The following is a 72,089-nucleotide window of genomic DNA, read 5'->3' as shown; positions in this document are numbered from 1 at the left end:
TGCAAAAATACTCAACAAAATATTAGCAAACCGAATTCAAAAATACATCAAAAGGATCATACACCATGACCAAGTGGGATTCATTCCAGGGATGCAAGGATGGTACAACATTCGAAAGTCCATCAACATCATCCACCACATCAACAAAAAGAAAGACAAAAACCACATGATCATCTCCATAGATGCTGAAAAAGCATTTGAAAAAGTTCAACATCCATTCATGTTAAAAACTCTCAGCAAAATGGGAATAGAGGGCAAGTACCTCAACATAATAAAGGCCATCTATGATAAACCCACAGCCAACATTATATTGAACAGCGAGAAGCTGAAAGCATTTCCTCTGAGATCGGGAACTAGACAGGGATGCCCACTCTCTCCACTGTTATTTAACATAGTACTGGAGGTCCTAGCCACGGCAATCAGACAAAATAAAGAAATACAAGGAATCCAGATTGGTAAAGAAGAAGTCAAACTGTCACTATTTGCAGATGACATGATACTGTACATAAAAAACCCTAAAGACTCCATCCCAAAACTACTAGAACTGATATCGGAATACAGCAAAGTTGCAGGATACAAAATCAACACACAGAAATCTGTGGCTTTCCTATATACTAACAATGAACCAACAGAAAGAGAAATCAGGAAAACAACTCCATTCACAATTGCATCAAAAAAAATAAAATACCTAGGAATAAACCTAACCAAAGAAGTGAAAGACTTATACTCTGAAAACTACAAGTCACTCTTAAGAGAAATTAAAGGGGACACTAACAGATGGAAACTCATCCCATGCTCGTGGCTAGGAAGAATTAATATCGTTAAAATGGCCATCCTGCCCAAAGCAATATACAGATTTGATGCAATCCCTATGAAACTACCAGCAACATTCTTCAATGAACTGGAACAAACAATTCAAAAATTCATATGGAAACACCAAAGACCCCGAATAGCCAAAGCAATCCTGAGAAAGAAGAATAAAGTAGGGGGGATCTCACTCCCCAACTTCAAGCTCTACTATAAAGCCATAGTAATCAAGACAGTTTGGTACTGGCACAAGAGCAGAGCCACAGACCAATGGAACAGACTAGAGAATCCAGACATTAACCCAGACATATATGGTCAATTAATATTTGATAAAGGAGCCATGGACATACAATGGCGAAATGACAGTCATTTCAACAGGTGGTGCTGGCAAAACTGGACAGCTACATGTAGGAGAATGAAACTGGACCATTGTCTAACCCCATGTACAAAAGTAAACTCAAAATGGATCAAAGACCTGAATGTAAGCCATGAAACCATTAAACTCTTGGAAGAAAACATAGGCGAAAACATCTTAGACATAAACATGAGTGACCTCTTCTTGAACATATCTCCCCGGGCAAGGAAAACAACAGCAAAAATGAGTAAGTGGGACTATATTAAGCTGAAAAGCTTCTGTACAGCAAAAGACACCATCAATAGAACAAGAAGGATCCCTACAGTATGGGAGAATATATTTGAAAATGACACATCCGATAAAGGCCTGACGTCCAGAATATATAAGGAGCTCTCACACCTCAACAAACAAAAAACAAATAACCCAATTAAAAAATGGGCAGAGGAACTGAACAGACAGTTCTCCAAAAAAGAAATACAGATGGCCAACAGACACATGAAAAGATGCTCCACATCGCTAATTATCAGAGAAATGCAAATTAAAACTACAATGAGGTATCACCTCACACCAGTAAGGATGGCTGCCATCCAAAAGACAAACAACAACAAATGTTGGCGAGGCTGTGGAGAAAGGGGAACCCTCCTACACTGCTGGTGGGAATGTAAGTTAGTTCAACCATTGTGGAAAGCAGTATGGAGGTACATCAAAATGCTCAAAACAGACTTACCATTTGACCCAGGAATTCCACTCCTAGGAATTTACCCTAAGAATGCAGCAATCAAGTTTGAGAAAGACAGATGCACCCCTATGTTTATTGCAGCACTATTTACAATAGCCAAGAATTGGAAGCAACCTAAATGTCCATCGATAGATGAATGGATAAAGAAGATGTGGTACATATACACAATGGAATACTACTCAGCTATAAGAAAAGGGCAAATCCAATCATTTGCAGCAACATGGATGGAGCTGGAGGGTATTATGCTCAGTGAAACAATCCAAGCGGAGAAAGAGAAATACCAAATGATTTCACTTATCTGTGGAATATAAGAACAAAGGAAAAACTGAAGGAACAAAACAGCAGCAGAATCACAGAACTCAAGAATGGACTAACAGGTACCAAAGGGAAAGGGACTGGGGAGGATGGGTGGGTAGGGAGGGATAAGGGGGGGAGAAGTAGGGGGGTATTAAGATTAACATGCATGGGGGGGTAGGAGAAAAGGGAGGGCTGTACAACACAGAGAAGGCAAGTAGTGATTCTACAACATTTTGCTATGCTTATGGACAGTGACTGTAAAGGGGTTTATAGGGGAGACCTGGTATAGGGGAGAGCCTAGTAAACATAATATTCGTCATGTAAGTGTAGATTAGTGATAGCAAAAAAAAAAAAAAAAAAAAGGGCAGTTCCTGTGTGGTAACCTCCAACGAGTTCTACACAAGGGTATAAAGGGCACATAAAAGTGTAGGCAAAGGGTCTGTTTGTGTTTATACAGAGGATCAAAGCCTAATTGGGCTACCCCGAAAATGAACTAAGATACGATATGAAAAAGAACTTCCAACATCTGCACTCTCTGGAAGACTCATGCCAGAAGATGATCATCAAAAAACCCCAACAAAGATCCACGCGCTGCTATAGGGGTAGATGCACTCATCTCACCAGTTCCTGGACTTGCCATGGGAATGAAGAAGGAGATATCTAAGCTGGCCTGTGCAGACAGTAAAACAACAAATTTGACTGGATCTGTACTGTTGGAACTCAACCAAGAATTTGGAGAAGTGCAAATTGTAGCGCTCCAAAGTCTTACAACTACAGACTATTTACTGTTAAAAGAACATATGGCATGTGAACAGTCCCCAGGAATGGGTTGTTTTAATTTGTCTGATTTCTCTCATACTGTTCAAGTTCAGTTGGACAATATCCACCATATCATAGATAAGTTTTCACAAATGCCTAAGGTGCCTAACTGGTTTTCTTGGTTTCACTGGAGATGGCTGATAATTACAGATATGCTTTGGTTATGTAACTATACTCCTATTATGTTAATGTGTGTGCGCAATTTAAGTAGTAGCTTAAAACCTATACATGCTGAAGTTACTCTACAAGAAGATATGTCAAAGAAATAATCAATCTTCCCATGTTTTCTTCCGCCTGCTACTTCTATAGCTTTTCTTCTTCCTTCCTAATTACAACCCTTAAATAGAATTCGTGCCTCATATCAAACTTACCGAGTATCATAATTCTTCCAAGTGGTAAAGATACCTCAAGACAAATGCTGGGCATAGAAGCCACAGGGCATAAATATGCAAAGAAGTAAAAAGCTAACTTTTTCAAACAATAAGGCTTTTCTCTCACTTACCAACTTCACATTTCCCTGTATGGCCCCGGAAGATGACTGGTTAGCCAGAGACGGGTAAGATTCCTCAAGGGAGGAACAACCTAAGACAGGCACAGTCGCAGGGGGGCCATCAGGTGAGAAATTGGGGATCAACAGAGGTGAGGCTTAGAACCTCACCCCCCCGTTCTGAGAGAAATCTTCTGCATACGTGGATGTTTTATTGCCCTGGTCTATCTTGGATTAACACATAGTCTACAGGCACACACCTGATCATCTACATGTGCTCTCTTACAACACTAAACTATGTTTTCTACCTTTATCTTGTATCTACCTACCATTTCAGCATTTTATTAAAAATAATAATAAAGAGAGAAATGTGGTATCCACATATAAATCAAGTATAAAAACCAAATGAGTATTCATATTTGAACTGACTGTTTATAGTTCATAATGCATGAGCAAAACCGAAAGTTTCTGTGATGACTGCCCTTGTACTGTTCACTATGTAACTTATTCATTATGTAAGAATTTGTTCTACATGTAAAAACTTGTTTGTTATGCCTCAGAAGATTGGAGACTGACAAAAATTAGGCTTGGGGTGGAATAATGATTGTGCATTGAGCATTGACTCCCCTATACAGAATTTTATTGTCGTTAACAACCATTTGATCAATAAATATGATAGATGCCCTCACAAAAAAAAAAAAAAAAGGACAGACTTCCAATGGTAAAATAAATTAGTAACCAGGATGTAATGTATAGCATAAGGAATATAGTCAAGATATTGTAACAGCTTGGTAGGGTGATAGCTGGAACCTAGAATTATGTATATAAATGTTCTACCACTGTGTTGTACACTTGAAACTCATGTAATGTAATACTGTGTGTCAACTACCCTTCAATAAAAAATAATTATTTAAAAAAAAAAATAATAATAATAATAATGTATGTTAGTAATTTTTATTTTGATAATGTGAGCAATATTTTCGGTATCCACAGTTCCTTCCTACTGAAATCCCTTTCCCACTTACCTCTCTTTTTTCTTCCCTGTTTTAAACCTACTGATCCTTTGAGATCTGGCTCTAACCTCCCACCCTCCAGGAACTCTTTCCTGACCACCTTGATTTCTTTTTTTTGAGCTCCTATATTATATGCTTCAATTGTTATCACTTATGTATTCTGCCCTTTTCTGTGCAAGTTTTATATAATTTTTTATTTTTACAAATGCCATATTCTTCCATCTGGATCGCTAACTTCTTGATGACTAGGACAGTATTCAGGCATCTCTCTTATCACCTCAGTACCAATAGTGCCCAAAGTATGGCCCAGAACATACTTTTGGGTTGTTTTCTTCATAAATTTTTGGGAGCATTTATAACTTTTGCACCTTAAAGGTTCAAGACTGGCCAATGACAGTTGAAATTTAATTACCTATTTTGGGGTTCACAAGAAAGGGATGCACCTCCTCTACTTACCTAGCTGTGTCATTGGAAAAGAGTGAAGTTGCTGACTGGTGGTTTAATTGCCCAGGTCAAGGAAGATCTCTTGTTGGAGCTGTGTTCATTGCCAGGTGGAAGGGGTAGGGAAAGCAGGTAAAAACTAGGGTCCAACACACTCCATGTCTAAGCCCCTTTTTTTCACTGGTGGGTTGGGAAGTGGATGGAAGACAGTGAATGATGAAATCGGGAAAACTGGGAGGTCTGCCTTTCTGTGGGGGATGCCCTTTCTAGGGCTGAATTTTGGAAATCCTTACAGATGAAGGAACTGTGGGCAGAGCTGTTCTGAAGCCCATTTGTGATATTTAAAAAGTTTGGAAATCACGGATTTAAAGACAATTAGTATAAATCAAGGAATTTTTTTATTTTGGACCTTCATATTTATAGATGACAGTATTGTGAAAAAAAATCTGGTGTTAGTGTATCATCAGGAAAAGTGTTTTCAAATGTGATCAGATATGTTAATATTGGGCTACATTTCAAGACTGGCCACTGACAGTAGAAATTTAATTACCAAACAGTCATTCCTTTAAGTGTTGTGCTTTCAATGTAGTCTTAATTTCCAATTTGCATTTTGTGTTCACTTTTTAAAATGAAAGAGTATATTAAAAGTGATGGAAATATGCCAATTCTGACATGAGCATAGGGAAGTGGAAAGAACTGTAAACTGGTAAGTCTAGATTCCATTACCGACTCTGCCATACCTAGCAGCACATGAGTTCTCTCTTTTTCACTCTCTTATATTCATTATTTATTAGGAAGTGTTTCTGGTGGAATGCATTGTGTTTCCCCAGTTCTTGTCTCATTGAAAGAAAAAATTCAGTCTAGAGACCAGATAGCAAAAAGCAGCGAGGGCTTTACTGGGTTAAAGCAAAAAGTACACTCTTGAGACAGGAGAGTGGGATGCCTGGAAACCAGAGGCAGCCCCACTATGAGGGTTCAGTTGGTTTTTATTTTTTATTACGATGGTAGAAGTCCTGCCCTGCATCTTATGTCATTTGATTGACAGGTTGATTGACAGCAGCTCTAGGTTATATAATCTTTTTCTCAGTGCACAGGAACTTTACTGATAAATACTAAGCAAAACCCTTGCAGGAGGTGAGGGAAAAACCACAAAACTGATTAGATTTAGCTGTTATTTTAATGATGCAGGGTTACTTTTAGACAAGGTCCTTGTAAAGAATCAGGGCAGCCCCTGTGGTATTGGCCTCTTGACAATCCAGGTTTCCTTAACTGGCCTCTGATAAGCTAGGCATCCTTGATTGTGGAACTGGGAACTAAGGACGGCTTAGGGTTTGACCAAGAAGGAGTCTTACTTGGTGATGTGCTGACCCTTTCTCCTGCTTCTGTCTGAGTAGCTGCCTACTCTAAAAGAAGCACAAGTACATAGATCTTAAGAGTACAATCTTTGGAATTAGAGTTTCCTGATAGCTGTGGACCTTAGCAACTTAATGTTTCTGGCTGCAGTTTCTCTATTTGTAAAATGGAGATTAATAATTATACCCAGCCCTTAAGATCTCTGTAAAGATGAAATAAAAGAATACTTCAAAAATATTTACCACAATACCTGGCACATAAGAAGTACTAAAATATGTCAGCAGTTATTACAAAGGCACTGAGCTAATACATTTTGGGTATAGATCAGGTCCTGATTTGGCTGTGAAACTACAAGGTTGTATGGCATTAAGTGTGAATTCCCAGGGTTTTGAATTCTGTTTCTAGCAGTATAGTTTACCAACACTCCTGCTTAAAACAGTTTTGAAATGCTGGAGGCGATAGAATATTTTCTTAAATACCGTGATTCAGTAAGGAAGTAATGAACTTTCAGGCCAAAAGCTAAGTGAAAACAGGCCTGTTGAACAGCAAGCTGGATTGCATCTAGGACATTTGCCAAACCAGCTTAACTTGAACCTCTGTTTTCATGGCCTTGAGGGCAAAAGGGATGAGAGACAAGATAAGACTTCTGAGAGGAACCCTTTGGTCTTAAAGCTGGGACTTCAAAAGGCTAAGGGTGAATTAGAATTTAAAAAAGACCCAAAATATCTCTATTCTCTTTCCCATCTTCTTGCCTGATTAATTGGTCCTGAGGATTTGTGATCCTAAACCAGCTCTAACACAGATGTGCGTGTGGAATCAGAATGGCTAGGTGGTCAAGAAAGCCGCAGGATGAAAATTTGATTTAAAGAGCTACTTTGGAAGTGTCCCTGGTACTGAAACAAATTTTCCCCTCTTTTAGAGGAGTCTGTTTTTATCTCAGGCTTCAGAGAAACCCCACCAATGAAATTAGAAGGAAGATGAGCATTTCTTCTTTAAAAAAAAAAACCATTAAACAGAAAATGTGAACCAAGAACAAGAAACTGTAAAGACTAGCCAAGCTGATTTGAAAAAGAACCAAACAGAACTTGCAAAAATAAAAATAGAAATTGAAAATAACCCAACGAATGGATTTAACAACAGTTTAATACAAAATGAACATGTAAATATTCAACCAAATGATTGATCTGAAGAAAACTTTTAGATGGCAACAGAGGGGCACAGCAATAAAAAAAAAAGTTAATCAGTGGGGAAAATAGAGAATTCAGATACACCGTAAGTTTAATTGTAGTTTCAGATGGGGAAAAGAGAAAATGGTAAGGGGCCACATTTAAAGAGATAATGTCTGAGGATTTTGAAGGACCAATAAAAATCATCACTTCACATATTCATTAGGTCATATGAATCCCAGGCAGGATAAATAAAAAGAAATCCACAAACTGACAAAATATAATTAAATTTTGAACACAAAAGAGAAAGGGATCTTAAGTTCAGAGAGAAGAGGCAGTTTATCTTCAAAGATAGGACAAATTATCCTGATAACACAAACCAGAAGACAATAATATCTTACACTGACAGAAATTAAGAATTTAATTCAGTTTAGTATTTTCTTCCCCTTAAAGCTTATGATTTTATTTCCATTAAAAATCGTTCAGAACAAGGACAAATGGAGACTTTTCAGACTTAAAAAATCTTAAGAATTTGTACTAGCAAATGGTCACCAGAAGGATATATTTCAGGCAGAAAATTATTCCCAGATGGAAGACATCAGAAACAAAAAGTAATGAAGAGCCAAGAGAAAAATCTGTAAGTTAAAGCACATATTGACTGTATAGAATAGTAAGAATGATGTCTTTAGTGGGAACTAGGGAAAGAAATGATGTAAGTTGGAGAAACAAAAGTAGTTAATATCTTCTGACATTCTTGTATAGTTTGACAGAAAGTTAAAAATACTGATTAAATTGAGACTTTGAGTAAATTGTGCATGTTAAAATTTCAAAGACAACTACTAAACACTAGTAAAGGACTGATCAAATTTCTAGCTAATGGGGAAAATTGAAATGAGAAAAATGGTAAATCTCAAAGCCAAGAAAGCTGAAGAAATGTAGAATGGCAAGGACCAAAAAAAGATGTAGAAATAAATCCAAGTGTATAAATCATATAAAATCTAAAGGAACCAAAGATTGTTAGACTGGATGAAAAATGAAAATTCAACTATTTGCTATAGGTAAGAGGCATGTCTAAAATACAGGTATATAGAAAAGTTAAAATAAGATAAAAAGGTAAATGGGTGATTAAATACTAAAAGAAAGCTGGCAATATTGATGTCAGACAAAATTGACTTTAAATGCTAACGTATTTTTAGGGATGAAAATGGTCATACTAGTTTAAAAGTTTCAACACAGCAGAATGATAAATTTGTAAGCATCCAGTGTATTAAGCAAAAATTGAGAGAACTACAATGAGAAACACACATATTCTCAGGGAGATTTTAATATATTTCCTCAGTACTTGATAAAGTGGGAAAAGACCAATTACCACACATACCACACACAAGGTCTGAACATTACAATTAAGTTGGGGCTGATAGACATGTCAGTTCACTGTAGCTCAAAACTGCAGAATACACAATTTTCAAACATACATAGAATATTTAAAAATGGACCTCAAACTATGTCATCAATAAGTTTTAACAGTTATCCAATAATTGGTATCATAAAGACCAGGTCAATAACCACAGTTCAGTTAAACTACAAACTGATAAAAATATAACTGATTATACAAAAAGGTTTTAAAGTGATACTTGGATCAAAGAAGAAATTGTAATCAAAGTATTTTTAACTGAAAGATCACAAAAATGCTATGAATTAAAACTTGGGGTTGAGGGACGCAGCTGAAGCATGTATAAATGCTCATATTAGAAAAGAAATCTAAATTTTGGTTAAATGAAGTTAGAAAAAAAATGCAAAATAGACTCAAAGGAGATCAAAGGGAATAATAGTAACAACTCCATGTTATTCATTGGAAATGATAAATGTTGACAAATTTTGGCACATCTTTGACAAATGTGGTAAGATCGACTTAAAAAGGAGACAGGCCCCAAAAATATTAACAGTAGAAAAGCAGATGTGTTAGATATTAAAAACATAACATTATGAACTATAGTATGCTAAAGCATTTGAAAGCTTAAGAGGAAATGAAGAAATTTCTGGACAAACATGACCCTTGAACAATACTGGTTTGAACTGCATGGGTTCACTTATATATGGATTTTTTTCAATAAATATATTGGAAAATTTTTTGAAGATTTGAGACTCTGAAAAGGCAATTTTTCTCTGATTTACTTAATTATAAGAATACAGTATATAATATGTATAATATACAAAATAGTGCTAATTGCTTATTGATGAGGCTTCTGGTCAACTGTAGGGTATTAGGCAGGTTTCTGGGGAGTCTTCAAGTTATACATAGATTTTCTAATGCATGGGAGTGGGGTGGGGCGGGCGTCTGTGCCCCTAGTCCTTGCGTTGTTCCAGGATCAAATACATAACTTGCCAAAACTAAATTAGAAAAGTGAGAAAGGCTAAATAATTGTATAATTTTCAAATAACGTAAACCAGGAAGGTCCAAGCTTAGATGGCTTTATGAGCAACAACATTCTGCCAAACATTCAAGGAAAAAATAATTTCAAACTTGCATAAATTCTAGGGAATAGAAATGCATTTTATGAAGCTGCAATAACCTTGTTACATAAACCTGTCAATAACAATATGAGAAACGAAAATTAAAGGCCAACCTTACATAGAAATATACATGTAAATATCATAGACAAAACATGAAGCCAAATACAGCAGTTTATTAAAAAAGACAATACATTGTGAACAAATTGGATTGATCCTCAAATTGAAGAATTGATTTAACGTTAGAAAACTCACCACATTAACAGATTAATGGAGAAATATCAGTAGATGCAAGAAAGTGTCTTATAATGTTTTATATCAAACTATGCAAAATACTGTTCAGAAAATTGCTTTCTTAATATGATAAGGAATATTTACAAATAACACTACAGCTAACATCACCCTTAATGGTGATACATTAAAAGCATTTTGTTTATAAGGATCCATTATTCTATTCAATATTTTTCATAGTTTATCATAGTTGGGTGTTTATGTTCTTATTTTTCTTTATGTCATAAAAAATGATGCATTGAACATTTTTGTACATACATTTTGGTCTATATCTTTTATTTCTTTCTGATGTATTTCCATAAGATGAATTACTAAACAAAAATGTATGGACTCTTTCAAGCGCTGGATGTTTTATATACTTTAAATCTACCTTTTCAAATGCAGCAACCATGTGTCTTTGGAGGGTGGATTGTATCTTACTGCTTAACTAGCTCAGAGGATTTTCAGCTCCTGATTACTTTAAAGAAAAGAAAACACACAAGAAACTTGGGGTTTAGTGGTGTCCCTGTGAGCCTTAAAAAAATGAGCAAAGTACCCTTTTATTTCTTTTCCTTTATGTACATTGCTGGGAGGGTGCTAGCTATGGAATCAGACTGTTTGCAGAACCCTTTAACAACCAGTTTGGTGGTGCTTGGGAACCTGTGGGAAGTTGGGGAGGGAGCCTGGGTGGAGTGGGGCCCCCACTGACATGCCCTCTGGGCCTGACCAGGCTTCTGAATTGCTTTAGAAGCTCTGGGACTGGGACTGGGCCAGAGGAAGGGGAGCCTGTACTCCTCACACCCCATGCCTGCATTATGTAATCCTCTCAATCTGTTTGTCTTAAAATGAATGGAAAAATGAGATAGGAACAGCTTTCTTTGTAATCTTAGCTTTTAACAGGATTTAGTTTGAATTCTCAACTTCTAGACATACCTGGGCAGAAATGCCCAAATGGGTTGTGTCAGAGGCTGTGAGGTGCAGGATACAATTTTGGAACCTTTCCCTTATGCCTTCCTGTTTCTAAGCACTTACTGTTTCATGAATATTACTTTCACAGCTTATTAATTATGTCTCTTATCTCTTAGTAATGCTTAAAGAGCAGGAAATCACTGCCCCATATAAGTGAAATGCTATACTACAAAGGCAATTAACTGCTTCCTCAGGGCTGTTTTGATTTTTAATTAAAGATGAATGGATTGGGATATTAGGGGTTGTCCATAATCCTTATTAATAGAATGTGAAATATGAAGGTTGGAAGCCCTGAGACAGCATCTCATTCACTACCACCACTTTTGGCACATAGATGAGGTGGCTGAAGCCCAGGGGGGTGAAGAGATTTTCCTGACACAGTTCAGTTAGATGTAGGACTGAGCTGCAGCTCTAGCCTCTTGACTTCCAGTCACATATTTTCCCATTGCTCTTTGATGCCTTACCCACATCCCGTGAACTATTTATTCCCTTGCCAACAGCAGGGTGCATTTATGCATTATGCTTTAATTTCTAGCTCTAGCCTTATTTCCTATTAGCAATTTGGAGAACATATGAGGCCCTCAGTTTTCACAATGATGTCTGGTTAGAAACCTTGGCCTTCGTGCTTTTGAACTTGGTCCAGCCAGCTCAATCAGATTTCATTTCAAAGAACCTTCCTGCCATTCGATACTCAAAGGACTGACATGGCTCTGATTTCCTCCACTCTGTATACTTCAGAGGTTCCTGTCTGGAGGGACAAGGTATACTTTTTTTGAATAAGTAACATTTGATTTAGTCATCTCCTCTGTCTCTCCTCCTTCTGTTATTCCACAGTGGAGTTGAATTAAAAGTGCAGGTGGGGAGAATTAGTCTTCTCTGTCATGAGTAGCACAATTTTAGTCTCTTTCCCTAGGGAAGCAGAGTGTCAGGGGAAAACTGGGCATAGCATAGCCCTGGACTGAGGATGGTGCGTTTGGATCAGAAGCCATGGGTTTGCAACCTACTGATTCCTATTAACCTCTCTGAACTCATGATTAGCAATGCATGACTCATGGGGCTATTGTAAGGGTCATTATTTTAAAAAGACAAGATAATTTAAAATGTTGTATAAATCTTAAAGTGATTTTCAAATAATACTATTAAGAAAGGTTGGGAGGAATGAAGTGGGAGCATTGATGTTTGTGGCAGAGGAGTGGCTGAAGAGAATGGCTGTGGGGCTAGTAGCAGTGGATAAAGAGGTGGAGATAGTAGTCAGTACGTGGTAAACAAATCCCTCAATACTTCTGTTGTTTGAATATGTGATGTTCCTTCCACTCCCACAAAATTCTTCAAAATCTTCCTATTGTTTTCCTTTAGTACGATGTTAGAACTCAGATTTCCATATTAACATGAAAAGTTCCTTTTATTAGGCCATTCAAATGACTTGAACATACTTGTAGTGCTTCATAAAACTCATGTTAAAACAGTGCTAGAGATATGCCTCACATTCAAAAATGACCTAGGGATGTCTAAAGATGAAAATATGATTTCAGGTTTTTCTCTGCTTGAATATATCTTCAAGGGGTATGTGGGAATCTATAACTCCCAGAACATAGGACTTGAATGCAGCATATCCTGATGGAAATCCCAAGTAAATATTGAATCTCATTTTGAAATTCAGAGAGGACCAATGAAAAATCTTGTCCAAGGTACCCGAGGTCAGTTGTTAAGAGTTGAAAATAGAATAAGAGAGCTTACGACTGAATGGCAGGTGGGTTCTCTTTACACTTTGCTCTGCTGACACATTTCCTCAGTCTGGATTCTGATTGTAAGTTATAGAAAATCCCATTTGATGTAGTTTAAATAAAACAAAAAAGGGAATGTCCTGGCTCATTAGACTAAAAAAGTGTAGGTATAATAGATGCTGAAAAAGCATTTGACAAAATTCAACATCCATTCATGATAAAAACTCTCAACAAAATGGGTATAGAGGGCAAGTACATCAACATAATAAAGGCCATATATGATAAACCCACAGCTAACATCATACTGAACAGCGAGAAGCTGAAAGCTTTTCCTTTGAGTTCGGGAACAAGACAGGGATGCCCACTCTCCCCACTGTTATTCAACATAGTACTGGAGGTCCTAGCCACAGCAATTAGACAAAACAAAGAAATAAAAGGAATCCAGATTGGTGAAGAACAAGTTAAACTGTCACTATTTGCAGATGACATGACATTGTACATAAAAAACCCTAAAGACTCCACTCCAAAACTACTAGACCTAATATCAGAATACAACAAAGTTGCAGGACACAAAATTAATACACAGAAATATGTGGCTTTCCTATAGACTAAAAATGAACTAATAGATAAATAAGTAAAACAATTGCATTCACAATGGCATCAAAAAGAATAAAATACCTAGGAATAAACCTAACCAAGAAAGTGTAAGACCTATACCCTGAAAACTACAGGACACTCTTTAGAGAAATTAAAGAAGACACTAACAAATGGAAACTCATCCCATGCTCTTGGCTAGGAAGAATTAATACAGTCAAAATGGCCATCCTGCCCAAAGCAATATACAGATTCAATGCACTCCCTATCAAATTACCAATAGCATTCTTCAATGAACTGGAAAAAATAGTTCAAAAATTCATATGGAACCACCAAAGACCCTGAATAGCCAAAGCAATCCTGAGAAGGAAGAATAAAGTGGGGGCGATCTCACTCCCCAACATCAAGCTCTACTACAAAGCCACAGTAATCAAGACAATTTGGTACTAGCACAAGAACAGACCCACAGACCAGTGGAACAGAATAGAGACTCCAGACATTAACCCAAACATATATAGTCAATTAATATACAATAAAGGAGCCATGGACATAACAATGGGGAAATGACAACAGTTGGTGCTGGCAAAACTGGAAAGCTACATGTAAGAGAATGAAACTGGATCACTGTCTAACCCCATACACAAAAATAAATTCGAAATGGATCAAAGAACTGAATGTAAGTCATAAAACTATAAAACTCTTAGAAAGAAACATAGGCAAAAATTTCATGGACATAAACATGAGTGACTTCTTCATGAACATATCTTCCCAGGCAAGGGAAACAAAGCAAAAATGAACAAGTGGAACTATATCAAGCTGAAAATCTTCTGTACAGCAAAGGACACCATTAATAGAACAAAAAGGCATCCTACAGTATGGGAGAATATATTCATAAATGAGAGAACCAATAAAAGGTTGACATCCAAAATATATAAAGAGCTTATGCACCTCCACAAACAAAAAGCAAATAATCCAATTAAAAAATGCACAGAAGAGCTGAACAGACAGTTCTCCAAAGAAGAAATTCAGATGGCCAACAGGCACATGAAAATATGCTCCACATCGCTAATCATCAGAGAAATGCAAATTAAAACCACAATGAGATATCACCTCACACCAGTAAGGATCGCCACCATCCAAAAGACAAACAGCAACAAATGTTGGCAAGGTTGTGGAGAAAGGGGAACCCTCCTACACTGTTGGTGGGAATGTAAATTAGTTCAACCATTGTGAAAAGCAATATGGAGTTTCCTCAGAAATCTCAAAATAGAAATACCATTTGACCCAGGAATTTCACTTCTAGGAATTTACCCTAAAAATGCAGCAGCCCAGTTTGAAAAAGACAGATGCACCCCTATGTTTATCACAGCACTATTTACAATAGCCAAGAATTGGAAGCAACCTGTGTCCATCAGTAGATGAATGGATAAAGAAGATGTGGTACATATACACAATGGAATATTATTCAGCCATAAGAAGAAAACAAATCCTACCATTTGCAACAACATGGATGGAGCTAGAGGGTATTATGCTCAGTGAAATGAGCCAGGCAGAGAAAGACAAGTACCAAATGATTTCACTCATCTGTCGAGTATAAGAACAAAGAAAAACTGAAGGAACAAAACAGCAGCAGAATCACAGAACCCACGAATGAACTAACAGTTACCAAAGGGAAAGGGACTGGGGCGGATGGGTGGGAAGGGAGGGATAAGGGCAGGGAAAAAGAGGGCATTATGATTAGCATGTATAATGTGTGTGGGGGGGTACAGGGTGGGCTCTACAACACAGAGAAGACAAGTAGTGATTTTACAGCATCTTACTACGCTGATGGACAGTGACTGTAATTGGGTTTGTGGGGGGGACTTGATGAAGTGGGGAGCCTAGTAAACATAATGTTCTTCATGTAATTGTAGATTAATGATACCAAAAAAAAAGTGCAGGGATCGATCTAGTTTCAAGTGGTACCTAAATGACATATCAATAGTACTTAGTTTCTTATCATTCCTCTGGACTGGATACAAGTTCACATATTTTTCCCTTATAGTGACAACATAGCTGTCCAACTTCACACAGCCTCACACAGAATTCAAGTCCAATAGTAAAGGAAGTTTGTTTTGTCTAACAGTTCAAACAGAAATCCATGCCCACCTCTTAGTGCTCTGAAAGGGACCGTGTGTACCTCTTGTACTATAGCCCGGAGCATGTAGTTCTCTGATTTGCCAGGCCTGAGCCACATGCCCACAGGAATCATGAGACAGTGCTGACATGAGCTGAATCTGTGAACAGAGAGGAAAAGGAGGTGTTTCTCAGGGGAAAGCCAGAGGAAGGAACAATGTGCAGATATTGGCCACTGTGGAGCTTTTTCTTAGGGTGTTGTAGTTAAGTGGGTGTTGGTGGGATTTCTCTTTCCTTTGCAGAGTGCTAAAAGCTTTAACAAATGCTTATTACTCAAAAATCGTTCCTCCTTTTTCAGTTAAAGGTGCCCTCCCAGCATTTCTCATGTTTTCTTCATTAGTGGCATCTTAGTGCTCCAGTTCTCCGATTATTGTATAGTTTGACATTGGCCCTATTAGTTGTGTACCTTACACATAAAAATGGAAAAAACAAAGAAATGTAGATTGATTATAAAAGTTACTAATCACTTATAAAATGAGCTTAGGAGCATTTAAACTGTTGAGATATTTAGTCTGATGCATGAATCCCCTCTGTGCTTACATGACTCCTTTTATTATTGCTGCCTTAGAATTTTTGGAATGTGGAGTCTTTGAGCAGACTACAATTTATTTTTCAAATTACACTTATTCTGTAGAAGTATAGTTATTGATGTATCTAGAATGTCACAATATATTAGTATGTTATGTGGAAAAAGTAAACTACAAAATGGTAGGTCTGATTTGTGTTTAAAAATAAAAATAGACCACAATGGCCATGGCAGTTATCTCTGGGTAGTGAGTGGTATCACTCTAAGTTTTTTGAGCTTTTCTGTGTGCTTCAGGCTCTAAAAATGGATAAAAAATAAACTGTTAAAGATAAAATACATTTGTATAGCACTTTCTATAACTTTACCATCCACTAAAAAAATCCATATTAATCTTGTTCTAGAGGCAGAATTTGAAACTAGTTTGAATAACAATCAGTTTCCTGAATAATGTTTCTTAGTCACTGTAAGTTACTAATTTTGTGAATCATTGCAAGGATTGGGGATCTCTATATCCTATAAAGAGTTCTAATTGTAACAAGTATATTACATAGACCTCTTAGGAGGGTGGAGTAAGCATTTTGTAAGCCCAAAGGAAAAGTTAAAAAAAAATCAGTTTTAAATGTCTTTGCTTTTGCCTGAATATTGACCACATGACTTCAAATTTAGCAAAAGGTGCAATGGAAATACATTCCTCATGTAATTTAGATGTTTTTTGAAAAGATATTTTCAACATATGAAAGTATATTTTAGATATTTTCACCCACTGTGTTTCCACAAATGGGAGCAGGAAACAATCAGGAGGAGACCCTGCTTTGTGACTGCTGAGGCTTGGTTTCCTGTCAGCCTTATCTAAAAGCTAGCAGTGCTGTCTTGCAAGGTACACATTCTTTCTAGGCCTCAGTTTTCTTCTGGCTACACGATGAGAAGTCTAGATTAGGGGAGCTTTAAAGTCCCTTTCAGTTGTTTCTCCTTAGGCAGCACTAGGCCCAAGGCTCATCTAAATCTGGTTTAAGTGCAGACTGGGTTATGGCACAGCACTGTGTTTCCCTGCCCAGCCATGTTAACTCCATCCAGTATCTCTGCCACCATCATCTCTAAATTTTGAAATCATTTGCTCTGATTCTGTAGTCCAGAGTGAGCACTTGCTTCCTTCAGTCTCCATCCAGCAGGAATCTAGGAAATGGGGCATGTACTGAAGGCATCATTGATTTTTACTGAGGGCCTGTAGTGCATCCACGGCCCAAGTGTGGCCCTCTGATAGCCTGCCTCTACCCTTCAGCAGCAAATAGATGCCTGGGAAGGTAAGACATGCAAGCAGTTAATCAAAATAAGGAGGCACATAGCCTGGAGGCTATAGGTTCTTTTATTTCAATACATATATATATGGACTTAAACTTTTGTGCTCTAGCTCAATTATTTACATTCTCTGAGCCCTTTCTTCCTAAAATCAAACACCCAGAAGCGTTTCTTCCAGTAGTAAACATAATGTGCATGAAGAGTGGGTTTTTTTTAAATTTTGGAATCATTAATCTACAATTACATGAAGAACATTATGTTTACTAGACTCCCCCCTTCACCAAGTTCCCCCCCACATACCCCTTCACAGTCACTGTCCATCTGCATAGTAAGATGCTGTAAAATCACTACTTGTCTTCCCTGTGTTGCACAGCCCTCCCTGTGCCCCCCACACACTATACATGCTAATCGTAATGCCCTCTTTTTCCCCGCCCTTATCCCTCCCTTCCCACCCATCCTCCCCAGTCCCTTTCCATTTGGTAACTAATAGTCCATTCTTGGGTTCTGTGATTCTGCTGCTGTTTTGTTCCTTCAGTTTTCCTTTGTTCTTATACTCCACATATGAATGAAATCATTTGGTACTTGTCTTTCTCTGCCTGGCTCATTTCACTGAGCATAATACCCTCTAGCTCCATCCATGTTGTTGCGAATGGTAGGATCTGTATTTTTCTTATGGCTGCATAATATTCCATTGTGTATATGTACCACATCTTCTTTATCCATTCATCTACTGATGGACATTTAGGTTGCTTCCATATCTTGGCTATTGTAAACAGTGCAGCGATAAACATAGGGGTGCATCTGTCTTTTTAAAACTGGACTGCTGCATTTTTAGGGTAAATTCCTAGACGTGGAATTCCTGGGTCAAATGGTAATTCTATTTTGAACATTCTGAGTAACCTCCATACTGCTTTCCAAAATGGTTGAACTAATTTACATTCCCACCAGCAGTGTAGGAGGGTTCCCCTTTCTCCACAACCTCACCAACATTTATTGTTGTTTGTCTTTTCGATGATGGCGATCCTTACTGGTGTAAGGTGATATCTCATTGTGGTTTTAATTTGCATTTCTCTGATGATTAGCAATGTGGAGCATCTTTTCATGTGCCTGTTGGCGATCTGGATTTCTCCTTTAGAGATCTGTCTACTCAGCTCCTCTGCCCATTTTTTAGTATTATTTGCTTTTTGTTTGTTAAGGTGTGTGAGCTCTTTATATATTTTGGATGTCAATCCTTTATCAGATCTGTCATTTATGAATATATTCTCCCATACTGTAGGATACCTTTTTGTTGTATTGATGGTGTCCTTTGCTGTACAGAAGTTTTTAGCTTGATATAGTCCCACTTGCTCATTTTTGCCTTTGTTGCCCTTGCCCGGGGAGATATGTTCATGAGGAAGTCACTCATGTTTATGTCAATGAAATTTTTGCCTATGTTTTTTTCTAAGAGTTTTATGGTGTCATGACTTACTTTCAGGTCTTTGATCCACTTGGAGTTTACTTTTGTGTATGGGGTTAGACAGTGAACCAGTTTCATTTTCTTACATGTAGCTTTCCAGTTTTGCCAGCACCATCTGTTGAAGAGACTGTCATTTCCCCACTGTTATGTCCATGGCTCCTTTACTGTATATTAATTGACCATATATGTTTGGGTTAATGTTTGGAGTCTCTATTCTGTTCCACTGGTCTGTGGCTCTGTTCTTGTGCCAGCACCAAATTGTCTTGATTGCTGTGGCTTTGTAGTAGAGCTTGAAGTTGGGGAGTGAGATCCCCCCCGCCACTTTATTCTTCCTTTTCAGGATTGCTTTGGCTATTTGGAGTCTTTGGTGTTTCCATATGAATTTTTGAACTATTTATTTCAGTTCATTGAAGAATGCTGTTGCTAATTTGATAGGGATTGGATCGAATCTGTATATTACTTTGGGCAGGATGGCCATTTTGACGATATTAATTCTTCCTAGCCAAGAGCATGAGATGAGTTTCCATTTGTTAGTGACCTCTTTAATTTCTCTTGAGTGTCTTGTAGTTTTCAGGGTATAGGTCTTTCACTTACTTGGTTAGGTTTATTCCTAGGTATCTTGTTCTTTTTGATGCTATTGTGAATGGAATTGTTTTCCTGATTTCTCTTTCTATTAGTTCATTGTTAGTGTATAGGAAAGCCACAGATTTCTGTGTGTTAATTTTGTATCCTGCAACTTTGCTGAATTCTGATATTAGTTCTAATAGTTTTGCAGTGGAGTCTTTAGGATTTTTTATGTACAATATCATGTCATCTGAAATAGTGACAGTTTGACTTATTCTTTACCAGTCTGGATTCCTTGTATTTCTTTGTTTTGTCTAATTGTAGTGGCTAGGACCTCCAGTACTATGTTAATAACAGTGGGGAGAGTGGGCATCCCTGTCTTGTTCCCGATTTCAGAGGAAAAGCTTTCAGCCTCTCGCTGTTCAGTATGATGTTAGCTGTGGGTTTGTCATATATAGCCTTTTTTATGTGGAGGTGCTTGCCCTCTATGCCCATTTTGTGGAGAGTTTTTATCATGAATGGATGTTGAATTTTGTCAAATACTTTTTCAGCATGAATGGAGATCATCATGTGGTTTTTGTCCTTCTTTTTGTTGATGTGGTGGATGATGTTGATGGATTTTCGAATGTTGTACCATCCTTGCATCCTTGGGATGAATCCCACTTGGTCATGGTGTATGATCCTCTTGATGTATTTTTGAATTCAGTTTGCTAATATTTTGTTGACTATATTTGCATCTACATTCATCAGTGATTTTGGTCTGTAGTTTTCTTTTTTGGTGGGGTCTTTGCCTGGTTTTGGTATTAAGGTGATGTTGGCTTTATAGAATGAGTTTGGGAGTATTCCCTCCTCATCTGTTTTTTGGAAAACTTTAAGGAGAATGGGTATTATGTCTTCTCTGTATGTCTGATAAAATTCCGAGGTAAATCCATCTAGCCTGGGGTTTTTGTTCTTGGGTAGTTTTTGATTACTGATTCAATTTCGTTGCTGGTAATTGATCTGTTTAGATTTTCTGTTTCTTTCTAGGTCAGTCTTGGAAGGTTGTACTTTTCTAGGAAGTTGTCCATTTCTCCTAGGTTTTCCAGCTTGTTAGCATATAGGTTTTTCATAGTATTCTCTAATAATTCTTTGTATTGCTGTGGGTTCCGTCATGAGTTTTCCTTTCTCGTTTCTGATTCTGTTGATGTGTGTTGACTCTCTTTTTCTCTTAATAAGTCTGGCTAGAGGCTTATCTATTTTATTTTCTCGAAGAACCAGCTCTTGGTTTGTTTGATTTTTTTCTATTTTATTCTTCTCAATTTTATTTATTTCTTCTCTGATCTTTATTATGTCCCTCCGTCTGCTGACCTTAGGCCTCCTTTGCTCTTCTTTTCCAATTTCTATAATTGAGACATTAGACTATTCATTTGGGATTGTTCTTTCTTCTTTAAATATGCCTCGTTTGCTATATACTTTCCTCTTAAGACTGATTTTGCTGCATCCCAGAGAAGTTGGGCTTTGTGTTGTTATTGTCATTTGTTTCCATATATAGCTGAATCTCCATTTTAATTTGGTCATTGATCCATTGATTATTTAGGAGCATGTTGTTAAGCCTCCATGTGTTTGTGAGCCTTTTTGCTTTCTTTGTACAATTTATTTCTAGTATTATACCTTTGTGGTCTGAAAAGTTGGTTGGTAGGATTTCAAACTTTTGGAATTTACTGAGGCTCTTTTTGTGGCCTAGTATGTGGTCTATTCTGGAGAATGTTTCATGTGCACTTGAGAAGGAAATGTATCCTGTTGCTTTTGGATGTAGAGTTCTATAGATGTCTATTAGGTCCATCTGTTCTAGTGTGTTGTTCAGTGCCTCTGTGTCCTTACTTATTTTCTGTCTGGAGGATCTGTCCTTTGGAGTGAGTGGTGTGTTAAATTCTCCCAAAATGAATGCATTGCATTCTATTTCCTCCTTTAATTCTGTTAGTATTTGTTTCACATATATTGGCGCTCCTATATTGGGTGCATGTATGTTTATAATGGTTATATCCTCTTGTTAGACTGAGCCCTTTATCATTATGTAATGTCCTTCTTTATCTCTTACTACTTTCTTTATTTTGAAGTCTATTTTGTCTGATACTAGTATTGCAACACCTGCTTTTTTCTCTGTGTTGTTTGCATGAAATATCTTTCTCCATCCCTTGACTTTTAATCTGTGCCTGTCTTTGGGTTTGAGGTGAGTCTCTTGTAAGCAGCATATAGATGGGTCTTGCTTTTTTATCCATTCTATTACTCTATGTCTTTTGATTGGTGCAGTCAGTCCATTTACATTTAGGGTCATTATAGAAAGATATGTACTTATTGTCATTGCAGGCTTTAGATTCGTCGTTACCAAAGGTTCAAGATTAGCTTGTTTACTACCTTACTGTCTGACTTAACTCGCTTATTGAGCTGTTATAAACACAGTCTGATGATTATTTCTTTCCCTTCTTATTCCTCCTCCTCCATTCTTCTTATGTTGGGTGTTTTGTTCTGTGCTTTTTTTAGGAGTGCTCCTATCTAGAGCAGTCCCTGTAAGATGCCCTGTAGAGGTGGTTTGTGGGAGGCAAATTCCCTCAACTTTTGCTTGTCTGGGAATTGTTTAATCCCTCCTTCATATTTAAATGGTAATCGTGGTGGATACAGTATCCTTGGTTCAAGGCCCTTCTGTTTCATTGCATTAAATATATCATGCCATTCTCTTCTGGCCTGTAAGGTTTCTGTTGAGAAGTCTGATGATAGCCTGATGGGTTTTCCTTTGTAAGTGACCTTGTTTTCTCTCTCTGGCTGCCTTTAATACTCTGTCCTTGTCCTTGATCTTTGCCATTTTAATTATGTCTTTCTTGTTGTCCTCTTTGGGTCCCATCTCTCAGGAGGTCTGCGTGCCTCCATAGTCTGAGCAACTATTTCCTCCCCCAGTTTGGGGAAGTTCTCAGCAATTATTTCTTCAAGGACACTTTCTATCCCTTTTTCTCTCTCTTCTTCCTCTGGTACCCCTATAATGAGGATTTTGTTCCTTTTGGATTGGTCACACTGTTCTCAATATTGTTTCATTCCTGGAAATCCTTTTATCTCTCTCTGCTTCAGCTTCTATGCTTTCCTGTTCTCTGATTTCTATTCCATCAGTGGACTCTTGCATCTCATCCATTCTGCTTATAAATCCTTCCAGAGTTTGTTTCACTTATGTAATCTCCCTCCAGACTTCATCTCTTAGCTTTTGCATATTTCTCTGCAGCTCTGTCAGTGTGCTCATGATTTTTATTTTAAGTTCTTTTTCAACGAGAGTGGTTATGTCTGCCTCTGCAGATTCTCTCTCAGGTGTTGTCTGAACTATCTTGGACTGGACTAAATTTTTTTGCCTTTTCATGGTTTTAGCGGTGGCTGTAGGCAGGTTGTGGGTGTGTCAGCTGGGAGAAGAAAGTCCTTTCCTGCTTGCTGGATGCCTTGCCCTTCTCCGCTGCCTGTGTCAGTTACCCGCCCTCCTGGGGCAGCCACCGGGTTAGTCCCCTAAGCTGCTGTGGGCAGGGTCTCTGTCAGAGCAGCACGGAGCCCTGTGGGGAGTGGCAGGCATGCCAGGTGCGCTCCTCCATGTTAGCGGCGCCCCTTCCGGGCAGCTGTGTACCAGCAGCGGCCTTTGGGTCTGGCCCGGGCAGTGTGCGTTTTGCTGGTATTCCGGTTGGCTGCTGGGAGCGCATCTCCTCCCTCTGGCTCCACTGCAGGTGCACATGGGGCTCTCCTGCGTGGGCCTCTCCTGCGTGTGCTTCTCTGGCTCCACTGCCACCGGTGCATGCGAGCCGCACCTGCACTGTTCGGTCGTGCCACTGTGGGCTCTCTCACAAGCCTCTTCTGGTCCTCTCCTGTGCCGTTGGCACACGCAATCTGCTCCCGGTCCCTTCCGGTGCCACCGTCCCTGGCACACACTGCCACTCTCCCACTACTGGGCCAGTGTATCACGGTCTGCGCCACTTGGAGGAGCAACTGGCAGGCTGCTTAGTGCTGTGAGAGGCTTCAGAGCTGCACTGCCTCCCCGGGGTTTAGGGCCCCTAAGTTTCCCCAGGATTCCCAGCTGCTGGCTAAGTGTGCCGGGACAACTTCGTCCAGCCATGCGGTTCCTGTCTCTTTAAGACATGCAGAAAGCACTCGCTTTTCTTTTGTCTCAGGGGCGCCGGTTGCGGGGAACTGCCCACAGGTATTGCTTTTCTGTTTCTCTAATATCCATCACCCCATGCACCTTGTGTCTGCATTACGTGTGTGGATTTCTAGAGCTGGTTGTTTAGCAGTCCTGGACTTTCACTCACTCCCCATTCCAATTCCTTTCTTCCCGCTGGGTTCTGGGGTAGGGGAGCATTCAGGGCCCGCCTGGCCATGGCTTGTATATTACCCCCTTCATGTGATGTTGAGTTCTCACAGATGTGTATGTATCCTGGCTGTTTTACTGCATCCACTGGTGTCTCTTTTAGGAATAGTTGTATTTCTTATATTTTCATAAAGATATATGTTTTGAGGAGGAGATTTCCTCTGAACTACTCACGCCGCCATCTTTCTGTGATCTGAACAGTGGTTTTTAGCTATGGCTGCACTTTGGAATTACCTGTAGAGCTTTAAAACCCACTGATGCATAAGTCCCATCTGCAGAGATTCTGATGTAATTGGTCTGGGGTGTGGCATGGGAGTTGGGATCCTAAGGCTTCCTAGTGATTGATTACAATGTGTAGTCTGGGTTGAGACCCACTGATGGGGCTTATCACAGTTCATGCTGCATAGCAGGTACTCAGTGATTGGTAGATAGGGTTATGATAGTTCAGTGCATGAGGGAATTTTAAGTAAAATGAGGGAGAGATTCTTGGGGATATTTCAGGAAGACAGTGGCATTTTACCCAGCCTTTAAAAAAAACAGCAGTTACTACAGTGTGAGCAGGTAGATCTGGAAACTGGAAAGCCTGGTCCAATGATGTGAACCAGTGCTCAAGTCTCTCATCTTTGCGGGTTTGTGTTTGTGTTCTCAGGGTTGAAGGTCCTACCCTCATCAAATGTAACATGTGAGGATGTTGATTTATATATCTATTGCTATGTAACAAATTACCACAAATCTTAGTGTCTTAAAACAACCACTATTTCACTGTTTCTATGGGTCAGAAATACAGATGGGGGAACAGAGGAAATGGTTTGCCTCTGCTCCTGTATATCTGGGGCTGCATCTGGAAGACTTAAAGGCTGTGGTGTTTGAATTGTCTGCAGGTTCATTCATTCTTGTGTCTGTGGTTGATGTTGGCTGTTGGCTAAGGGCCTAGCTAGGGCTATCAACTGGAAGACTCATACCTGAGTTTCCTTACAACTTGGTGGCTGGGTTTCTAAAGCAAGTATCCTGATAGAAACAGGGATCCAGGCAGAAAGAAGCTGAATTCTTTTTATGATATAGTCTTGGAAAATTCCTAGCATCAATTCTAGCTGATTTTGTGAGAAATGAGTCATTGAGTTTAGCCATATTCAATGAAAGGCAAATTAGACTTTACCAATTAAATGGAGGAAGGTACAAGAATGTATAAGGACATATTTAAAGCTACCATATTATGTAAAAGTCTAATTCCCTCTAGTCTGTCATGGCTAGAACTTTGCGTTTGGAATTTGAAGATATGATTTCAGGTCTCACTGGTACTTTTTCCTAGCAGCATGGGTGAATCACTTATGCTAACATCTTCTTCATTCATCCAGTTAAAGAAGTCAAATGAGAGTCAGGTATGTATATATGTTTTGCTAACTATATACAAATGCACATTCTTTCATTCCCTCCTCAGTTCACTAACCTTCTTCCTTGCATTGAGAATGAACATGGAAGGCAAAATAATGACACATGAAACCATAAGATCAAGTTAGTAAGGAAAACTGAGCATGAACACATACATGGTTCCATTTAATTCCACCTACCTTAAAATATTTCTAAGGAGGGAAGAAAAAGATGGCAGAGTAGGAAGGCAAGGCAGAATTCCCCCACACACACCAAGGAAGCAACTTCAGCAAATACAACTAACCCTGAACATGGCCTGAAGACTGAAGAACAGATCACCCATTCCTGGTGAAGGAGAGAAGACCACCCAGAAGAGGATAAAGTAGCAGAGCCAAGAGCATTTGGGACCCCAGCCTTTTATCCTATCCCAGCCCACAGGTGGGAGGAAGAAGAGCAGGGATGGGATAAGTGTTCAGAGACTCTGCATACCTGGCCCCAGAGATCTGTTCTAGGAACACGAGTCCACACTGCATGCATTGGGGTTTGGTGAATAGTGGGAGGGTCACCAGGGAGAGTTGGAACATTCTGAGAAGCTGAGACTTCAGCAACTTGTGGGGAACAGGCATGTATCATCAGTCCACTGAGATCCAACACAGAGGTGGCAGTTTGAAAGATTTACCAGAAGTGGGAGGGGTACCAGAGGGGTGAGTGTTGGACAGAGCTCTCTCTGCAGGAAAAAGGGCAGGTCGATGACACTTCCCCAGCCCTTCCAGGCCCAATGCTTTAGGCAGTCTCAGGAGCCCCAAACACTCCACCCTCTTTGCTGGTGGCTCAGCCCTGAGGTGTTTCTCTGTTCAACCACCCATCCACCCACTCAACTCAGCAGCATCAGACTTTGCTGACCAGCAAGTGGTGGTTGACATTGTTGCTTGGCAGGCAGAGGGAGGCTTTCCCAGCAGTCTGGGCCCTAACTCAGCCCAACTGTGGAGGCACCTGTGTGAGCCAGATCTGAGCACACCTTCCTCCTACCTGGCAGCCCATTTTGGTGCCATATGCCCTGCCCTGTGACCATGCACCTACATGTACAGCTGCCTAATGACCACCATGCCCATGACATTAGCCCAGCAATGCTGCCATTGCTGCAGGGGAGGCAGACGGTGGCCCCATACAAAATGATCCCAGCTGACAAGGGGCTCAAAAAGGGCTGGCTGAGGTGAGCTGCCATCTATGGGGGACTGATACAGACCACTGCTGGCAGACAGACAGAAAGGCAGCCTTTCCCATTGCCCACCAGCAGCAAATAGGGCTCCACTGCAAAGGAGAACCTGGCACTGGAGAGTCAAGAGTCTTGAGCTTCTGGGCACCACAGGATGCCTTCTTTATAAAACCATTACTCTCTAAACCATGAAGCATAACAGATCCATCTAATACAGAGAGAAACCCTGACAAAATGAGAAGGCAGAGGAATATGTTCAAACAAAACTACAGGATGAGACACCAGAAAGGGAGGAATGAAATGGAGATGACAATGTTCTTGATAAAGATTTCACAGTAACAGTCATAAAATGCTCACTGATTAGAAAAGTATTGAAGATCTCAGGGTGGACTTCAACAGAGAGATACAAGAGCTCAAAAGAGCCACTCAGGTGAAATATACAGTAACTTAAATACATTGGAGGGAATGAATAATAGATTTCTGCAAGTAGAGGAGACAATCAATTGAGATGGAAATTGGAGAGTGAAGCGGAAGCTGAGGAACAGAGATGAAAGAATCTCTAGAAACAAACGTTGCTAAGAGAGCTGTATGACAACTCCAAATGAAACAATATGTGAATAATAGGGGTACCAGAATGAGGAGAGAGAGAGACAAAGAAGTTGAAAATCTCTTTAAAGAAATAGTTGCTGAAAACTTCCCCAGTCTGGGGAAAGAAATAGACACCCAGGTCCTGGAAGTACACAGAGCCCCTCACAAAAGGAACCCCAGGAAGACAACAACAAGACATATAATAACTAAAATGACAAAGAGATTAAGGACAAGGAGAGGGTTATTGAAAGCATGCACACACACACAGAGTAAAAGATTATTTATAAGGGAAATCCCATCAGGCTATCAGCAGACTTATCAGCAGAAACTTTGCAGGCCAGAAGAGAGGGGCATGAAACATTTAATGTATTGAAGCAGGAGGATCTTCAACCAAGAATCCTCTACCCATCAAGATTATCATTCAGATTTGAAGGAGAGATTAAATATTTCCCAAGTAAACGAAGGCTGAAGGAATTTATAATAGCTAAACCAGCATTATAGGATATGCTTAAGGGACCCTATAGATGGAAAGGCCCCTAAGGATAGTTTTCACCAGTGAAAATAAACCCACAGTGATAGTAGTAGACCAATTACTTACCAAGCAATTATGAAATTAAAAGTAGCAAAACCAACTATACACAAAATTAGTCAAGGGATACAGAAAAAAATGTGGATCATGAAATTTAATACATAAAATGTGGAGGGAGAAGAATAAAAAAAGTATTTTTAACGTGTTTGAAATAGAGTGATCATCAACTTAATATAGACTGTTACATAGTTAGGAGGCTATCCTTGAACCTTATGGTAACCACAAACCTAAAGCCTGTAGGAGATACACAAAAAATTAAAAAAGAAAAATCCAATCACAACACTAAATAAAACCATCAATAACAAGAGTATAAGAGAAGAAAGGGAGAGAGAGGAGCTATGAAAACAGCCTGAAAGCAATTGATAAAGTCAGTAAGTCTGTATCTATAAATAATCACCTTAAATGTTAATGAACTGAATGTACCAATAAACAGACATAGAGTGGCAGAATGGACAAAGAAACAAGACCCATCTATACATTGCCTTCAAGAGACTCATTTCAGAAATAGACATAGACAGACTGAAAGTGAAGGGATGGAAGAACATATTTCTTGCAAACAATAGAGAGAATAAAACAGGAGTAGCAGTACTTAGACAAAATAGATTTCAAAATAAAAGGACAAAGAAGGGCATTACATAATGAAAAAGGGGTCAGTCCAACAAGAGGACATGACCATTATAAGAATACACCTAAATATGAAATAAATACTAACAATTACAAGGGGACATAGATTGCAACACATTCATTTTAGAAGACTTTAACACACCACTCACATCAATAGATCAACCAAACAGAAAATAAATAAGGAAAAAGGCACTGAACATTACATTATATCAGATGGACTTAACAGTTTTGTACAGAACATTCCACCCAAAAACGGCAGGATACACATTCTTCTCAGGTGTACATGGAATGTTTTCCAGAGTATATCACATACTAGGGCACAAAAAGAACCTCACTAAATTTAAGAAGACTGAAATTTTATGAAGCAACTTCTCAGACTACAATGGTATGACACTAGAAATTACACAAAGAAAACAAAAATGCTATACAACATGCTTGTATATAATCAATAGATCTATGAATAATTAAAACAGAAATCGACCAATACATGGAGACAGTAAAAACACAACAGTCTTAAATCTGTGGGATGTCACAAAAGCTGTTCTAAGAGGGAAGTATATAGCAATACAGGCCTCAAGAAACAAGAACAATCCCAAATAAACCATCTAAACTCATGATTAAAGAAACCAGAAAAAGAACAAATGAAACACAAAGTTAGTAAAAGGAGGGACATGATAAAGATCAGAGCAGAAATAGAGAAGAATAAAACAATTAAAAAAAACAGTGAAACCAAGATCTGGTTCTTTGAGAAGATACACAAAATAGAAAAATAGACAAACCCCTATCCAGACTTACGAAGAAGTACACTAATAATCAGAAATGAAAAAGGAATAGTCACAATGGAAACCATAGAAATACAAAGACTTATTAGAGAATTCTATGAAAAATTATATGCCAATAAATTGGATGACCTAGAAGAAATGGACAAATTCATAGAAAAGTACAACCTTGTAAGACTGACCCAGGAAGAAACAGAAAATCTGAACAACAATTACCAGAAACAAAATGGAATTTGTAAATCAAAAACTCCCAACAAACAAAAGTTTCCATGGCCAGATGGCTTCACAGCTAAATTCTACCAAACATTTAAGAAGAGCTAGTACCCATCCTTCTTAAAGTATTCCAAAAAATAAAAGAGGAGGAAATACTTCCAAACTCATTCTGTGAGACCAGTATCACTCTAGTATCAAAACCAAAGATACTACAAAATAAATTAGACCAGTATCCCTGTTGAACATAAATGTAAAAATCCTCCATAAAATATTAGCAAACTGAATTCAAAAATACTACCAAAAGGATCTTCCATCACAGCCAAGTGGAATTTATTCCACCACATTAACAAAAAGGATAAAAAATCATATCACCTCAATAGATGCTGGAAAGGCATCTGACAAAATTCAACATACATTCATGATAAAAACTCTCAACAAAACTGGTATAGAGTGTGTGTACTTACCTCAACATAATAAAGGCCATGTATGATAAACCCACAGCTAACATCATACTGAATGTTAAAAGGCTGAAAGCTTTTCCTCTAAGATCAACAACAAGACAAGGATGGATGTCCACTCTCACCTGTTATTCAACATAGTACTTGAGATCCTAGCCATGGCAATTAGACAACACAGAGATAAAAGGCATCCAAATTGATAAAGAAGAAGTTAAACTGTCACTATTTGCAGATGACATGATATTATACATAGAAAACCCTATTAGAAAACCAAAATACTATTAGAACTAATAACTGGTTCAAGAAAGTTGCATGATAAAAAAGTAATACACAGAAATGTGTTTCATTCCTATGTATACTAACAGTGAACAAGCAGGAAGAAAAAATAGTAAAGCAATTCCATCAAAAATAATAAAATACTTAGGAAAAAACCTATCCAAAAAGGTGAAAGACATATACTTTGAAAACTATAAGGCACTTATGAAAGAAATGAAAGAAGATACAAATAAATGGAAATCTATCTCATACTCACAACAGGAAGAATTAGTACTTCTAGTACTTCTAATACTAATTAGAACTTCTCTGGCCACCACACAAAACAACTTTCAGATTCAATGCAGTCCATATAAAAATAGCAATAGCATTTTTCAACAAACTAGAACAATTAATCCTAAAATTCATATGGAACCACAAAACACCCCAAATAGCCAAAGCAATCCTGAGAAAGAACAAAGCTGGGGGGAATACATCCCTGACTTCAAGCTCTATTACAAAGCTACAGCAAGCAAAACAATTTGGTATTGGCACAAGAACAGACCCATAGATCAATGGAACAGAACACAGATCCCAGATATAAGCCCACACATATATGGTCAATTAATATATGATAAAGTAGCCATGGATGTGCAATGGGAAATGACAGCCTCTTCAATGACTGTTATTGTGAATACTGGATAGCTACATGTAAGAGAATGAAACTAGATTACTGTCTAGCCCCATACACAAAAGTAAACTCAAAATGAATTAAAGACCTAAATATAAGATGTGAAGCCATACAACTCTCAGAAGGAAATATGGGCAGAAATCTCTTTAACATAAGCATGTGCAGTTCTTTTCTGGACACATCTTCTCTGGCACAGGACACAAAAAAATGAACAAGTGGGGCTACATCAAACTTAAAATATTCTGTACAGGAAAGGATACCATCAACACAACAAAAACACAACTTAAGGTATGGGAGAATACATTCGTAAATGGTTTATCTGATAAGGGGTTAACATACAAAATATATAAAGAATTCACACTCCTCAACACCCAAAAAACAAATAACCCAATTAAAAAAAGGGTGGAGGACCTGAACATACACTTCTCCAAAAAAGAAATACAAATGGCCAATAGACACATGAAAAGATATTCCACATCACTAATCATTGGGGAAATACAAGTTAAAACGACAATGAAATATCACCTCACACCAGTTAGAATGGCCACTCTCCAAAAGATAAGAAACAACAAATGCTGGTGAGGATGTGGAGAAATAGGAACCCTTCTACTCTCTTGGTGGAATGTCAATTGGTGCAACTGCTGTGGTAAACAGTACAGAGGTTCCTTAAGAAACTAAAAGTAGAAATACCATTTGACACAGTAATTCCACTCCTAGGAATTTACCCATAGAAGACAAATCCCTGATTTGAAAAGATATATGCAACCCTATGTTAATTGCCGAACTATTTGCAATAGACAAGATATGGAAGCAACCTAAGTGTCCATCAGTAGATGAATGGATGGAGAAGACATGGTATGTATGCATGATGGAATATTATTCAGCCATAAAACAAAAAAAATGCTTCCATTGGCAACATGGATGGATCTAGAGGGTACTATGCTCAGTGAAATAAGCGAGGTGTAAAGACAAATACCATACGATTTCACTTATTTCTGGTATATAAAAACAAAGCAAAACAGAATGAACAAAAGAGTAGTAGACTCATAGACACTGAGAAGTGACTAGTGGTTACCAAGTGGGTGTAGTTCCGGTGGGTTATGGGGGAGGGGGAAGGAGATAAAGGTGCACAATGATTTGTAATAACAATATAAATTGATCACGGGGACTGTTGAACCACTGTGATGTATATTTGAAACCAACATAAGATTGTATAGTAATGACACTTTAATTTAAAAAAAAGGTCTCCAATGCCTCAATACCAAAAAGACAAAAAACTCAATTAAAAAATGGGTGGAGGACCTGAATAGACTTTTCTCCAAAGAAGAAATACAAATGGCCAACAGGCACATGAAAAGATGCTCCACATCACTAATCATCAAGGAAATGCAAATCAAAACCACAATTAAATATCACCTCACACCAGTTAGAAGGCCCATTATCCAAAAGACAAGAAATCCCAAGTGTTGGTGAGGATGCGGAGAATCCTACACTGTTCATGGGAATATAAATTGTTGCAGCGACTGTTCAAAGCAATATGGAGGTTCTTCAAAACACTAGAAATAGAAATACCATATGATCCATTAATTCCACTTCTAGGAATTTACCCAAAGAAAACAAAATCCCTGATTTGAAAAGATACATTCCACTCCCATGTATATTGCTGCAGTATTCACGATAGCAAAATACGTAAACAACCTAAGAGTCCATCAGTGGATGAATGGGAAAAGAAGTTATGGCCCATCTACAGAATGGAATATTATTCAGCCATAAGAAGAATGAAATCTTGCCATTTGCAACAACATGGATGTGCCTAGAGCATATTATGCTCTGTGAAATAAAATAAGCCTGGCAGAGAGACAAATACCATATGATTTCACTTATATGTAGAATAGCAAAACAACACAAAACAGAATGAACAAAACAGCAGTAGAGTTAAACTCTGTGAAGTGACCAGTGGTTACCATGAAGGAGGCATTGGGGTGGTGGGGGTGAAGGGTGAGGGTGATAAAGACGCACAGTAATTCTCAATTATACAGCAGGGAGAATATAACCAATGATTCTGTAACATCTTTCTATGTTGACAGATAGTAATTGCATCAGTGGGGGTGAGGATTTAATAATATGGGTAACTGTTGAACCATTGTGTTGTATACTTGAAAGCAATATAAAATTTATATCAATGATGCTTCAATAAAGAAAAATAATTCTAATATAAATACTAAATACACTTTTTGTAGAATATGGTTACTATTGACATGTCTGAAATTATTTCCAATACTCGGAAAAAGATATTATTAAAAATATAGATGTCTTCAAAATGACATCCATGTATGTACATATGTTATGTGCAGAAATACACATACATATGTAAGTGCATGGAAAAATAACTGGAGTGATAACATTCCAAAGAAAAGTCATTCCAGAAGAGGGACAGGAAATGAGAGAAGAGGAGACTTTCAATATTTTAACAAATGTGATAAATTTCAATAGTGTTTGAGTTTTGAAAAAAATTGATGAGCATGTATAACTGCATTATTTATGTAACTAAATATACTTTTTTAAAAGAAGTGATCTTTGTAGTATGCAGTATTGGATGGAAAAAATGGAGACTGTATGGTTAGCTGTTTTCTGTCCCAGCCTAAAATTGGGTTCACAGGTGATTTTATTTTAGTGTGGGGGGACTCATATTCAACCTGAGGGAGTGGGAGAAGCAGCCAGACTGAGCCAGGCAGGAATGAGGCAAGAGAAGGGCAGTTGCGGCATGGAGCCAGGAAAAAGGTAGGATAGGGTGGAATTAAATAAGATCACTAGTGGGGAGAGTTAAGAATGAGCCTCAGGGAACCAAGGAGAAGCACAGGCCAGAGTTTTAGGAGCCTTCAGCAGTTGTTCCATTAATGAATAGGCAGCTCTGATAATTTATTTTTTCAATAGGTGGTGACTTCATCTTGGAGTACCTTTACAAAACTCTAGATTGTTTTAATAGGACAGATGACAAATTGTTTCCCACCTGTGGGTTGCTTATTTTGCCTGGCTTTATTCTGGGACCAGAAAAGAAGTTGGAATTTGAAAAGTTGCTTTAGCCAAATTTTGTGAACAAAGGGAACCTTGTTCAGGGTTATGCACATCAGCTTTTGGAGGAGTTTAATTCATCAGCTTGGATCTCTATTTGTCAAGTCCTTGCTGTAGTTAGCACAGTGTTTCTCTCTCTCTGGAGGGGCAAGCCTTATATAGGGGCAGACACTGCTTCTTACTCACCCTGCCTGAGGCCTTCGCTGGTCTTGGTTATGTCAGTACATCCAGCCTGGGAAGATCCAGGCCCTTGTGGTCTCAAATGGACACCTGTGAAGAATCCTAAAAGAGAGAGGCAAGCTTTATTACTATGTTTGGCTTATCCATGGCTTCATGGATGCCGCTATCATTTCTTAGATTTCCCTGGATTGCTCACATAGTCCAGAGAGATACTGACACAAAATTCAGGAACTGCGAATGAAAGCCACTCTTCTGCTAGTCTCCTCCCGCCAGCAAGTGAAAAGTTACCAGCATTGGCTGGTTTGATTCCTGGTGGAACATGAGTGAGGCCTGGAGCACATAAACCAGTCCTGAAACCTGTTCGGTGATGGTAGACTTCTTTTTCCGGGGACAGCAGTAACTTTGAGCTTTGAGAGCTGCTCATTTGAAAAGCTACTGCTTGGGTATGTTAAATGGCATTCTACCCTTTGGGAAGACTTGTGGGAAATTTCTTAGGCCCTGGGGTTTCCAGCTCCATGTGTGATGTATATGCTGTATGTGTTGCCCAGTAATGCCAGGTAGCTCCTGGCATTGTTACCATGTTACCGTGTGGATGCCATTTTCCTCATTTCTGTCTCATTCTGTTTCCCTTGACAGGGCAATTTGGTTTTGATGCTGTGCCAGAAACCTGTCAATGAGCTACTGGAACTTGGAGAAAAGGACCTGTGTGCAGTACCACAGGCATTTTCTGGTGGACAACAGTGTGTTTCATGGTGAGCTGCCTTTTGCATTTATGTAGTTGGAGCTTTCATCTTGTTTCTGAGAGCACTTCTGTTCTAGCACTCTGGGTGCAAGTATGGCATAACTGTTGGGTTGAACCAAGAGCTTGAGTTAACTTATTTATGGATAATAACCCGAGAATTCCCCTGGACTCATACCCTACAGCTGTAAGCAATGTGCTTAGGCCAACAGCCATATTACCACCTTCTATGTGTATGTCAGGGCCTTTCCTCTTCCATGCTTTCATCTCCTGTAATATCCCTTCCTGATGGCTGAAATTTCAGGGGGCTCGCATAGTAAGGGTTCAGTTAGTATCTATGGATCACCAATTGGTGCTTATGCCCAGCATGGTGTGTGCCTTTTCTTCCACACATAACAACCGAGCTGGTCACAGCACTTAACTGTCGCTATCAGGGTGGATCACAGCAGCTGTAAATCAAGGAGTGATCAATATTAGTCATTTTCATGGCTAAGACAAATTGCCTTTACTCTGCTGGCATGTTTATTTTGTGGTAAACAGTCAGGGATAAGCTTGGTCAATTCTGTTATCAGGATAACCTTGAGTGAAATTTATTTAAGAGTCCAAGATTTATGTGTTGCAAGAATATTTAGAATAATCTCCATCAAAAGCCGGAATTGTAGAGGGTGCAGAGAAATTTCCCAGGGATTGAAGAGCTGTTTAATAATAATGTAGTTGAAGCTGCCTGCAACTTTCTAAGTTGAGGTTTTCTTCCTCAATTTGGTGGACTTGTACTTATTATTGCTTTAAATTAAGTTTAAGATAAATTCAACCTTACTTAATTTGTTAAGTAAGTTTTGTTTACTTAATTTTAAGAGTTTATGTTGTTTTTCACATTCATTATGTCACCTCACTATAGGGCTTTTCTAGGTCAAGGCTGACTTCATCTTATAGGTCAAGAAAGGGAAGCAGAGATGAAATGACTGGCCCAAGTTGTCATAGCTAATTATTAGTAAGGACAGAACTAAAATTCTTGTGTCCGCTTTTCCAGGCTGTCCTGGCATTGCAGTGGGGAAGGGCCCTTGGCAGAGGAGACATGGGAATCGTGCCTTCCACCCTGCGGCACTGAGTTCTGCTCCTTATTTCTGTGAACCTTCGCTAAGGATCCTGTTCATTGTTTTATCTCTCTCACACAAAGTGTTTGCTGTGTGGTATTTTCTGTTACAACTTTATTTGTATTTAAAAAGAATGAATAAGATAATTGAAGTAACACAGGAGTTAGTAATAAACAGCTTTCTTTTTTAAAGTCTTGTGCCAATTTTGAAAAAGTTCAGGTATAAATGCCTTCATATATTATTTAGAATACTTTGTCCAGAGATCACAAAGGCTGTCACAGTTTAAAAACAATGTCCTATGCATTCTTATAGTTGTATTACCATTCAGTATATAACCCTTTTGCAGATACTTATGCCAAAGTCTTGCTGAACATTGTCGTGTTGAACCTTTCAGCATCTTGGCAGTAGTTATTATTCATCCCTTTTTTTTTTTTTAAGGATAATGGATAAGTAAATTTTACTTATTTATTTTCTATGGACGTACAGTCTTATGTTAGTTTCAAGTATACAACACAGTGGTTCAACATTTACTTGTATTATTATAGTCATCCCATTTTATGGATAGGGATACTGAGCCTTGGAGGTTGGGATGTTGTGATCTAAACTTCCTTCTCTGATCTGCCTAACTCCAAAATCCCAATACTTTTTTTTTCCAGGCTCCTGTCTCCATTTCAGTGGAGATATTAGCACTCAGATTTAAGTTCAGATTTAAATTCAATAGGATTTTCTCTGCTATTAATACATGGCATATAGTCCTAGAGCAAGCCATATGGTCCTTCAAGACCTCAGTTGTCTCCTCTGGGAAAGGAGCATGCTGGTCTGGATGATTCTGAGGTTGTTTCTAGTTCTAATCTCTGAGGTTTTTTCAATTGAAGCACTTCCAAAAATTAAAAAGCTACTACATTTTCTAGGCTACTTTTTCACTAAACGTGAGATACACAAGGGGGCAGTAGAATACTTAAAATGTGAATGGATTATGGATGTTTAAGAATTACTCTTGGTGGAGCCAAGATGGCGGCGTGAGTAGGACAGTGGGAATCTCCTCCCAAAAACATATATATTTTTGAAAATACAACAAATACAACTAATCCTAAAAGAGAGACCAGAAGACACAGGACAACAGCCAGACTACATCCACACCTGCAAGAGCCCAGCACCTGGGGAAAGGGGTAAGATACAAGCCACAGCCCAGAGGGACCCGAGCGCCTCTCCCCCCAGCTCCCTGTGGGAGGAGAGGAGTCAGAGCGGAGAGGGAGAGGGAGCCCAGGACTGCTAAACACCCAGCCCTAGCCATCCGCACCAGAGCACAGACACAGTGCATGTGTGCAGTGCTGGAAACTAGGTAAACAGGACAGCAAGACCTCTGAGCGGGTTCCGAAGCCGGTGCCACTGTGACAAAGAAAAGCGAGTGCTTTTTGAAAGTCTTAAAGGGACAAGGATGCCACAGCTGGACAGAAACATCCCAGGTCACAGTCCAGTAGCTGGAAAGTCCAAGGAACTCTGTGAGCACTAACCCCCTGGGCAACAGCTCTGAGACCCCTCATGGAGGTAAACAGCCAAACAGCACCCAGACCATTACCCCTCAGGGGTGCGGCCATAGCAGAGCAGTGCCTGAGGCTGGCCATGCCCTCAGCAAGGGAGCTTCCTCCATACCAGCCGGGCAAGACACAAAGACCCAGTCTACATGCAATTGCCCAACACAAGCCAATAGGGTTCACAGTTGTCCCAGTAAAGAAAGGCCAGTAGCAAGTGGAAAATTGGCTCTCCCAGCTGACAGTCAATAGCACCTGTCAACATGAAAAGGCAAAAAAATTTGATCCAGACAAGACTAACTCAGACAGCTTCAGCATCTGCTACATCTTCCCCTGAGAAGGAAACTGAGGAGATAGATTTAACAAGTCTTCCTGAAAAAGAATTCAAAACAAAAGTCATAACCATGCTGATGGACTTGCAGAGAAATATGCAAGAACTAAGGAAGGAGAATACAGAAATAAAACAAGCTCTGGGAGGACTTCAAAACAGAATGGACGAGATGCAAGAGACCATTAAAGGACTAGAAAACAGAGAACAGGAATGCAGAGAAGCCGATGCAGAGAGATATAAAAGGATCTCCAGGAATCAAAGAATTTTAAGAGACCTGAGTGACCAATCGAAATGGAACAGTATCCGCCTTATAGGGGTACCAGAAGAAGAAGAGAGAGAAAAAGGGATAGAAAGTGTCTTTGAAGAAATAATTGCTGAAAACTTCCCCAAACTAGGGGAGGAAATGACCTCTCAGACCACAGAGGTACACAGAACTCCCATGACAAGGGATCCAAGGAGGACAACACCAAGACACATAATAATTAAAATGGCAAAGATTAAAGACAAGGACAAAGTATTAAAGGCAGCTGGAGAGAAAAAAAAGGTCACTTACAAATGAAAACCCATCAGGCTATCATCAGATTTATTAACAGAAACCCTACAGGCCAGAAGAGAATGGCATGATATACTTAATGCAATGAAGCAGAAGGGCCTTGAACCAACATTACTGTATCCAGCATGATTATCATTTAAATATGAAGGAGGGATTAAACAATTCCCAGACAAGCAAAAGTTGAGGGAATTTGCCTCCCACAAACCACCTCTACAGGGCATCTTACAGGGACTGCTCTAGATGGGAGCACTCCTAAAAAGAACACAGAACAAAACACCCAACATATGAAGAAGGGAGGAGGAGGAATAAGAAGGGAAAGAAATAAAGAATCATCAGACCGTGTTTATAATAGCTCAATAAGAGTTAAGTTAGACAGTAAGATAGTAAAGAAGCTAACCCTGAACCTTTGGTAACCACAAACTTAAAGCCTGCAATGGCAATAAGTACATACCTTTCAATAATCACCCTAAATGTAAATGGACTGACTGCACCAATCAAAAGACACAGAGTAATAGAATGTATAAAAAAGCAAGACCCATCCATATGCTGCTTACAAGAGACTCACCTCAAACCCAAAGACATGAACAGACTTAAAGTCAAGGGATGGAGAAAGATATTTCATGCAAACAACAGAGAGAAAAAAGCAGGTGTTGCAATACTAGTATCAGACAAAACATACTTCAAAATAAAGAAAGTAACAAAAGATAAGAAGGACATTACGTAATGATAAAGGGCCCAGTCCAACAAGATGATATAACCATTATAAATATATATGCATGCAATACAGGAGCACCAACATACGTGAAACAAATACTAACAGAATTAAAGCAGGAAATAGAATGCATGCATTCATTCTGGGAGACTTCAACACACCACTCACTCCAAAGGACAGATCCACCAGACAGAAAATAAGGACACAGAGGCACTGAACAACACACTAGAACAGATGGACCTAATAGACATCTACAGAACTCTACATCCAAAAGCAACAGGATACACATTCTTCTCAAGTGCACATGGAACATTCTCTAAAATAGATCACATACTAGGCCACAAAAAGAGCCTCAGTAAAATCCAAAAGATTGAAATCCTACCAACCAACTTTTCAGACCACAAAGGCATAAAACTAGAAATAAACTGTACAAAGAAAGCAAAAAGGCTCACAAACACATGGAGGCTTAACAACATGCTCCTAAATAATCACTGGATCAATGACCAAATCAAAATGGAGATCCAGCAATATATGGAAACAAACAACAACAACACAAAGCCCCAACTACTGTGGGATACAGCAAAAGCAGTCTTAAGAGGAAAGTATATAGCAATCCAGGCATATTTAAAGAAGGAAGAACAATCCCAAATGAATGGTCTAATGTCACAATTACCAAAATTGGAAAAAGAAGAACAAATGAGGCCTAAGGTCAGCAGAAATAGAGACATAGTAAAGATTAGAGAAGAAATAAATAAAATTGAGAAGAATAAAACAATAGCAAAAATCAATGAAACCAAGAGTTGGTTCTTCGAGAGAATAAACAAAATAGATAAACCTCTAGCCAGACTTCTTAAGAGGAAATGAGAGTCAACACAAATCAACAGAATCAGAAATGAGAACGGAAAAATCACAACGGACCCCACAGAAATACAAAGAATTATTAGGGACTACAATGAAAACCTATTTGCTAAGAAGCTCTAAAACCCAGAAGAAATGGACAACTTCCTAGAAATATACAACCTTCCAATACTGACCCAGAAAGAAACGGAAAATCTAAACAGACCAATTACCAGCAACGAAATTGAAGCAGTAATCAAAAAACTACCAAAGAGCAAAACCCCCGGGCCAGATGGATTTACCTCGAAATTTTATCAGACATACAGAGAAGACATAATACCCATTCTCCTTAAAGTTTTCCAAAAAATAGAAGAGGAGGGAATACTCCCAAACTCATTCTATGAAGCCAACATCACCCTAATACCAAAACCAGGCAAAGACCGCACCAAAAAGAAACTACAGACCAATAACCCTGATGAACGTAGATGCAAAAGTACTCAACAAAATATTAGCAAACCAAATTCAAAAATACATCAAGAGGATCGTACACCATGAACAAGTGGGATTCATCCCAGGGATGCAAGGATGGTACAACATTCAAAAATCCATCAACATCATCCACCACATCACGAAAAAGAAAGACAAAATCCACATGATCATCTCCATAGATGCTGAAAAAGCATTTGACAAAGTTCAACATTCATTCATGATAAAAACTCTCAGCAAATTGGGAATAGAGGGCAAGTACCTCAACGTAATAAAGGCCATCTATGATAAACCCACAGCCAACATCATACTGAACAGCGAGAAGCTGAAACCTTTTCCTCTGAGATCAGGAACAGGACAGGGATGCCCACTCTCCCCACAGTTATTCAACATAGTACTGGAGGTCCTAGCCACTGCAATTAGACAAAACAAAGAAATACAAGGAATCCAGATTGGTAAAGAAGAAGTTAAACTCTCACTATTTGCAGATGACATGATATTGTACATTAAAAACCCTAAAGACTCCAGTCTGAAATTACTAGAGCTAATATCGGAATTCAGCAAAGTTGCAGGATACAAAATTAACACACAGAAATCTGTGGCTTTCCTATACACTAACAATAAACTAATAGAAAGAGAAATCAGGAAGACAATCCCATTCACAATAGCATCAAAAAGAATAAAATACCTAGGAATAAACCTAACCAAGAAAGTGAAAGACCTATACCCTTAAAACTATAAGACACTCTTAAGATAAATTAAAGAAGTCACTAACAAATGGAAACTCATCCCTTGCTCTTGACTAGGAAGAATTAATATCGTCAAAATGGCCATCCTGCCCAAAGCAATATACAGATTCGATGCAATCCCTATCAAATTACCAACAGCTTTTTTCAGTGAACTGGACCAAATAGTTCAAAAATTCATATGGAAACACCAAAGACCCCGAATACCTAAAGCAATCCTGAGAAGGAAGAATAAAGTGGGGGCGATCTCACTCCCAAAATTCAAGCTCTACTACAAAGCCACAGTAATCAAGACAATTTGGTACTGGCACAAGAACATAGCCACAGACCAGTGGAACAGAATAGATACTCCAAACATTAACCCAAACATATATGGTCAACTAATATTCGATAAAGGGGCCATGGACATACAATGGGGAAATGACAGTCTCTTCAACAGGTGGTGCTGGCAAAACTGGACAGCTACATGTAAGAGAATGAAACTGGATCACTCTCTAACGCCATACACAAAAGTAAATTGGAAATGGATCAAAGACTTGAATGTAAGTCATGAAACCATAAAACCTTTAGAAAAAAACATAGGCAAAAGTCTCTTAGACATAAACATGAGTGACCTCTTCTTGAACATATCTCCCTGGGAAAGGGAAACAAAGCAAAAATGAACAAATGGGACTATATCAAGCTGAAAAGCTTTTGTACAGCAAAGAAAACCATCAATTGAACAAAAGGTACCCTACAGTATGGGAGAATATATGTGAAAATGACAGATCCGATAAAGGGTTGACACCCAAAATATATAAAGAGCTCACACACCTCAACAAACAAAAAGCAAATAATCCAATTAAAAAATGGGCAGAGAAGCTGAACAGACATTTCTGTAAAGAAGAAATTCAGATGGCCAACAGACATATGAAAAGATGCTCCACATCGCTTGTCATCAGAGAAATGCAAATTAAAACCACAATGAGATATCATCTCACACCAGTAAGGATGGCTACCATCCAAAAGACAAACAACAACAAATGTTGGCAAGGTTGTGGAGAAAGGGGAACCCTCCTACACTGCTGGTGGGAATGTAAATTAGTTCAACCATTATGGAAAGTAGTATGGAGGTTCCTCAAAATGCTCAAAATAGAAATACCATTTGACCCAGGAATCCACTTCTAGGAATTTACCCTAAGAATGCAGCACTCCAGTTTGAAAAAGACAGATGCACCCCTATGTTTATTGCTGCACTATTTACAATAGCCAAAGTATGGAAGCAACCTAAATGTCCATCAGTAGATGAATGGATAAAGAAGATGTGGTACATATACACAATGGAATATTATGCAGCCATAAGAAAAAAACAAATCCTACCATTCACAACGACATGGATGGAGCTAGAGGGTATTATGCTCAGTGAAATAAGCCAGGCAGAGAAAGACAAGTACCAAATGATTTCACTCATCTGTCGAGTATAAGAACAAAGAAAAACTGAAGGAACAAAACAGCAGCAGAATCACAGAACCCAAGAATGGACTAATAGTTACCAAAGGGAAAGGGATTAGGGAGGATGGGTGGGAAGGGAGGGATAAGGGTGGGAATAATAGAAAGGAGGCATTACGATTAGCATGTATAGTGTTGGATTGTCACAGGGAGGGCTGTGCAACACAGAGAAGACAAGTAGTGATTTTACAGCATCTTACTATGTTGATGGACAGTGTCTGTGAATGGGGATATGGGGGGGCCTAGTAAACACAATGTCCTTCATGTAATTGTAGATTAATGATACCAAAAAAAAAAGAGAATTACTCTTGCAAGGATTTAGACATAATACCAAATCTTCCCAAGATTAAAAGGAATAAAGCTAATTAGAATTATGAGTCTATTAACTTATAATAAAGCAATAGCTTTAAGTATTTGTGATAGTGTAAACTGTAATTTTGGATTTTTATGCTTAAGGATATATAATTCAGGAAATAATGGCTCTGTTCTTAATCTTTATTTACCTCTGCAGAAAATTAATGTCTGTTAAGATAGGAGCAACTTAATGAGAGTTGTGAGGAGTTACAGGATTTCAGAACATTTCTGAGAAGAGAGAAGACAGGTCATGTTGAGTCAAATGTCAGATTTCTTTTGGAGGGACTTCTGGAACATGGGATGGGCGTTCAGAAGCATTTTGCTTATTAGTAGCTTGGCTTCTCCTTGTTTGTTTAACCAAATTGGACAAAACAGTAAGAAACACAGTCTCTTCCATTATAAACAAAGAACCATTTTCTCTGCAAGATAATAGACTTCAGAATATGCAGAATTGGCTGTGCAAATTGTGCCAGCCAGACTCTCTTTACATACTGTCTTAAGCAATATTCCAAGGAGAAAAGAGCTGTATTAAAATGAGGACTGTGTGGGCTAAACTGGTCAATATAAGTAAAAATAAAAGTGTAACATTTGTATATTATTTCATAGTCCAGAGAGCATATTCATAGACTTATTTTCTGAGTAGAGGAAGTATGTTCTTATTAGAAACAATTTAGAAAATTACCCACAATCCCACAACCCAAAGAGAAACACTGTTAAGTCTGTTTCTGCCCCTCTTCTTTCTACTGTTTCATCTTTGCAACAATCTTGATGTAAGAATGGACTATCAGGAAATGGAGTATGCTGGCCAACAGAAATGAACTGGTTGAATTGACTTAATTCTGTGTTCAGTGTAAGATGTTTTAGTATTTCCCACTTGTCTGTCTTTTGCCCAGATTCTTAGGTAATCAAATGAATCCAAAGGGACTGTACACCTGTCAAAGCCAATTGCTGGACTTTTTTTCTTCTTAGCTTTTATTTTCCTAATATATTTGAAATAGAGAAAAACCTTGGGCAAAGGCTGATTTTTATAGTATGAATTTTGTTTTAATAGCTTATACATTCCCCTTACTTAAAAATTACCTATACCCTCAGCTGTTTCTTTTGGTTGCAGTGAATTGCAGCATTTTTTTCTGACTTTTGATGCAGATTTTTAAACAATGTATTTGTAACTAATAAATACAATTTCTTATGCACATAAGCGTTCCAAACATTTGAGTTCCTTAATAGAATATACTTGGAGGTGACTTAATTATTTTGTGCATTGGTAGTTATATGTCAAAAAAATTAATTACTTTCTAATAATCATCCCAACTTACTGAAATTTATTTCTCTTGCTATCAAGTTACTACTGAATGTTTCTGAAAGACCATCACAAATCCAGAAAGGTTTTGAATTATGAGTGTCTCTTGTTATCTAAGAAAATAAAATTAAAGATAGTTATCTTATGAAATATTTATGTAGTGTGTCTTTCCAAAAAATGCTGTATATGTACTTTTACTTTGCCTCATAGCAATCTTCTAATGAAACTAATTAATGTAATTAATTCAATGAATTACTTTTCAATCCAGTCTCCCCCTCCTGGCCAGAGGCCTAGTCAGTGGTGTGAGGATAAGAACTTGACTGGCAGTTTATAAAGGAAAGTAGACTGGAATGGGCTCCTGGAGACCAATTTTATTTTCAGGCTTACTACTAACTCTGTAGACTGTCAGCTTGGGGATTCTCAGTTTCCCTATTTCTTACATGAGGGTTTTGCCAGATTTCAAAGTTTCCTATAGCAGCAATGTTTGAGGTCTTCGTGGTTAAGCATCAGGAAGGTGTATGGTGAATGGGAATATCTTACAGGCCAGGAATGAGAGGAGAGGCTGGCAAGATTAGTGATAAAGAGGTAAGGTTCCTTTTGGCTATAAACTTTGTGCTTAGCTTTGCACTAGCAAAAAGATTTATTTCCTTTCTGGGTGAGGTGTGTGGTTGGGGTGGGGGGTGAGGGTGGAGGAATGCTCGTGAGTTCCCGCTGTCCATGGAGAGACCCAAGGACAAATGTGATTATATTCATAAAAGGAGAGTCTATAGAGATGTTCCCCCTCGTGTAATTCTATCTTTACTGGAAAAGGAAAGAAGAAGGCAGATCCTGTCTGATAAATATAAAAAGAAAATGAAATTACACAGAAGTGGATTATGGCTCTACTTAATTTAGACCAGTTTAGTAGCAAGTTATGACTTTGGCAGCCTGCCTACTTCAGGTGTTTGGGGGCATTACTAGACTTTATGTTAGAGTATCATTTCTTTACTAAGCTAAAACCTAGTTTTTCCAGCCAATGACTGTATAAACATCCTCTTCTAGGTCCAGAAAATACCAGTGCATATCTATACAATTCCTATTAATGCAATGATAGTCAAGATATTGGTGAGTTTCACTAAGCTCAGAAGTATTATCTCTTGGAGAGGAACACTGCATGTAAAAGATTTCAAAAACAAATTGAGAAAAAGGGTTAAATAAAGCAGATAGGCCTTATGGGAGATGATGTCTTGAGTCACTGAAATTTTAAAAATTACAACAGAACTAATTTTGGAGGGAGTAGATTCATCTTTAGCCCACCTCATCCCCACACCCACCCTGCCATGACCACCAAGGCCAAAAGAATCAAGGAAAGGTATCCTTTCAGGGTTATGATGTTCACACTCATTTTGCAAATATGTCAGAGATAGTAAATGTTTAAGCAAAAAGGCAGGCATGGCCTGACCCAGGCATTGCAGCTTGCAGAAGCTGCCCTCCAGACTGGTTGCTTTGGGAGAGTTGTTCCCTATGGGACCAAGTTTTCATGTCAGTAAAATGCTGCAGTATAGAACAAATGACCTCTAAATTCCTTTCTAACTACTAGCAGCTTGAGAAATTTTTTCTTTAACCTCCCCTTCTCATCCCACTTTTAAACAGAGGCTATTTGGAGAATTTGCTGTGAATTAACTGACAAAGTTGATTTATGCTCTTCTCTCCTTGTTTGCGACAAATCAGAGCCAGCCTTACAAAAGCATATACTTCTGTCTAGTTAGAACACAAAGTAAATAACCTTTAATGTGAGCTGGTATGAAACAAACTTACTCTAGAAACTTTTGGGAACATACACTGTTCCTTTATTTCTTGGACTTAACAGAAAATTCAGAAAAGACTCAGGGAAATGCTTTTTGTTTATTTTAAAGTGTAATTTCCTTTTTTCTTTTTCTCCATGCTGGTCATTCCATTTGTCATTAGTTGATTGGGCATTCTCAACTTAGTGTAGCATGTACATGAAATTTTTTATTTTTCTCCAATTAATGCTTTTAAAAGTACTCTTTGCAGCATCTTGGATGGATTCTATTACTTTCTGGCAACTTGTGGTTGTTGAGGGTCTAATCTACTTTAAAACATGAATCTCAAACTTGTCTAAATCCTCTCTCTTCCCTTACAGGAAGGGCAGGCCTCCCCTGCTGTTGAGGGTTGGGGGTGGTGGGTCACATAGCTCTGCTAAACCTCTTCCCCCTGAAGGGGAATTCAAGGCCTAGCTCCTCAGGTTTTAGTACAAGGAAGAGAGCTGGGGAAGCAAAGGACTTCGACCCACACCTGGGCACCTGTTTGCATGTCAGTGGTGGTGAGGTGATCCAGACTTCCTCTGGTGCCATCCATCTCCAGGAGGTGTTTCATCTCACTGTGGACCCCGCTCATCAAGTACTCTGCAGAGAGGACCTGCCTTCTCTCCTCAGCTCCATCCGTTGTCTGTTCCTATTCCCTCTGGCTGAGGCATGGCATTCCTTGCCCTGAGGAAACTTGGCAACTGTTTGGCTCCTGCCCATTCTCTTGTCTCCATGTTTCTTCACATTGACTTCCACAGACTGCTGTGTACTGGGGAGGATGGGTGGGGCAAGCAGTGGCTCTGTCCAGCCTCCCAGTCCTGGTGAGCACAGTCTCTCTCTCCCTCTTCTTACACTGTTAACGGGGGCTGCTCCCATAAGCCTTAAGAAACCTCTGAATCATTCTCCTGTAGTTCTTCCCCACTTGGCTCTGAGGGTGAGAGGTGCTTCCTCTGATTTTGACCTACAGAGTGCCATCCTGCCATTCCAGGCTCTAGGCACATAGTGGGAGCTTAGGTAATGTGACGAATGTATGGAATCCCACTCCCTGCCCCAGACAGTTCTTTATGGGCCCCTCTAGAACCATCCAAGATGGTCCTTGAAGGGCCCCCACCCATAAGATGGTGAAATTCCTGCTTCTCTTCCAGGTCCTTGGTTCCTGCCAGCACCATCTGAACCTCAATCACCCCATGCCCCTTCCTATATAACCCAGCACCTTTCCCTAATAAAGTGGAATTCTCCAGTGAATTGCTGCTGTGTGTCGCTCCCTTCCTTTCATTGGTGCCGAAACCCAGGAGACAGGACACCCCAACTGGGCCCCATCTTCCCCCTGACACCAGCAGCAGCTTGCCCTCGTCCTCTTTTTCCGGCGCTGGCTCATCACACTCACCACTCCTCTCTGGCCTTTGGGTACGTTTACCCCCAGAGTGGGCCACTCTTCCCCGAGCTATCACAGCGCCATTGACCATGATCGTCTGGCAAGGCCCTGATGCTTGGGGACGAGGAGGGAATTCTCCCTGCCTTAGGCCTTCACGGCTGTGGCGGACCCTCAGGCCCCTCCTCCAACAGCCATAAACGAGGTGACTCCTTTGGGGATGAGAACGCTCCCTTTCCCCACCTCCTCCTTCTGTTCCTTCCACCGAAAATTTCTTCTGCCGAAAACTCCTAGTACTAGGTACCTCGGACTCCGGCACTCTGCCTTCTTAGAGAAGTCTGGGTGACGACCCACACTTCCTAAGAAACCGACTCGTATACGAGTTTCCGCAGACCACCAAGGATCATCAGGGATGCCCTTTGTCTCCTTGCGGTCTGCTCCCAGTCCAAGGATTTCCGTTTGTCTTCCCCGGTTTGTCTCCTTCTCTGTCCTTTAGCCATGGGAGCCTCCTCATCCCTCCCTGAAAGTTCACCTCTTGAATGCCTGCTCAAGTATCTAGCCACCCTCTCCCTGACGCCTGATATAAAACCAAAACTTCTCCACAAATACTGCTCCCAAGATTGGCCGACATACCCCCTAGACAGTAACAACCAATGGCCCGCAGGGGGAACTCTTGATCCTAACATCACTCGCGATCTCTTTAACTACTGCCAGCGCCTGAAAAAATGGAAGGAGATTCCCTATACCGAAGCTTTCCGCCTCCTCCTCCCGCCTCCCTCGCCGCCGCTGCCTCCTCCTCCCCCGCCTCCCCCCAAGTTCTCCTAGCCTGCAAGCCGTCTCCCCCGCAAAAGCCTCCTGTTCACTCCCTTTCCCCACCGCTCCTACAACAACCCCTCCCCCTTCCTCCACCACCATCTCTTCCCCCACCTCACACCCTTTGCAGTTCAAGCCTGAGCCTTTCAGCCCCCACTCTAAGTTGCAGCAGCCTCCTTCATCTTTGCCCCCATCACCTGTTTCTCCCCCACAGACTGAGCCTGAACCCTTCAGTCCTCCTCAGAGTTGGTCCCAAGGGCCTCCCAAAATTATCGCCTCCCCTCCGGGAGGTAGCAGGATCCGAAGGCATCATGGCGTTCACGTCCCTTTCTCCTTAGGAGATTTAGCCCAACTTGAGAAACGCCTAGGTTCCTTTTCAACTGATCCCACGACATATATCAAGAAGTTTCAATAGACCCTCCAGTCATACAGCCTCACACATCAGGACATTTTCATGCTCCTGGCCAATACCCTCCTTCCTGAAGAGCATAGACGAGTTTGGGACTTCGCCCAAACGCACACCACCGAAACCCACAGGACTGACCCCACCTATCCTCTTGGCCCCACTGCTGTCCCTGAACAAGACCCACACTGGGATTATAACACCGCTGTGGGTCTCCGCTCTCGAGATATTTTTGCCTCCTGCTTAATAGCAGGTCTGAAAAAGGCAGCCTGTAAAGTAGTCAATTTTCAAAAGCTCCAAGACATAATTCAAAGGAGGGAGGAGACACCCTCTGAGTTCTTAGACATACTTACTCAAGCCCTATTACAGTATACCAGCCTAGACCCAGAAACGCCTGACGGGAGACATGTCCTTATGACATACTTCCTAGCTCAAAGCAACCCCGACATTAAAGCTAAACTCAAAAAGTTAGAACAGGGCCCCGCTACCCCACAGACTGAGATCCTAACAGTGGCCTTTAAAGTCTTCCATAACGGGGAGGAGGAGAAAGAACACCGTAAACAAAAGGCTGATCAGGCCAATTTCCAAATGTTGGACCAGCTGATAAAACCGCAACCTGGGCGCTCTTCTACAAACAAGCCCCCCCCCGGAGCTGGTTTCAAATGTGGACAAGAAGGACATTGGTCAAGGGCATGCCCCTCCCCCAGATCTCCTACCACCCCATGCCCCAGATGCCACATAAAGGGCCACTGGGGGTCTGATTGCCCAGCCACCCGAAGGGGAGGCTGGACGAACAACCCCCATCCTAAGCCCTCCGTAGTGGGGCTGGCAGAAGAAGATTGACGGGGCCTGGGGGCTTCTCGCCTGACCATTTCCATCACCAAACAGGAGCCGAGGGTTACTTCAATAGTAGACAGTCGCCCCATCTCCTTCCTCCTAGATACAGGAGCCACCTTCTCAGTCTTGCAGGAATACCGGGGCCCTACCACGCCTGCCATTACTCCTATAGTCAGGGTAGGAGGTAAACAGATTTTCCCATTAAAAACACCCCCTCTTTTATGCACAATCCAAGACAATCCCATACCTTTCTCCCACTCCTTCCTGGTTATGCCCCAGTGTCCCATCTCCTTATTAGGATGAGACATCCTTTCTCTCCTCCATGTTTCCATAACGATATCCACTCCCACAGCCCCCAGTACTCCCTTTCTAATGGCCCTCATAGCCGACGACTTCTCTCTACCCAATGAAAGTTCCAATTCCGCCCTCATACACCCTGTAAATCCCAAAGTTTGGGACATTACAAGCCCCTCCGTGGCTCTATGTCCTGCTGCCTCTATCAAATTACGTGACCCCTCTCAGTATATCTGTCAGGCCCAATACCCACTAACAACTTCAGGGCTCATAGGCCTCCAACCCAACATTCAAGATCTTTTAAACAAAAATTACCTCAGACCCACTCACTCCCCGTTTAATACCCCCATATTAGCTGTTAAAAAAACCAACGGATCTTTCCGCCTCATTAACATGGCCATCGTCCCTATCCATCCCTTAGTCCCAAATCCATACACCCTTTTATTGCAGATCCCTGCCTTGGCCTCCCACTTCTCAGTCCTAGATCTCAAGGATGCATTTTTTTCTATCCCTCTGGAACCCTCCTCCCAAGATTTTTTTGCCTTTACCTGGACAGACCCATACACAAGACATTCTGAACAACTCACTTGGACAGTTTTGCCACAAGGCTTCCGAGATAGTCCCCATATTTTTGGACAGGTCCTAGCTCAAGACCTCAAACAGTTTCATCATGATCACTCTGAGTCCACCTTATTACAATATGTGGATGATCTTCTACTCTGCAGTCCCTTGTGGGAACAGTCTCAACTTGACACTGCCTCCCTACTTAACCTTCTAGCTTCCAGAGGTTACTGGATATCCCCTGTCAAAGCTCAAATCTCTTCCCCTTCTGTCACTTACCTCGGATTTCTTCTATCTCAACAAAGAAAATCCATTACCTTAGACAGAAAATGGCTCCTCTCTGACCTGCCCGTTCCCAAAACCAAGACAGAAAACCTTTCCTTTCTAGGCCTGGCTGGGTATTTTAGAGCGTGGATCCCTAACTTCTCCCTGTTAGCAAGACCCCTATACGACCTCAGCAAGGGACCCCTGAAGAACCATTATCCTCCTCACCCCAACACTCCTTCATTCAGCTCTGTCGAGCCCTTGTGGAAGCCCCAGCTCTCCATCTTCCTGATTTGTCAAAGCCCTTCTCATTATACATTCATGAGAGGTGCAGTCAAGCTCTAGGAGTCCTAGGCCAATATTATAGCCCATCCTTTGCCCCAGTAGCTTATCTTTCCAAGCAATTAGACTCCACAGTTCGGGGATGGGCCCTCTGCCTACAGGCATTAGCCGCTGGACAGCTCTTGCAGAAGGAAGCTCATAAACTGACATTCGGGGTGCCCCTTACCATTCTGCCCCACATCACCTAAAGGATCTCTTAACCTACAAAAGTTTACAGACTCTCCCTCCCTCCATACTCCTGACCTTACTGTCCTCTTTCCTCCCAAATCCCATTCACCCCCTTTGCCATCCATACCCGAATCATGACTTTTTCCTCTTTTACTGCTCCCTCGCTCTCTCTCACTTTTTCCTCATTCCTATTGTCTTCCCCGCCACCCCAGCCTCCTTTGTATGGCGATTCAAAGTCAGCAGACTTACACATAGCATCAAACAAAAATTACTGCCCTCATTGCCACATCAGACTGCCCTCTGAAAGGCTGCTCCAAGCCTTTATACCTCCACTTTCCTCCCTCCACTGAAGTGTTCACTAGCAGCTACCTTTATTCTCCCTATCTCTGCTTCCTCTATGACCAAAAACAAGCCTGTTGCAGGTGATGGTCAGACACCTATGGGGGATGTCCCTACAGGTCTTGCATCATTCACTACATGGGTAACTCCCGGTACCCACAGTATTCCTCCTCCAACCCATTCTCTTCAATACTAACAAACCCCTTCCTTACCTGGCTTTGGCCCATTGAAGGCCCTATAATAATCATTCTCCTCGCCTGTCTCTTCTTGCCTTGTAAAGGTTATCAAATCCCAAGTTGGTAAAATCTCTAATCAAACTTTCAACCAGCTTTTACTCAGGAACTACCAGCTTTTAGCCACAGAAGATCCCTCACCCTCACTTAACCTCCTCACCACATGCTGAGATGGACCCCTCTCTCCACTGGAAACTGTTCCTAGAAACAGTAGCCACAGATGCCTGGCTTCTGGCACCTGTATCCTCTTGGCACCATTAGAATCAACAAGTCCTTGACCTATAGTTACAGGGAACTTTCATTGATTTCCAACCTGAAGAAGTCCACATCTACTCATCCTTACTGTGGGGAGTCCTATCAACCCTTTCCTCCCAGTCCTCAAGCCCTCACTCCCTTCTCTGCCCCAGTTCAGCAGGAAGCAGTCAGAGAGAAAGCAACGTCCACAACCCCATAGAGGAGGAAGGGGGGAATGAAAGGCCCCCACCCATAAGATGGCGAAATTCCTGCTTCTCTTCTGGGTCCTCGGTTCCTGCCAGTGCCATCTGAACCCCAATCACCCCTTGCCCCCCTAATCCCAGCACCTATCCAATAGCCACCAGCCCCATAGAAGTGACACCACAATCACCCCATGCCCCTTCCTATATAACCCAGCACCTTTCCCTAATAAAGCAGAATTCTCCGGTGAATTGCTGCTGTGTGTCGCTCCCTTCCTTTCAGTCCTTGTCCACTCATAGTTTGGATTAGGGTGAGTTAATTTCCCCAAAGGAATTGGTGCTCTTTACTGGGCTTGCTTCTTGGTTATGTGTCTGGAGTGATCAGAACCAAGCAACAATTATATTTATTAAAATCTGTGTTGAGATGTCTCTGCCCATTTTCCGCATTGGGAATTTAATTTGATGGGGAGATTTTGCTGGCTAATCGAACCCACTGTGATCTTTTTCTCATCATGCTTTCCACCCTCTTGGCCATTCACAGTCTGTAATGATGAAGGGGATGAAAAGGTGTGGATAGAGGGCATAGCAAAATGGCAAACTGAAAATCTGGATACTGGGAAGCCCAGGTGGTTGAGAAGTACCAGTGTTCAGTCTTTGAAGCATTCGTTTTAGTTATTGTCAGATACAAGCCTATTGTTAAATAAGATCTGTGGCCATCCTTTCCAGTTTGACTCTCAAGGTCCTTCTCTTAAGCTGTGGCCATTGGGAGGCCAACCCAGCAGAAAGGCCCTAGTTTTATTCCTTTATGTTTGAGAATACCAATTTTCTCATTTCTAAGTTAGAAAGAAGAAATAACGTCTAATAAACTGTCAACATTTCCTTCAAATTTGTGGACTTCTCATGTCTTAAATGGTTACTTAGGAGAATTCTTTCTCCTTGAGACCTGCATAACAAATTTAAACCTTTGTTCCTTAAGCTGCATTTCTGTAATTATAATAAATTTTCCTCTGCTCTCTCATTTTCCCAATTGTTTTTCCTACTCTGTGCCTCCTGCATGCACAGAGATTGATGGGAAGATGAAATGTCTTTCTGTGTGAAGATTCAGGGTTCTTCCAGGACAATGTAATTATTTAATTTAGTTAAACAAAAGATCTAGCTTTTTTTCTTGGGCCACAGCAATAATGATTAGTGATTGCATTTTTAGTCACAAAAACCTCTCATTTCCCATCTACCTAAACAAAGATTAAAAATTGCAGTTTGTCCCATTATACTGTGTAAATGAAAGTCATCCTAATAGACCTGTGATAGCTTGTATTTTCTTAGGACTCATTCCTTTCAGAAAGTATATTTGAGGTTATTACTAGTGCAAACTATTGTTTCAAAGGGATATTCGTATTTTTTATTGACAGTCCATGGCCTGGTGTGAAGTGGTTTCACCCCCTCCAACAGCTTCAACTCCTGTCTTCATGCTGATATCTCCTTGCAGTTGTGTCTGGCTTAGACTGCCTTTCTGTGCTCCATACCCAGATGTCTATCTTCCCCCCTGATGACTTCAAGGATGCCTTGCAGGTCTTCAGACTCAATGGATGTGGAGCAGAACTCCCTCTTCCCCACTGCTCCCCATCTGCCGGGCCCACCTTATCTCATCTGTCCCTTCCCTCTTTATGCCCCAGCTACACTGACCTTTGTGTTCCTTTCCCACAAAGCTTGCCCCTTCTTCACTTAGCTAGCTTTCAACAGCTCCTTTAGCTCTCAGAGTAAAGGTCTCTTTCACAGAGAAGTCTTTTCTGACTGCAGACTACTTCAGGCCCCAGGTTTCTGCTCTCTTGTCCTGGGCATTGCTGCCTCAGAGCCTTATCACCATTGTAATAAAATGCTTTATTTCTGGATAAGCTGTTTAATTTCTGTCCCCTTCTTTTTCTCAGTTCTAGGAGAGCAGAATGTCCCTCTTTTTACAGTACATAGTAGAGTGCATTGCATACAATTGGTGCTCAATAAAATATTGTTGAATGAAATTATTCATTTTATTTTATATGGCAGATAAGAACCACCCACTGTTCCATTATCTTGGCCCTCTGGTGAAGTTTGGCATTTAATCCTTGTGCCCTGGAGTGTGTTCTTGCACACCTGTTGCTTTGCTTTGGAGAACAAAAGCATACCCATCAACTGTTTCTTCCTGAGACCCAGAAGGAGAAGACTACCTCTGCTGAGAATCCTAGGGTGCCTTAGAAAAAATTATTACAGATGTATAAACCCATTTCTTTAAAAGAATTTCTTAGAATTTTTGAATTCATTTAATAATACTTGATACAATTTCATATTGGTTGTAAATGTGTTTATTTTATTCAACTCTGCAAAATGGTGGTTTCGCTCATTAAAATAACACTATCAGTAAAAGCTGTTTTATTGCAGTATTTTGATATTGTTAAAAATCTCTGCTGCTTATGTCTGGAAATGTCCATTTACAGAAGTGGGTGTTGTCTGGGGGGAGGGTAATTCTTACCACAGAAAGCTAGAATAGACCTGTGCCAAAACAAAAGCCCCAGTTTTCTCAATGAGAAAGGAGGAAAGGAGGCCTGGGGGCATGTGTGAATGATCAAACAGAATAGGGCTTCTTTAAAAGTTAAGAAGATGTTGTTTTATTTCAGATTTACAAACAAGAAAAGTCAGAATCTAGGCGCTCCATCTAAGAACCCCAAGCAATATGAGAGGACAACCCTGACTTCTAGGTAGGAAAATCAGTCCCAGAATAACACCTACCTGGGTAGGATACATGTAGAATTCGTGAAAACACTTGTCAAGTTTTGTTTTGGCTGTACTTGACTCTTGGTCAGAATAGTGGACTGACGTTTAACAGTGTTCTCAGAATTTCTCATATTTAAATCTAGAAGATGGTAACTTGTGCCTAATTAAAAGGAAGAACAATGAACACATTTATTATTTAGTGTCCTATTTTTATTCCTTACTAACTTGAAATTGAATGTAAATCATAGCTACAAATGACCATTCTTTGAAATTACACTGGTGTCAGAATTTCAAAGTATTGTGCTTTTAAGTAGAGCAGAAGCTTATCTTCTCCAGATGTGCAAGCTTTGTTTTTGGTAGGTTGAAAACCCCAGACTTAAGGTGACAAATGCATATTATTTCTTTTTTTTGAACGTCTAAAAAAATGTTTAATAGCTTTACTGAGATACAAATTACATAGACAAATCACCCATTTAAAATGTACAATTTAATGGTTTTTAGTGTTTCACATGGTGGTGCAAACATTGTCACAATCAATCTTAGAACATTTTCATCACCCCAAATGTAAACCCTGTGCCCATTAACAGTGTCTCCCCAAAATCCATATCGCTCCATCCCCCAAAAGCCTTGGAAAATCACAAATGTACTTTTGTTTGTTTTTTTTAAATTTTTTATTAAGGTACAATTGATAAATACTTCACATTTTCTCTCCACAATTTGTCTTTTTAAAAAAAATTTTTTATTAAGGTACAATTGATATACAATATGGTATATTTTAATAAGGTACAATATGATATGTGAAATCTTATGAAGATTTCACATAAAAAAACAGTGTGGTTACTACATTTACCCATATTATCAAGTCCCCACCCATACCCAATGCTGTCACTGTCCATCAGTGAAGCAAGATGCTGCAGATTCACTATGTGCCTTCTCTGTGCTACACTGTTCTCACTGTGATCCCCCACACCATGTGTACTAAACATAATACCTCTCAATCCACTTCTCCCTCCCTCTCACCCACTCACCCACACCCTTCCCCTTTGGTAACCACTAGTTCATTCTTGGAGTGTCTGAGTCTGCTGCCATTTTGTTCCTTCAGTTTTGCTTCATTGTTATACTCCACAAATGAGGGAAATCATTTGGCACTTGTCTTTCTCCGCCTGGCTTATTTCACTGAGCATAAAGTCCTCCAGCTCCATCCATGTTGTTTTAAACGGTAGGATTTCTTTTCTTCATATGGCAGAATAATTTTCCACTGCTCATCTTCTGATGGACACTTAGCTTGGCTATTGTGAATAGTGTTGTGATAAACATAGGCGTGCACGTGTCTTTTTTAAAGTGGGCTGCTGCATTCTTTCTTTCTTTCTTTCTTTCTGTATGTATGTATGTATGTATTCATTCATTATCTATCATCTATCTATCTATCTATCTATCTATCTATCTATCTATCTATCTATCTATCTATCTATCTATCAAATCATCTAACCAACATCTATATCTGTCTATCTATCATCTATCTATCTATATCTATTTATCTTTATTTATAATTAATCTACAATCACATGGTAACATTATGTTCACTCGAGACCCCCCATCGCCAAGGTCCCCCCACATACCCCATTGCCATCACTGTCCATCAGCATAGTAAGATACTGTAGAATCACTATTTGTCTTTTCTGTGTTGTACAGCCCTCCCCGTGCCCCCGACACACATTATATATGCTAATAGTAATGCATGCTTTCTTTCCCTCTTCCCTTATCCCTCCTTTCCCAACAATCCACCCCAGTCCCTTTCCCTTTGGTAACTGTTAGTCCATTCTTGGGTTCTGTGAATCTGGTGATGTTTTGCTCATTAAGTTTCTCTTGGTTCTCCGCCTCCACAGGTTAGTGAAATCATTTGATAATTATCTTTCTCTGCCTGGTTTATTTCACTGAGCATAATACCCTCTAGCTCCATCTATGTTGTTGTAAATGGTAGTATTTCTTTTCTTCATATGGCACAATAATTTTCCACTGCTCATCTTCTGATGGACACTTAGCTGGCTATTGTCACTCACGTGTCTTTTTCAAACTGGGCTGCTGCATTCTTTCTCTCTTTATGTATTTATTTATTTATTTATTTATTCATTCATTTATTATCTATCTATCTATCTATCATCTTTCTGTCTATCTAATCATCTAACCATCATCTATATCTATCTATCTATCATGTATCTATCTATATCTATTTATCTTTATTTATAATTAATCTACAATTACATGGTAACATTATGTTCACTTGAGTCCTCCCATCTCCAAGGTCCCCCCAGATACCACACTTCTATCACTGTCCATCAGTGTAGTAAGATAGTGTAGAATCACTACTTGTCTTTTCTCTGTTGTAGAACCCTCCCCATGACCCCCACTCACACTTTATATATGGTAATTCTAATGTGTCTTTTGTTCCCCCCACCCTGGTCCCTCCATTCCTGGGTTTTGTGAGACTGCTGCTGTTTTCTTCTTCACTTTTTTTCTTTGTTCTGATACTACAATGATGAGTGAAATCATTATATATAGATATATGTAGGCAAGAACCACTAATGTTTGCTAAGATGATGCAGCTCCCCACGGCTGGGCAGTGCCGCCCTCTGGGGGTGGAGTTTACAAGAGCAGCACTGTTGCCTGGAGATTCCATGATGTTACAGTGGTGCCTCTTTCCTAGAGACAGAATGCGTATGCTGCGAGGAGCAGCTGTGATTCCGTTGTCATGGACACTGACCAACTGACACCATCAGGGAAAATGGAATCCACAGCCAAGGTACTGTGTGTTTCTTTTTATTTTGGTGTCAGTACCAAACAGTTACATGAGCAATGTTATGGTTACTAGACTACCCCCATTATCAAGACCCCACCACATAGCCCATAAGAGTCACTGTCCATCAGCCCAGGAATATGCTGTAGAAGTGCTACTGATCATCGCTGTTTTATACTGCCTTCCCCATGCCCATCACCCACCCACATTATGTGTGCTACTCGTAATGCCCCATTTTCCCTCCCTTCCCTCCTTTCCATCCCATCCTCCTCAGTCACATTCCCTTGGTAACCGTGAGGCCATTCTTGGGTTCAGTGAGGCTGTTACTGTCTTGTTCCTTCACTCTTTTTCTTTTTTCTGATACTCCACAGGTGAGTGAAATCATTTGACACTTTTTTTTCTCTGTGTGGCTTATTTCACTGAGCATAATACCGTCTACCTCCATCCATGTTGTTACAAATGGTAGGATTTGTTTCTTTATATGGCTGAATAATATTCCACTGTTCATCTTCTGATGGACACTTACCTTCGCTATTGCAAATAGTGCTGTGATAATCATAGGGGTGCACATGACTTTTTAAAACTGGGCTGCTGTATTCTATTATTTATTTCTGTATGTATGTATTTAGTTAGTTTGGTAGCTGGCAGGAACCATGCCAGTCAAGCTGTGTAGCCAGCTCAGGCTGGAGGAAGACCCCCACAAATCAGGGGCCTTCGCAGCTGGCTCCCCCTATTACTCACTTTGATTTTGCTTTTTATATTATACTATTGGCTTCGCTTTTACCTGCATTTTTGCTGAGGGTTAATTAACCTTTGCTGAGTAGTGTGGAAAGGAGGGGAACATAAGTTTCCCAGGAGCTTTTCAGGACAGTGCTCCTGAAGAATAGAACACACAGATGTCAAATGGTGATCTTGGCATAAAGTACCAAAACCTACTGTTATTTAGTGAAACATTGACCACCCCATCTCCACTGAGAATACCCCACTTTTATTATTACAATGCTAGTGAAACTAGTGATGGAGAGTTTTATAGAAATAGAGTTATGAGAGAAGATTGAATAGAATAACGCTGTCTGATACTTAATCAATCTTCTCATGTTTTCTTCCCTCTGCTACTTCTATAGCTTTTCTTCTTCCTTCCTAATGACAGCCCTTTACTATAATTTGTGCCTTATATGTGAAATTACCAAATACCATAATTTTTCAAGAAATAAGATACATCAAGACAAGTGCTGGGCCTGGAAGCCACAGCGCATAAATCTGCAAAGTAAAAAGCGAACATTTTCAAAGAATATTGCTTCTCTCTCACTTACCAGCTTTACATCTCCCTGTATGGCTCCAGAAGATAGCTGGTTAGCCAGAGATGGGTAAGATTCCTCATAGGAGGAACAACCCTAGACAGGCACAGTCGAAGGGGGGCCATCAGGTGAGAAAATGGGGACCAACAGAGGTGAGGCTTAGAACCTCACACACACCCCAGTTTTGAGAGAAACCTCTACACCCATGGATGTTTTGTTGCCCTTGTCTGCCTTAGATTAATACCTAGTCTATAGGCACAAACCTGATCATCTACACTTGCCTTCTTACTGCACTAAATCATGCTTTCTATCTTTATCTTGCATCTACCTATGATAGAATAAATATTATGAGAAAATAAAATGTACCTACTGCATTAGAAATATAGATGATGATACCTGCCTAGCTAACTGTGGTAGTGAGTGACCTGTATTTCACCCTGAGCTGATAGACTCCATAGTCACTGCTACATGCTGCGCGTTTCTGTGGTCACATGCATTACTTAGAAACTGCTTTGCATAGAACTAAGAAACACAATAGAGTACATGTTGCTAGGAAAAGTTTCGGTCAAGGAACAGAAAAACGATCACTTGTCTAACACTTGACCAACCATGAGTAGATTAGAAAGAAAAAGAAAGAAAAAAGTTTGACTACACCTATTATTCAACTGCCTATACCAATTAATAATATCCTTGTGCAAAATGGTATAAATAAAGCTGTCTTAGGTACTTTGTCGAGAGACCACCTCCATTGTGTCCTGTCTCTCCATGCACTGACTCTGTCCCATCCTTTTAGGCTTCGAACACCCCCACTGGAGCTGGACTCCAGTAGATAGCTACTTATTTATTTGTTATTTATTCATTTCTCATTAGTCTGCAACTACATGAGTAACATGTAGTTTACTAAACTCCCCCCATCAACAAGATGCCCCCACATACACCATTGCAGTCACTGTCCATGAGCATAGTAAGATACTGTAGAATCCCTAGTTGTCTTCTCTTCCCTTCCACATTATACATGTTAATCGTAATGGGCACATTCTACCCCCTCCCCAACTTATTCCTCCATTCCCACCTATGCACCTCAATCCCTTTCCCTTTGGTAACTGTTAGTCCATTATTGGGCTAAGTGAATCTGGTGCTGTTTTGCTTTTTCAGATTTCCCTTGATTCTCCTTCTGCACAGGCAAGTAAAATCATTTGACATTTGTCTTTCTCCTCCTGGCTTATTTCACTGAGTATAATGCCCTTTCACTCCCTCCATGTTTTTGCAAATGATAGAATTTGTTTACTTCATATGAATAAATAATATTCCACTGTTCATCTACTGATGGACACTGAGGTTGGCTGTTGTGAATAGTGCTGTGATAAACATAGGGGTGCACATGTTGTTTTTAAACTGGGCTGCTGCATTGTACTATATATTTATTTATTCATTCATTTATTTCTTTATCATTAATCTACAATTACATGGGTCACATTATGTTTAGTACAATCCCCCCCATCACCAATTTACCAAAGGGTAAGGGACTAGGAAGGCTGGGTGGGAAGGGAGGGAGAAGGGTGGAAAGGGGGCATTACAATTAGCTCACATTAAGTAGGGGGTAGTCCTATGGGGAAGTCAGTATAGTACAGAGAATTCAAGTAGTGATTCTATAACATCTTATTATACTCATGAACAGTGACTGTAATGGGGTATTGGAGGGGGGGGACTTGATGATCTGGGCAGTCTAGTAACCATAATGTTGCTTTTATAATTGTAAATTGGTTATTGTGAATATTGCTGGGATAAACATGGGGGTGCATGTGTCTTTTTAAAGCTGGGCTGGTGCATTTTTTCTTTCTTTATGTATGTATGTATCTATGTATGTATTTATTTATTCATTCATTCATTCATTTGTTACCTATCTATCATCTCTCTATCTGTCTGTCTAATCATCTAACCATCATCTATATCTATCTATCATCTATCTATCTATATCAATTTATCTTTATTCATAATAAATCTACAACTACATGGTAACATTATGTTCACTCGATTGCCCTCATCGCCAAGGTCCCCCCAGATACCCCATGGCCATCACCGTCCATCAGCATAGTAAGATACTGTAGAATTACTACTTGTCCTTTCTGTGTTGTACAGCCTTCCCAGTGCCCCCCCTCACACATTATATATGCTAATTCTAAGGTGTCTTTTGTTCCCCCCACCCTGATCCCTCCATTCCCACCCATCCACCCCTGTCTCTTTCCCTTTGGTAACTTTTAGTCCATTCCTGGGTTTTGTGAGACTGCTGCTGTTTTCTTCTTCTGTTTTTTCTTTGTTCTGATACTCCAATGATGAGTGAAATCATTACATATAGATATATGTAGGGAAGAACCACTAATGTTTGTTAAGATGATGCATCTCCCCATGGCTGGGCAGGACCTGCCATCTGGAGATGGAGTTTGCAAGAGCAGCACTGTTGCCTGGAGATTCCATGATGTCACATTGGTGCCTCTTTCCTAAGGACAGAATGTGTATGCTGTGAGGAGCAACTCTGATTCTGGTGTCATGGACACTGACCAACTGACAGCTTCAGGGGAAATGGAATCCACAGCCAAGCTACTGTGTGCTTCTTTTTATTTTGTTGTCAGTACTAAACAGTTACTTGAGCAATGTTATGGTTACTAGACTAACACCATTATCACGTCCCCACCACATAGCCCATAAGAGTCACTGTCCATCAGCCCGGGAATATGCTGTAGAAGTGCTACTGATCATCGCCTTCCCTATGCCCGCTGCCCACCCACATGATGTGTGCTTCTCGTAATGCCCATTTTCCATCTCTTCCCTCCTTTCCAACCCATCCTCCTCAGTCACATTTCCTTTTGTAACCATGAGTCCATTCTTGGGTTTGGTGAGGCTGCTTCTGTCTTGTTCCTACACTCTTTTTCTTTTCTCTGATATTCCACAGGTGAGTGAAATCATTTGACACTTTTCTTTCTCTGTGTGGTTTACTTCACTGAGCATAATACCCCCTACCTCCATCCATGTTTTTGCAAATGATATGATTTGTTTATTTCATATGGCTGAATAATATTCCACTGTTCATCTACTGATGGACACCGAGGTTGGCTATTGTGAATAGTGCTGTGATTAACATAGGGGTGCACATGTTGTTTTTAACTGGGCTGCTGCATTGTACTATTTATTTATTCATTCATTCATTTATTTCTTTATCATTAAACTACAATTACATGGGTAACATTATGTTTAGTACACTCCCCCCATCACCAGTTTACCAAAGGGTAAGGGTCTAGGAAGGATGGTTGTGAAGGGAGGGAGAAGGGTGGAAAGGTGGCATTACTATTAGCTCACGTAATGTGGGCGGGAGTACTATAGGGAAGTCAGTATAGTACAGAGAATTCACGTAGTGATTCTATAGTATCTTACTATGCTGATGAACAGTGACTGTAATGGGTTTTGGGGGGATTTGATGATCTGTGCAGTCTAGTATCCATAATGTTGCTTATATAATTGTAGATTGTTTATTGTGAATAGTTCTGGGATAAACATGGGGGTGCATGTGTCTTTTTTAAACTGGGCTGCTGCATTCTTTCTTTATGTATGTTTGTACATATTCATTCATTTATTTTCTGTCTGTCTATCTATCTACCTGTCTATCTTTCTCTCATTAATATACAATTAGATTTGTAACATTATGTTACATGAGCATAGTAAGATACTGTAGAATCACTACTTGTCTTCTCTGTGTTGTGCAACCCTCCCTGTGACCTCCCTCCCACATTATACATGCTAATCTTAATGCACGCTTTCTTTCCCTCTTCCTTTATCCCTCCATTCCCAACTATCCACCCCCGTCCCTTTCCCTTTGGTAACTGTTAGCCCATTCTTGGGTTCTGTGAATCTGGTGCTGTTTTTCTCAGTCAGTTTCTCTTGGTTCTCCACCTCCACAGATTAGTGAAATCATTTGATAATTGTCTTTCTCCGCCTGGTTTATTTCACTGAGCATAATACCCTCTAGCTCCATCCATGTTGTTGTAATTGGTAGAATTTCTTTTCTTCATATGGCAGAAAAATTTTCAACTGCTCATCTTCTGATAGACACTTAGCTTGGCTATTGTGAATATTGCTGTGATAAACAGAGGCGTGCACGTGTCTTTCTTAAACTGGGCTGCTGAATTCTCTCTTTCTTTTTGTATGTATATATCTATGTATGTATGTATTCATTCATTTATTATCTATCTATCTATCTATCTATCTATCTATCATCTATCTATCTATCTTTCTGTCGAATCATCTAACCTTCATCTATATCTATCTATGTAACATCTATCTATATCTATTTATCCTTTTAATTAATCTACAGTCACTTGGTAGCATTATGTTCACTTAAGTCCCCTCATCGCCACCGTCCCCCCAGATACACCATTGCCATCACTGTCCATCAGCGTAGTAAGATACTGTAGAATCACTACTTGTCTTTTCTGTGTTGTATAGCCCTCCCTGTGCACCCCGTCACACATTATATGTGCTAATTCTAATGTGTCTTTTGTTCCCCCCGCCCTGATCCCTCCATTCACACCCATCCACCGCAGTCTCTTTCCTTCGGTAACTTTTAGTCCATTCCTGGGTTTTGTGAGACTGCTGCTGTTTTCTTCTTCTGTTTTTTCTTTGTTCTGATACTCCAATGATGAGTGAAATCATTATATATAGATATATGAAGGGAAGTACCACTAATGTTTGCTAAGATGATGCAGCTCCCCACAGCTGGGCACTGCCTGCCATCTGGGGCTGGAGTTCACAAGAGCAGCACTGTTGCCTGGAGATTCCATGATGTCACAGTGGTACCTCTTTCCTAGAGACAGAATGTGTATGCTGTGAGGAGCAACTGTGATTCTGGTGTCGTGGACACTGACCAACTGACACCATCAGGGAAAATGGAATCCACAGCCACAGTACTGTGTGTTTCTTTTTATTTTGTTGTCAGTACTAAACAGTTACATGAGCAATGTTATGTTTACTAGATTACCCCCATTATCAAGTCCCCACTACATAGCCCATAAGTGTCACTGTCCATCAGCCCGGGAATATGCTGTAGAAGTGCTACTGATCATCACTGTGTTATACTGCCATCCCATGCCCTCCGCCCACCCACATTATGTGTGCTACTCGTCATGCCCCATTTTCCCTCTCTTCCCTCCTTTACAACCCATCCTCCTCAGTCACATTCCCTTTGGTAACCGTGAGTCCATTCTTGGGTTCAGTGAGGCTGCTACTGTCTTGTTCCTTCACTCTTTTTCTTTTTTTCTGATACTCCACAGGTGAGTGAAATCATTTGACACTTTTCTTTCTCTGTGTGGCTTATTTCACTGAGCATAATACCCTCTACCTCCATCCATGTTTTTGCGAATGGTAGGATGTGTTTCTTCATATGGCTGAATAATATTCTACTGTTCATCTTCTGATGGACACTTACCTTGGCTATTCTGAATAGTGCTGTGATAAACATAGGGTTGCACTTATCTCTTTTGAACTGGGCTGCTGTATTGTATTATTTATTTCTGTAAGTATGTTTTTAGTTAGTTAGATAGCTACTTACTTAATTAACTAATTATATATCATTAGTCTACAACTACATGAGTAACATGCAGTTTACTAAACTCCCCCCATCAAGATGATGCCCCCAGATACACCATTGCAGTCACTGTCCATGAGCATAATAAGATACTGTAGAATCTGTAGTTATCTTCTCTTCCATTCCACATTATACATGCTAATTGTAATGTGCACATTCTTCCCCCACCTCTTATGCCTCCATTCCCACCTACACACCTCAATCCCTTTCCCTTTGGTAACTGTTAGTCCATTCTTGGGCTCTGTGAATCTGGTGCTATTTTGCTTCTTCAGATTTCTCTTGGTTCTTCTGCACAGGCGATTACAATCATTTGATATTTGTCTTTTTCCTCCTTTCTTATTTCACTGGGTATAATGCCCTCTCGCTCCCTACATGTTTTTGCATATAATAGTATTTTTTTACTTCAAATGGCTGCATAATATTCCACTGTTCATCTACTGATGGACATTGAGGTTGGCTACTATAGATAGTGCTGTGATAAACATAGGGGTGCACATGTTTTTAAACTGGGCTTCTGCATGTACTGTTTATTTATTTATTCATTTGTTTATTTATTTATCTACAATTACATGGGTAACCTTATGTTTAGTACACTACCCTCATCACCAATTTACTAATGGGTAAGGGACTAGGAAGGCTGGTTGGGAAGGGAGGAAGAAGGGTGGAAAGGGGGCATTACAATAAGCTCACATAATGTTGGGGGGAGTCCTTTGGGGAAGTCAGCATAGTCTAGAGAATTCAAGTAGTGATTCTATAGCATCTTACTATGCTGATGAATAGTGACTGTAATGGGATATGGGGGGGGACTTGATGATCTGGGTAGTCTAGTAACCATAATGTTGCTTTTATAATTTTAGATTGGTTACTGGGAATAGTGCTGGGATAAACATGGGGGTGTATGTGTCTTTTTTAAATTGGGCTGCTGCATTCTTTCTTTATGTATGAATGTACGTATTCATTCATTCATTCATTCATTCATTCATTCATGTTTTTCTGTCTATCTACCTGTCTATTTTTCTGTCATTCATATACAGTTAGATGAGTAACATTAAGTTTACTAGACTCTCCCCATCACGTAGATGCCACTGATACCCCATTGCAGTCACTGTCCATGAGCATAGTAAGATACTGTAGAATCACTACTTGTCTTCTCTGTGTTATACAGCCCTCCCTATGACCCCCCTCCCACATTTTACATGCTAATCATAATGCACACATTCTTTTCCTCTCCCCTTATCCTTCCATCCCCAACTATCTACCCCAGTTCCTTTCCCTTTGGTAACTATTAGTCCATTCTTGGTTTCTGTGAATCTGGTGCTGTTTTGCCTATTCAGTTTCTCTTGGTTCTCCTTCTCCAGAGCTCAGTGCAATCATTTGGTACTTGTCTTCCTTTGCCTGGTTTATTTCTCTGAACATAATACCATCTAGCTCCATCCATGTTGTTGTAAATGGTAGGATTTGTTTTTTTCATATTGTTGCATAATATTCCATTGTGTATATGTACCTCCTCTTCTTTATCCATTCATCTACTGATGTACAAGTATGTTGCTTCCTTCTTGACCATTGTAAATAGTGCTGCGGTAAACATAGGGTTGTATATGTGGTTTTCAAACTGGGCTGCTGCATTCTTAGGGTAAATTCCTAGGAGTAGAATTCCTGGGTCAAATGGTATTTCCATTTTGAGTTTTTTGAGTTACCTCCATACTGCTTTCCATGATGCTTGAACTAATTTACATTCCCAGAAGCAATGTAGGAGGTTTCCCTGAATGGCCTCATTTTTAACTTAATTACCCCTCAAGTACCCTATCTCCACATATTTTCACATTCTGAGATACTTGGAGTTAGGGAGTCAAAATAATTTTTCGACACAATTCATTCAATAACAGAAGGTAAAAATAAAACCCCGAGAAGCAAAGTGGAGAATTATGGTGCAATGGAGAATTATGGTGCTATGTTCTGAGTTAGGGAAGCCTGGAGGAAAAGAGTGTTTAGGGGAAAGATTGGTAACTCTGTTTTGAACCTATTGATTTTGGGGTTACATAGTAAATATCCAAGTGAATAAACAGATACCTTGGTCTGGAGCTAGGAAGAAAGTCTAGCTACACATGTAAATGTCAGAGTTTCCACATATAGCTAGTAGTGAGGCTGTGGGAGGGTAGGTGTTTGCTTAGGGTTGCTATTAGAGAGTGGGGAGAGAAGGGTCCAGTCGGCAGTGTGCAGGGCACAGCACCTGCACTGAAGGGGTGGAGGAGGAGCCGGTGAAGGAGACGGAGGTGTGGCCCTTGGTTCTCAGCAGGCAACGTCCTGGAGAGTAGGAATGCCTGGTAAACGGCAGGGCTGCTCTGGAAGCTGTGTCTGATTCGGCTGGGTTAGGACTGCCGGCCAGGGGACCTGGCGCTTCTGCAGGGCCCATCTTCATGGCGCTCCTCAAGGAAGCAGCCCTGAGGTCCCCTTGGTGAGAGCAAACATTGTCTCTTGGAGACGGGTCTGTGGTTTCATCCACCATTCCTCGGTTGTCCAGTCACCACGATTCTGAAGCTGAGGAGTTTCCACTCCTTTTAAAAGTTCTGGCTTAAGCCAAATATTTATAGTTTTTCCTTGTACACCAAGTGCTGGACTAAGTCCCGCAAGTAGTGTGGGGAGGTTGGGGTTCCTATGGCCAGGATCCTCACTGAACTTAAACCACCTCATGATGTAACTGGCCTGTTGCTAGGCTACTGCTTCCACACCTTTAGAAAATAAGCTATTATTGCACTATATAGAGAGCTCAGCCCAGTGTTCTGGACGGAGGCAGAGATGCTAGTGCTTGACCTACCACCAGGAGAACAAGCTGGGTAATAAACCCTTTCACCCCAAAGGATGTTCTGCTGTCAATTTCTCTGGTCACACTGAATCCATAGCATACTTTCCCGGGGATGAAGCCCATTAGCAAGACAATTGGCGTAGTTGGCAGGGTTCATTGTTGACCAAGGAAAAAGACAGGCTGCCCTTATGGGAGGGGTGCTTCAGCCGGTTGCCCCTGTGAATGGGGAGGCAGTGGATCATCCCCCAATGGGTATGTGGTCTGAGGTGGCTTGCCTTCTAGAGGACTGGGCCCCACCCCAGGACTGGAGGCAAGTTGAGGTGACACCTGAGGCAGTAGGGGTGGCCCTTGGTATAGTAAATAGGTCTTTTGAGAGACAGAGTGCCCCTGAGGCAGCAGGGCCTGTGGGTTGGCTGCTTCTCACAGTCTCAAAAAAGTCTACAGAGGAGACCCAAGAAATGGCAGCACGAGAACATGAGCTGCATTCTTCTGTGGATTCCCTGAGAAGGGAAATGGCACTGATGCGAGAGGAAGCAGCGTGAGAGCACTGGCAGCAAGGTGCCATTGGAGGTGAGATGGCAGCACTGCCAGGTGCTCTGAAGGAGGAAGAGGCTATCAAGGAAAAGGATGAACTCCTTCGGGAAGCACAGGCAGAGGTGGCATGAGAACGTCAGCTGAAAAGCATTGAACTGTAGGTAAGAGACCTTCTGAAGACTGAGGAAGCACTGTTGTGAGGCACAGTGGAGAAGGTAAAGGTTGTAGCAGAGGAGGCACTTGGGGTAGGGGAGAGAAAGGTGCCATCAGCCCCAGAAATGGAGGAGCTGGAGCAGGATGAAGGGGTGGTCCCAGAGGCACTGGCGCCTCCTGTATTGAAAGCACACCCCGTGGCTGTATAGAAAATAAAGACCCAGCAGCTGAAATATCCTCAAGGAGTGGTGTGGCACAAACACCCACACTAGCCAAATGGGGTGCTTACCTACAGCTGCATAGTGCCCCCTCTAGTAGCCCCTTGAGTAAAGAACTTGAGCGCTTGTTGGGGCCAGTGACATATACTAGTGAAAAGTAGGAAGAACTTGCTTTTGAACCATTTGTAGCAGAGAGACCCCAAAAGGGAACCCTGAGCTCCATAGACATGTTAACACAGATGGCTACCTCCCCTATACAACTGCAAGTACAAAGCAAGGAAGAATCACTGAAGCCGAGGTGCAGCCACCAGAATAACATCTTGCTGCCAGCGCCAACTGCACTGAACCCCAGAGACTCCAATGAGTGGATGTGGCCTTGGACCTTTTGACACATGGACCAATGATGGCTGGCTCTCCTGGCACCTTGAGGACAAGGCCTGGAAGCTGGCCTCCTGTGTATTCCTGGAATAACAGCAGAGTGGCCCCCAAAGTTCACAGTAGTATATCCTGAATGGCCAGAAGGTAGGAACATTTTACCTGGGAACTTTGTTTTATCATATGGCCAGTGCATGCACCTCCAATAGCATTATATATAGACCCTTCAGTAACCCCCATGGGGAGAGGAGTAAAAGTATGGTATACTAGACCTGGAAAGGACCCCCTTCCTGCTACAGTCCTATCACAGGACTGCTCTCTCGCATGCATCCTACCTGATGGACAAGATTTGCCTATGTGGATGTCATTAAAACGTGTCTAATTGCTCCTAAGGTCTTTGTGGATTTGGAACCTCCTCTGACTTGAGGTTTGTTATGCTTTTTGTTCAAAAGATTGCATTTTAATTTTTGTTACTATCTCTAATTTGTTGTTCATTATTGCCCCTAAGGTCTTTGTAGATTAGGAACCTCCTCTGGCTTGACAATTATTATAATTTTTGTTGCCTGTATCAAAATCTTGTATATTAGTTTTTTCTTACTGTCTCTAAGTTGTTGTTATCCTCTGTTGCTGTTGTGGAATCTGGGTACAGTGCTCCAGCTTTCTCGCACAAGGACCATTGCTGAAGATTACAAGCATGTATATTGGAAGGCAAGAATCCTGGAGGGGTGCAGTGTGGGGAAGTTGGGGTTCCTATGGCCAGGATCCTCAATGAACTTAAACCACTTTTATGATGTAACTGGCTTGTTGCTAGGCTATTGCTTCCACACCTGTAGGCAATAAGCTATTGTTGCACTCAGCAGAGAGCTTGGCCCTTTGCTCTGGGTAGAGGCAGAGACACTAGTGCTTGACCTACCGCCGGTAGAACAAGCCAGGTAATAAACCCTTTCACCTCAAAGAAACATTTTACTTCCATTTATTTGGTCACACTAAATCCATAGTGAACTTGCCGGGGGCTGAAACCCATTGGCAAGATAGTAGTATATGTTCAATGAATGGTAGCCAAAACTGAGCTATAGTAGCTATTATTCAGCCTTCTGGGAACAGGCTATATTAGATATATTAAATGTTATTTATGAAAAAGGATATGATTTCTAAATAAAAAACATTTCTAAATAATGTTTCCTCCCAAAATTTATGTCAAACCTAATTCCCACGTTTGGTATTTTGAGGCTTGGCCTTTGAGGGGTGATTTGGTCATGACAGTGAAGTTCTTGTGAATTGGATTAGTACCCTTATACAGGAGATGCCAGAGAATTCCCTGGCCCCTTGCATCATATGCAGGCACATTGAGAAGTGGCCATCTGTGAACACTGAATCTGCTGATGTCTTGAGCTTGGACTTTCCATCCTCCAAAACTGTTAAATATAAATTTCAGTTGTTCATGAACCAGTCTGTGGAATTCTGTTACAGCACCTGAATTGATGTAGACAAAAACTTTCTTTGTTGAAATTAAAAAAGGATCTTAATGCATGAAAATAGGTTTGTATATTTGCTAACCTCAAGCACACATTAGCTTGTAAATATCTGCTAACCTAAGGACCTGGTTTGTATTTCAGTATAAATAAGAATGAAGAATAAGAGGAAATAAATTCTGACTTGCTATTTAATTATACTTTTTATTGTGTATTTGGATGCTTTAATTTCTATTGACTTTTAAATTAAGCGGTTTATATATCAGACAGTATATCTTGAGCATTCTTTTAGACAAATCCCTAGACAACTTAAAAGAACCAGACTAATGTTGGATATCAACTACAGCATAAACAGTGAAGTTCATCATATACCTTATAAGAGAAAGATGATTCCTGAGTCAGAGTCCAAAGAAGTGTACAAGTGGAAAGTTATTTGACAGTCTGTTCCCTTTTAATTCATTCTTATCACATCATTTATCACAAACTATGAGAAAACTATACATAAGGATTAGGATTTGAAGGTCACATTTTTTGATAATGTACCCGCTAGGCTTTTTCTAACTGTCCAATTGTCCAGACATAGGTAATTTTTCACATGGACTACACACATATTTTTATAGTTCTCAATAAAATCCATTTCTAGGAGGTCCTGGTCGCAGTTCCCAAAGGAAAAACTTAAAAAGACATGTATTATAAAGAAACTAATGTCTTTTCACCAATATGAAGTTCCTGGGTCTCATCATCTTCTACATGATTTGACAGTGTTAGATCTCAGAAATCAGTAACAAAGCTTAAATATTCCATGCCATCTCTGACAAGACTGTAAGTTAAAAGCATGTCAAGCTGCTTAGTTTTTAAAATGAAGGCAGGCTTCCTGGCAGTCACCCTTTTCCCACCACTGACAACTCTAGCTGTGTCCAGAGAGGGTATGAGCTAACCCCCGAAGGCGTGAGAGGGAGGACCCTTGGAAGTGGGATGCATAGTGGAGGACAGGGAAAGAGGAAAAGAGCAGTTTCAAAACCAAGAATAGAAATAAGCAAGTCATTTTTCCAACTGCTTCAATACAAAGAGAATTCAAGAAAATTAGAAATACTTTCTCAATAAAAGATGGTAAATATAATAAAAGAGGCACCCCTTCAGAATCAAGTGTTTTTAACTTAGATGCAGTTGTGCTTCTGTGAGGAGAGGCACTCCAGATCAATGTGTTCCAATTGCATTCTAAACACAGACCACATTTCATATTATAGTTTGAGGAGTGGCCATACAAACCTGCTTGACATTTGGCCTCCTTCCAAATCCAAGCAGTGGACTCAGAGAGAAGCAAGGTGACATCTCTGATGAACTTATTTGAGGGATGAAAGCAAGATTTAGGAAACTAATTGGATTTCTTATCTAATTTGCCCTGTTGTAAAGAAATGAATCTCATTTCTTTCTTAGATGTAAATTGTAGAACTAGGGCTCATCTGTGTTAATTTCTATATAGATATCTGATTATGTTCTTTCCCTTATACACATTATTATATCTGTATATTCTGTAAAAATACTAAAATGAATGATCACAGAAAGATTAGTGTTAATTAATTCAAATCACAAATTTCTATAGAGGCCAAGGATGAATAAATAATGGTATTTATATTGTTACAGTAGAATACCATTAATACAGATCAGTTTAGACATACTATTTTTGAAACATATCTAAATGCCATTCCTCACTGAGAAGAACCAGGGCCCTCTGGTAAGACAGTCAATCTCAGGGCTGGAACAGGAAACGTAAGATCAGCCTGGAGCATCTTGGGCCAGGAAACACTCATAGAATTAATGAGATGTTTCATAAAGACCTGGGAAATCATTTTGAAGAGGTTACTACTGGTCATATCTGAGACAATTAGACCCTCGATATAAATAATAGTAATAAGGGATTTTAACTCACTGAGCTAGGAAAACCTGAAGCAATACAGTTATAAATAAACAAGGAGACTGAACATCTGGTGAAGAACTGGTATTTACATAGTCTCACAGCATATCCCCACAAAATATTTGGTAATTACAAAAGGAAAAAGAACA

Source organism: Manis pentadactyla, chromosome 4 (genome assembly GCF_030020395.1).
Source record: "Manis pentadactyla isolate mManPen7 chromosome 4, mManPen7.hap1, whole genome shotgun sequence".
NCBI classification, from domain to species: Eukaryota; Metazoa; Chordata; class Mammalia; order Pholidota; family Manidae; genus Manis; species Manis pentadactyla.
This window is presented reverse-complemented; position numbering follows the sequence as displayed.